The 72089-nt window shown below is 40.4% G+C and overlaps 1 protein-coding gene across 1 annotated transcript; it reads left to right on the forward strand.

Moving 5' to 3' along the window:
• Nucleotides 1-231: 231 nt before the first annotated feature.
• Nucleotides 232-37237, forward strand: LOC117701934 (protein BCAP-like; the record flags this gene model as incomplete). Its single annotated transcript, XM_076706334.1, is given in 15 exon segments — nucleotides 232-360; nucleotides 2424-2441; nucleotides 2443-2485; nucleotides 2608-2678; nucleotides 3446-3562; nucleotides 6033-6218; nucleotides 9178-9287; nucleotides 10090-10225; nucleotides 13219-13329; nucleotides 16575-16679; nucleotides 17625-17783; nucleotides 19328-19413; nucleotides 19679-19841; nucleotides 22132-22257; nucleotides 24419-37237. Coding segments are annotated over 15 exon segments (1689 nt in total), but the record flags the coding sequence as incomplete, so codon positions are not given.
• Nucleotides 37238-72089: the final 34852 nt, after the last annotated feature.

The following is a 72089-nucleotide window of genomic DNA, read 5'->3' on the forward strand; positions in this document are numbered from 1 at the left end:
CTGCATATTAGTAGAACAAGTAGTGCAAAGCTATGGGGATTTACAACTTCCTTTCATTGTAACGTAACTACTGTGTAGTACATTCTGTCTACTATTGGTAAACTTGCCAGGGCTTACTATATGCAAAATAATGATTTTGACACTAGGAATAGTTCTTCATTGATAATATTCTAGGGCGTTTTACTTAATGTTATCTTAACATGTAGATATGTGCTTCTTTTATTTTGTCAGGCTAATCTTTCTGCATCCAATTTGAAGAAGATTTTTGAACAGAAGGACATATTATCAAAAGAATTAGACACTTTTAACCGTGTGAAATTAGCCTTAGAACATCTTATTAAACAGACAGACTATGAACAAGTAAGGCTCCTGTGCTGTGTGCTCCTGCTGTAGTGATGCCTCCCATAAGGCATCTGTGCTGTGTGCTCCTGCTGTAGTGATGCCTCCCCTAAGGCATCTGTGCTGTGTGCTCCTGCTGTAGTGATGCCTCCCCTAAGGCATCTGTGCTGTGTGCTCCTGCTGTAGTGATGCCTCCCATAAGGCATCTGTGCTGTGTGTTCCTGCTGTAGTGACGCCTTCCATAAGGCATCTGTGCTGTGTGTTCCTGCTGTAGTGATGCCTCCCATAAGGCATCTGTGCTGTGTGTTCCTGCTGTAGTGACGCCTCCCACTTGGAGGAAATTTTATTTCTCTGTGAATATAAAATTTTGGAGTATTGAAACAAGTAATTCTTTGAATTTTTGTTTGAAATATAATTATTAAACTTCTTTTAATGTTAATTTAGCTGGCTATAGAAATGTTTAAAATTCTCATAATTTAAGTGCTCATATGTATCTTATTTATACACACTTTCTCCCCACACAAATAAAAGGTGCAATGCATGGTCTTTTTGTTTCACCCTTCTGTGAAAGCATGCCAGCCCTTCTGGTCCTTTTCACAACTTAGTACCCAGGGATTACCCTTTCCCACTTCTCCCTACTCTGCCTACTGTCTCTGACATATGATGACTACTTTTTTACCCTACAATTTTCTATAAAAAATTCTATGAGATCAATTGTCATATTCCACATTTAAGTGACATGATCTTGTTCTTTTGTATTTGTTCTATTTTACTAAACATGATTTTCACTTTCTTCATAGTAAAGCAAATGACAGGATTAATTTTTTAGTGGCTGAATGTATTTCATTGTGTATATATACACATACATGTTATCCACTCTTCTATCAATTGATAGACACTTCAGTTGTCTAGGCCGATTTATATCCTTGTTAGGGCAGTAGCATATGCAAGTTCCCTAGTCTCCATGTCCCTGCCAGCACTTTGTTACTCCTCATCTTTTCAAGCTTTTGACACTCAGTGTGGCTTTGATTTGATTTTGTCTGATGATCCATGATGCTAAATACTACACTGTGCCTATTAACTGTCTGTGCCTTTTTGAGAAATATCTATTTAGATCTATTGATAATTTTTTAAAAACTTAGTATCTTATTCAATTTATTCTATTTTATTTTGTTTAATTAGCATTTTAATTGTTTTAATTAATGGGTTTCATTATGACATTTCAAACGTGTATAATGCATTTGATCATTCAACTGCCTATTACCATATCCTGTTTCCTATCCCCACTGCTAGAATTTAGAGATATAATGCCTCTTTCTAAATAGCATTCTGAGACTCTTTAGAACATAGGTGAATGTGTGTGTGTGTATGTTGTATGATTTTTGTATATCATTAGCCTTTACTTTCTGAGGCATTCTTTTGAGATTAATTTAGCAAAGTAACTGATCACAAATTATGTACAAAATAATACTGAACACTTCAGGCATCAGTCTTAACTAAGAGAATCTGCACTGTTCATAGCAGCTGTCCATGCTTGACTTTTAAGGGATGCCTGTGTGCTATGTTTTATTCTTTCCATTCAAAGTACATACACACAGTGCAGGACTACACCTACCATTTCTGAGGTGTATGTATTTCATATTTCACACAGTCCATCTGAAGAGTTCAAATTAAGGTATAGTTAATAATTTAAGGGCCAAGGATGTAGTTCATTGGCAGACTGATTAACTGTCATACACCATGCCCTGGGCTCCATCTTCAGTGAGGGAGGGAAGAGAATGACTGTGTATAGTGGAATTACTTAGGACACTGGCATGGATAAAGGATTTTTTTTTTTTTTTAAAGATATACAAACTACAGAAACCAAAGCAAAATATTCAATGTAATTATATCAAGCTAAGAAGCTTCTAAAGTAAGATAGCAACAGCATAGGGGGCAGTCTCAAAATAACAGAAAATATTGCAGCTTTCTTCTTACAGAGCATTAATATCTGTAGAAATTGAGCCCCAAAACTTGACAGACAGTAATCAGGCTTAAAACATGCTTAAAAACGGTGGTTTTAACATTGATGGTCTTTCTTACAGATAGGAGACAGCTCACTCCTGCTTGTTGAAGGATCTCAGTGACAGTGAGAGTGAGAAACAGAGTAAGCTTTTTCCATTTGTTAGCCATTCTTTCTGACATTTTTTTTTGCTTTGTATGCTGCTCAGTTTTAGCTAGTATTATCTAAGTTGTGAATTTTCTAATTCTTACCTGTATTTCCTGAAGAACCTTGAGAAGAAGTACTTGAAAAGGAGACCTATATCCAAGAACTTTCATGTCTGTTTCAGAATGAAAAGGTAAACATATTTTGAGCTTTGACTTCAAGTTCTATTTTGTTAGCACTGACCCCTTTCCCTTCCTCCCTCCTGTTTTCATATCCTCAGATTTAATCACAACTAAAGGCTTTTTGACCGTTTAAATCAGTATTAATTAATATGTATCAAATAGAACAGCTTAAGTTTTTGTTGGTTTGTTTGTTTCTTGGATTGGGTGATGGGTCTGTCGGAAGACCAGGACCTGAGTTTAGTTCCTACAACCCTTATAATCCTGGTCCTGGAAAGAGCAGAGATGGGAAGATTCCTATGAATCACTGGCCAGCCAGACTAGTTTAACTGGAGAGCTCCAAGCCAATGGGAGAGCCTGTTTCAGAGGAGCTAGATGATGGTCCTGAGGATGGCACCCAGGGTTGTCCTGTGATCTCTAAACACATATACATTGTGTGTGTGTGTGTGTGTGTGTGTCCCCAAACCTGTACATAGCTGAAAATAATTATATTTTATTTTTTTTGGCAAGATTAAGTAATTTGGGATTTGGAGGAAGACTTTTGACATACTTAAAGTTTTACTTGGGAGGAGAGATGGAAGATTTGTAGGAGATGATGAGAAGGCATTGAATACATGTGCAAATTTTACATGAAGTTTTTATGAAATGCATTCGTGAGGCCATAGTATATGGACAGGGATGCTCTGTTTCCCCATCTGCTCAGGTTGAGTCTGATTGCAGGGGGCAGGGTCTAACAAAGACAGAGGGAACACAGTAACTTGCTGTTATTTTTCTTATACAGGAAAGTGCTTTGAAAGCAAACCGGTTTTCCCAGTCAGTCAAAGTAGTACACGATCGTCTACGTCTCCAAATTCAGAAGCGGGAAGCAGAGAATGAAAAGTTAAAAGAACATGTGCAGGTTATAAGTATTCATTCTTATAGTTAAGTAAGAAAAGTAACGGAAACTAACTATAACAGCACTGCTGAATTGTGGAATGGAGTGATCTGGAGACAGCACAAGGCAAAAATCCTGAGCTCTGCTGCAGTGTCCTTGTCCTGATAGTGGGTGCAGCTCCCCCAGCACTGCCCTGCAGAGCAGGAGACAGAAGCCACTTTAGGCCCTCACTCTTCTGCCTTTCTTCTTATACACACTCTGATTACACCTTGTATTTATTTGTATAAGTTAACTATACTACTACTAAATAAATAAAATACATAAATAAAGTATGTAAATAAGTATATAAATTGTGGAATTTAAAGCAGTAGATAATGTGAAGGGATTAAAATTTACTCATTAGATTTTGTGTTTGACAAGGTTGTTTTTAAAGTGTAAAACCAGAATTTAGTCTGGGCAACATAAATCTTAGGTTTTTATTGTTGTCATGCAGTAAACCTTTTATAAATTTATATTTTAAATCTTTCAGACCTATCCTAAAGATGATTTGAGTCAATTTTTTCTAAGTTTTTGTAGTCTGCCAGTTGGAGTTAGAATATTTTTAGAGGAGATGAATAATGATCTGTATAGCACATTGGTTTTCAACCTATGAGTCATCAGATACCCTGCATATCAGATACTTACATTACAGATCATAACAGTAACCAAATTACGGTAGTAATGAAAATAATTTCATGGTGGGGGAGGTCAACACAACATGAGGAACTTTCTTCAAGGGCCACAGAATTAGGAACATTGAGGACTATTGGTATAGCATGATATATATCCTGTTGTCTCTATACTCACATATACACACAAGGATTATGTGTAGTCTAGAATATAACCTAATGTATATATGTACAATATGCATACATATCCTACTGTCTCATATGCATTCATTCACTTGGCAAATGACTGAAGGTTTTTTTGAAACTGTAAAAATAATTTGCCAATTTCATTCTGTCCCTGGAGTACTGAAGAGTAGGGTTTGAAAATTTCATAGCTTTATATTCAATATATTTTGATTATATTCACCCCAGCCACTTCTGCCCTCCAACACAGACCCCTCCTAACTTCATTGTTTTTCTCTTTTTTAAAAACCTTGGTGGGTAAGAAGTTTTTAAGCAAATGTAGAAACTGTTCACAGTGTGGTGGTGACACCGTGTGGTCATCTAGAGCAATGACTGGTGTGTGTCTTGTGAGTATGTCTTTCCTCACACACAGACTTAGCTTCCATTTGTTTTTTCATGTACTGTAGTGCTCCATGAAACGTTTTTTTTTTTTTTTTTTTTTTTTTTTTTTTTTTTTTTTTTTTTTTTTTTTTGTCTGTTTGTTTAAGATAAATTTATAAAGGCTGCTGAAGAGGGAGTTGCTGCTTCATAGTTTAAGCTAAGACGTCATTTAGTTTATACTTAAACTTAGTTTAGACTAAGTCTGCAGTGATGGAATCCAGAGGCGGGCTTCTTTATTTCAGTACTAGTGGAAGTGAAGGGAAACACAGCTTTTGCACAGGACTAAGTGGAAAAGCCCATCTTCTCCTGTGTGTACTAAGTTTATTTTCTGTTGACATGGTAGTCCCAGGAATGGGAATATCAAACACAGATTCTGTAATTTTAGATTCTTGAACATGCACATCATTTTCAAAATAAAAAAAATAACAGTCTTTAGTCATTAATTTTACATACTTAGTGTTCAATAATACTCACATACAGCCCTTAATGCTCAGATACTTAGAATAAATTGAAAGAAAAATGTCAGGTTGTCACACTAAAGCAGGTTTCTCATGTGTCAGAGGTCTAAGGATTGTCCTGCCAGTTAGCACCATCCAGTCCCAGGACTGCACTGAGACGTCGTTTGGCCTGTTCATCATTTTGTGGACCTGGTAGCCAGTGATTTAATTGCATGGCTTTGGAGCCCATCATTTGCTGAGTCTACCACTGTCAGAAAAAGCAGTGCTTCAGTCTCCTGGCTGGAAACTTGTAACATCGCACATGGCTTCTGTTCCTAACATTAAGTTTGCTCACTGCCTCTCTGTCTTCATCCTCCATGCCCTGTGTATCCTGGAAACCTGAGGAGCTCTTGTGTCTCAGGAGAGCTGCCAGTTCCTTTCCAGCTTTGCATACATACAACTGAGGTCATACTTCCAACTTGTGTTTTTTAAACTCTTCTGTGTCATATTTCATCACAGGGGCTTTAAGTAAGTTGGTGTTTCTGTTACAATGACAAATGTTGGTCTCTTTAGTCATCGTTTTTTGTAGACTGAAGTAACTTGAATTTTTATTTTTTAACTTGTCACAAGAAGCTTTGGTTATATCACCCCTTATCACTATAACTTTTAAATCAATCATGATTAGCTGTTTTGATAAAATATGTGTGGAAGATGATGTGTGCTTTTTGTAACATTTACATAAACATTGAAGCTCTGAGGTAATTTAATTGCTTCTACATTTTTTAGAACTTGGAAACCCAAATAGCCAAGTGGAACTTGCAGGTGAAGATGAATAAGCAAGAGGCTGTAGCCATCAAAGAAGCAAGTAGGCAAAAAGCTGTAGCTCTGAAAAAAGCATCGAAAGTGTACAGACAAAGACTGAGACACTTTACGGGGGACATAGAGCACCTCACTTCCCAAATCAGAGATCAGGTGAGTGTGCTCTTCTAGACGGTGCTTCCTGTGCTTACGTATGGTCATCCGCTAGAGTCAGGAAGACACAGAGTTAGGGTTAGCATAGGGGGTTAGATAGCATAGCCAACTAGCAGATAGCATGGTAGTTAGGCAACATAGTTAGAGCATAGGGGGTTAGATAGCATAGCCAACTAGCAGATAGCATGGTAGTTAGGCAACATAGTTAGAGCATAGGGGGTTAGATAGCATAGCTAACTAGCAGATAGCATGGTAGTTAGGCAACATAGTTAGACAGCTTAGATGAGAGAGTTATGTGGATAGCATAGTTACCATAGTTAGTATACTTAGTTAGGTAGCATAGTTAGCATAGTTATCACACTTAGATGACCTAGTTAATGAGTGTAGTTAGCATTGTGAAGTTTTAAATACTGGTGTCATTCTTACCCATGTCACTATTAATGTTATAAAATTTGCCCATCTTTTTTGTTTTGGACTTTTATTTTGAATTGTATAGCACATTGGGGGCTTACGGAAAGGAGATGTGAGCGCATGCCACACCCAGTCCCCAACACACATTAAAAGCCTATGGCAGCTAAGGGTAAGCCTTCTTCCATCTTGCCTACTGGAAAGTTACAGTGCATATTAGCATACTAAAGGCCCTGAGAAGGCTTTCAGAATGTAGTAATGAGGGCATGGAAGTAAGAATTTCCCACACTCAACCACAGAACTCTTCTTGTACCCACAAAACTGCTCTTGGAAATGGTTCTGAGAAATATCAGTTTGGGAAATGCTGATTTATGTTATTAGACCATATGACTTTATTCAGTAATTCACTTCATTTAACCTCTGTAATGCATTTGAAACCATATGCTGACGTAAACAAAACATGTGAAAGATATCTTTGAGTATAATACAGAGCTGAAAAATCGAGTTAGTGCTTTGTTCTTAGCAAATCATTATTCTTATTCAGTGGCCATCCAATAATATATTCTTTGTTTCTGTGTCTTACTGGTATCCCACCTCTTCAGAACGTATGCTAAGGCTTATAGGTTTATTAGCAGCTTCTGGGAATGAAAACAGACTTGTATAAAAGCTTGTATAAACAAAACAAGTTAATATTTTATAAGCTCAAATGTTACCATTTTAAGGCTCTAATATTTAACTTACTTACGTTCACTTGAGTATAACTAGATATTAGAATTGAAGACTAGGCTCAACTTCTATAAGACTGTGACCTGGCTGAATACCTAGAGATGCTTGGAGTGGTGGACTCTAATCCTGGCATTGATGCTCTTGAGGTTTTCCCACCAAGGTAGCATCACCAAGTCCCATGTCAATTTAGGAAAGTTCTGTACTGGTTAAGCCTTGCGACCTTATAAAGGGCACTTAACCTCTCTGACCTTCCACTTCTTTATGAGCTGGAGGATAATAGCACTGCTTACCTCCAGTAGCTGCAGGAGCATGTGTAAGAAACAGATGGGCTGCTACATGCTGTCTCCTGTGCACCCCTTAGTACATGGAGCTGGCTGCTCTGTAAATGTGCTGCTGCCTCTGGCTATAAGTGCTTCTTGCTCTTTGTCATTGGCTCTTTTCCCTGTTAACCAGTGGCTCTTTCTCCAGAGAAGGTCTTCCCTTACTACTTTTTAAATAGCAAACCTTTAACAATTAACCATTAATGTCTTAATTTTTATGGTATGTATTTCATTCTAAAGCTTCCTCATGTTTTACTCCTTCTCCTCCTCAAGTGTATCTTAAGCTTGAAACACAAATGGATTCAACACTGAGACATTTCATTGGGTTCCTGTTTGCTTTGTTGCATGTCTACATGCATTACAAGGAGGATGTGGTTTGCAAGGACGGGACTGTGAAGTTAATTAGGAGGCTGCGGCAGGACTAGTTCCAGTGTAGTACAAGCTGAGGGGCTCTTGCTTTGTGTCTTTTTCTGAGGGAAGGTAAAAGAAGAATAAGGACTTTAAATAGCTAATATACACATTTCTTCCTCATTTTTAATTCCATGTTGTCATACATTGTATATTATAATTGAAACTAACTTTACAGTATATGTTATACATATCTCTTACTTCATAATTTATACCAAAATTTATTTTATACAAAATATGAAATCTGGTTCTGGTCTTTAGTATAATAAACATTGCTGTGAAAAACATAGACAATATCTTATATATACAAGATGACCAATAAGCTCTCTTCTATGCATCAATGATAGAAGGACAGAGGAAAATAGTATGTTAACTGCTGTCCAGACTCTTTCTGGTCCTCTGGTGTGTGGGTAACTGGCATTCTTATAACCAGAGTTTCTCTGAGGAATGTGGACAAAGCCAGAGAGGCTAGAGCTCTGAGGTTAGATCTGCCGAGAGCTACGAACGTTTATTTACTGAGTGTGTGCTGTCTTCCTGGAACCATTCAGAACCCTACAAACAGTGATGAACAAAACAGATAAAAATCCACCTTTATGAGTCTCACATTCACACTGGCTTAGGCACTACTGCTGCTCTGTGCTGACAGCAGCAGTGTTGTTAGGCTGACTGGTGACCTCTGGAAAGACAGATGAGCTGATCCGAGATGCTGTGGGGCTGGGAAATTGCAAATGGTTTCTGTATATCATAGGAAGTTTGTTCTCACATATATGCAGTTCTTCTGTATAAAGAATGGAAAATGAAGATGCCTTCATACTTTTCATAGAAATTATTTTAATTAATTGTGAAATATTACTTATAACTAGTCACATCAACTTTTTAAAATAGTAAGTTGGAATTTCACTGTTTGCGTATAATGTAATAGTCATGTAGGTATTTTATTAAACCTTACTTTAAAATTTTCCTATTGAAACCTGCACACTAAGAAAAGTTGCATGTTTACTAGAAGAGTATTTTCAAATTTATCATGTATTTGTATCTAAGACCTGAAAAAAAAATAACGTCTAAGCTACAAACTGAATGCATTATGTATTTTTTAGGAAGCCAAGTTGTCTGAAACAGTTTCAGCTTCCAAAGACTGGAAAAGTCATTACGAGAAAATTGCAATAGAAAAAACTGAACTGGAAGTTCAGATCGAAACAATGAAAAAGTAAGCAAGAATTTACACTGATTCCTCTTCAATGTTACATGTTTTGGTTTTTCTGGATACTATGTAGTGAAGTTGCTTTCAGTGTATCTTCCTCTAATGTAAACAGTGCGTCGACTGATATATTCCCATTCTTAAAGGTGAAACTTGCAGATTAGTACTTTGTGCTTGTGGATGTATTCGTGTTACTTCTTATAAATATAGATACTTCGTTCTAAATGGAAGTGATATTTCTCAAGTAAACAAGGAAACGAAAGTAGCAAACTTTATAAGTACTTTAAAATCCCCAAATAGTAATTCAAGTGACTAAAATGCATAATAGAATATTAATGAGTAAAAATACATACATTTTGTTCTTTGACACTGCTGTTAATAGAACAATAACAGACTGTAATATTTAAGTTGTGTTACCATGTTGTTATGCTTTATTATGGAAAACTAACTTGTAATTTGCTTCTAAAGATGAAGTGTCACTGCCTGGTTTGATTTGCAATTGCACGTGTGTGTGTGTGTGTGTGTGTGTGTGTGTGTGTGTGTGTGCGCATGCACACACATATGTGTGTATGCAAGGGCCAGGCAGACATGCATCCTGTGGTAAGTAAGCTAGACGGCATCAGCAGTAGGTGCACATTTATAACCCTGGTTGATCTGAGTGTAGCCCTGGGTACCACTTCTGTTCCTTGCTCTGTCCATTCTGCTACCTTTCTGTGCTTTTTAAATTTTAATCAGTGCACCCTACCAGAATAATTTAAAATACACTTATTATTTGAATGAAAATTTCTGTGTTTTTACTTACTTTATAAAGGCAAATCACTAATCTTTTGGAAGACTTGAGGAAAATGGAAACTCATGGGAAAAATTCATGTGAAGAAATTCTTAGAAAACTTCACTCACTGGAAGATGAAAATGAAGCCCTAAATACTGAGAATGTGAAATTAAAGGTAGTGTGTGTGTGTGTGCGCGCGCGTGCATGCATGCATACATGCATGCACTTAGCAGCAGCATTGTAAAAACAGGATTGGCTGATGCTCCTGTATCATTTTGTCTCTCATGTTTCTCATGATAATCTATTATTAAGGTAAATAATTTCTAGATCTGTCAGGTATATCTGTATAAAGTATGTATACGTGCTTATATTTATATAAATTTTAAGATTTTTAATTGCATGTACAAAAATGTTTAAATTTCATTTAGCAGGACAAAGCTTATGAGGCTGAACAACTCTCTTTGTCTCAACTTTAAAGCAGTTTATTTACTCTCTAATTTAGCAGTGAGTCATCCAAAATTGCATTAGCTTCACTGCACAAACGTATTTGTAGGTGTCATGGTTACCATATGATACAACATCAGGCTGGGTCTGTTTGAAACCAGAAAGTATGTTCTTGGCTCCTCCATAACCAGAAAGAATTTCCAACTGAGTCAAGTCCAAGGAGTAATTGGTTTATATGTGTCCCAGAGAAGAGATGGGGGAGGGAGATTTTAGACTTTGTGAGAAAAAAGAAACCCGAGTTCTTAGACAACAGACTTGCCTGTGGCTGAACATGAGGGCGCCTTTCTCAGCTCCACAAAACAGAATTAGAAAAGAAGCACTTGTACCATGAAATTCACAATCACAAAATCCTCCCAGATTCATGTTCCTGAAACAGATAGAAAGGTTTAGGAAAAGTAGAAAGGATTTGGATGTAACTCCCTTCCCCACCCCTCTGCCAAGGAGGGAACTTCAGCAATTATGAAATTCAAAGTCTGGAATTCCATCATTTTCCAAAATCCTTTTCTTTGGTAACAATATTTACATTTTATATCTTTCTCATTAGTAAATCCCTAAAAAGTACATTGCAATTTCCCCTAATGTGTACATAATTGTAAACATCTAGTAATCATAATTATTTCAAGAAAAGAAAACAAGTGAGTTTCTAATGCCAAGAAAAGAAAGTGCTTCATTTCTTAAAGGAGGAAGATTCCAGAAGTTCTTCATATTTATGTTTCTGAAAACCTATTTTCCACTCTTGTCATTGTGGGAGCTCCTCTGTATCCCTGGCTAGCCTCATTGGGCTAGCCTCATTGGGCTGGTCTCCAGGTGTCCTGCTGGAGTGTCATGGCTGCTGCCCCATCTCCTGGAGCCTGTGTTGCATAGCTTAGTTCCCCTCGTTTTGTTAGGATACATCTTCAGAACATTGTTCTAACCTTAAAAATGAGAAAACAGGAATAAATATGTGTGAAGGTTTTTTGCGTGTGTCTGAAAATACCTTTATTCTGCCTTCATTTGCCTGACTTCAAGTGGATACATCATTCTAGGGAGAGGCGATCTTTGTTTGAGTGTCTTTTGCAATTGAAGTTAACAGAAAACCTTTTGCCAGTCTGATTCTTAGACTGTGGACTTCAAATTTATGCTGAATTTCCAAATATTCCTTTATCTTTGCTGTGTTAACATTTTGTACACATTTGTGTAGGTGTGCTGACTTGGTGTGTTTTGGGGGAATGCTCTCTCTTCTTTCTCTTTCCATTTTTTTGAGGGGGGTCCAGGATGCACTGCTGACTGTACTAATCAGTTATTGACCTAGATTGATGCCTGTTTTTAGTCTCTGCTTTTGTTCAGCTTTTGGAGATAGGTAGTTTTTTTTTCTCTCTCTCTCTCTCCTTTCCTTCCTTCCTCCCTTCCTTCCTTCCTTCCTTCCTTCCTTCCTTCCTTCCTTCCTTCCTTCCTTTCTTTCTTTTTTCTTTCTTTCTTTTTTTTGCTTAAATACCTCCCAGGACCACTTGCCTGGGGATGTGCTGCCTGCAGTATGGGCCTGGCCTCACCCTCCTTCATCAACCAACCATGACAATCCCTCGAAGGTGGCTGCATAGGCTAGCTTGAACTAGGCAGTTCCTCAGTTGTCTGAAGACTGTGTTGAGAGTTAAGGCTAATGAGGGCAACATCTTTAGAAAATGCCTATAGTTTTCTTTCATGCAAAGAACAGATATGCTCTCTGTCTATTATGAGATACTTGATTTTTAAAACTCAGCTTTGCCTTTTTCTAATACATCCCAACCCATCTGTAGCTGTCATCACATCCTTTGTCTTACCCTATTGGACATGCACCTCAGGAAATTGACACAATGCCTATGGTTTTGCTGCTACTGCTGTGAGTAGTAATGTCCTCTGCTTCTGGCCCTGTCTGTGCCTTCTGCTAGCATCTATGACACTGTGGAAGGCTAACTGGTATATGCCCTAGGAGACTATTCTTGTAACTCTTTGTGCTGTTCTAAAAATAACATAACTGTGTTTTCCCTAGTGGTTTAAAACCTGAAGTTGACCATATTTTACATTTCTGTGTATTTTTCTTTTCTGCTGTCTTCTATGTTCATAGTATCTTGACAACTTACTTCTTTATACATTTAAGTATCTAGTAGGTATGGTTATTGTTTACTTAGTGTCATCTATATATTATTTGGTCTTTGTATTGATTCTTTCAAATGAGGTTTTGCTTTGATACTGGGTTTTATTAAGTAGCCCCAGCTGACCTAACCTTGCAACCATTTCCCTGTTTCTGCTCCGTAAGCATGGGGCTTACAGTCCTGGACCACTTTGTCCTGCTATCATCTGAGTTTTGAGTTAATTTTGTCATATCCCCTTCAACTGTTAAACTTTCAGTGGAGATTGAGAAGTGTTAAATGAATGTAGAAAACTTGACATGCCAACATTATTGATTCTTCTTTAGAATACAACTTGTTTTCAGCTCTCTTTTTATTTGTCAGTAATAAAAAAAATCCTGTCCCATGTACTGATTAAATTTATTCATGAGTATTAGTAATTAATTTTAGATGGCAATTATATGCCATCAAATGATTACTTCATTGCTGTTAATGGATGAGTTATGCTTTAATAATTCTTCAGCCAGGACTGCAATGTTTTGATGGCTAGAAACCCCATCAGTCACATATTTCTTTCTAGAGTACACTTGATGCCTTGAAGGATGAAGTTGCTTCTGTTGAAAATGAACTTGTAGAACTGCAAGAAGTAGAAAAACGACAGAAAACCCTCGTTGAAGGATACAAAACTCAGGTGACTTGGATCTGTTTTAATGTTTGTTAAAATCTGTGGATGACTGAGACTCAGGTCATCAGAACTGAAGTGGTGGGGCAAATATCTGTGATATAATACAGTGTCAAGGATGCCAACCATTTCTTAAGACCCCATATGCCTTCATGAGGTTGTCTTGCCAATTCCATATGCTAACTCTACTTATGAAAACATTATAGATATTCCTAAGAGGAAATTTAAAATTGATTGCATAGGCATAATGAGAAACTTGTTAGTATGTTTAATGGCATTGATTTTAAATAATGACTACCATCTAGGGCCACTAATCACAGCATTCCTCTTTTCCCAATAAATAATGTATAATTCAAATTTATTCACATGAAATAAGTGGAAAGAAACGTATGAGGCTTGGTGAGAAGACACAGTTGGAATTGCCTAGAACACTGTCTGTGTCCCGCCTGCTGGTTTGGGTTTAAGGCCTCAGCAAGAATGTCTTATCTGAGTATACTATGTTGTAGCTGCCAGACAGTGTATACAGTTCACCCATGTTATTAGAATGAGTTTTGGTTTGGTGCAGAAAATTATTGAAATGAGAGTTAGTCCCAACCCCTATTTACTAAAAATAGATTTTTTTTTAATATAATATATCCTGATGATATTTTTCTCCCTCTACTCCTACTGGTTCCTGCCCACTTGCCCTCCAACCCAGATTCACTCCCTTTCTGTCTCTCCCATTAGAAAAAAAACAGGCTTCTAAGGGTTAATAATAAAACATATTAAAATATAATAAAATAAAACAAAAACTAACAAATCAGAATTGGTCAAAACAATTAAAAAGAAGGAAAAGAGCTCAATAGAAGGCACAAGAACCAGAGACCCACTAGTTCATACTCTCAGGAATCCCATCAAAACATTAAACTGGAAGCCATAATAATACGCAAAGGACCTGATACAGATCTGTGCGTGTGGCTTCAGTCCGTGATCTTTGCTCATGTTGATTTAGATGGCCTTGTTTTCTTGGTGACCTCATTCCCTCTGGATCTTACACTCTTTTTGCCTCCTATTTTGTGGGCTTTCCTAGGCTCTGCAGGAACACATTTGATGAAAACATCATGTTTATGGCTGACCATTCCAAGGTCTCTCACTCTCCTCATAATGTTTGGCTGTGCGTCTCTGCGTTTGTTCCCGTCTCTGCTGCAGGAGGAAGCTTCTCTAATGATAGCTGAGCAAAGTGCTGATCGATCTATGGATATAGCAGAATGCCATTAGGAGTCTTTTTGTTTGTTTGTTTGTTTTTGTTTTTGTTTTTGTTTTTGTTTTTGTTTTTGTTTGAGACAGGGTTTCTCTGTATAGCCTTGGCTGTCCTGGAACTCACTTGGTAGACCAGGCTGGCCTCGAACTCAGAAATCCTCCTGCCTCTGCCTCCCAAGTGCTGGGATTAAAGGTGTGCGCCACCATTGCCCGGCAGGAGTCATTTTTAATGCTAATTTTTTGTTTGTGTAGAACAGTAGTATTTGGTTTTGTTATAAGTCTTTGGACATCCAGTATCTGGCTCTTGGTCACCAAGCGTTGTTAAATATGGTTCCATATCATGGAGTAGGTCTTAAGTCAGATCAGATATTCATTGCTCACTTCCACCAGCCTTTTGCCACCACAGTACAGTGGTTCTCAACCTTCCTCATGCTATGCCTCTTTAATACAGTTCCTCATGTTACAATGGCCCCAACCACAAAATTATCTACATTGCTACGTCATGACTATTATGTTGTTACTGTTATGAATTATATTGCTTAACATTATATAATGAATTAACATTTTTGGAGTTAGAGGTTTGCCAAAGGAGTCCCAGCCCATAGGTTGAGAACCGCTGCCCTAGTGTATCCTGCGGGTCGAATACCACTGTAGGTCAGAGGGTCTGTGGCTGGCTGGTGTTTATGTTTCTCTTTTGATACTATGCAGAGTACCCTCCTGTTCTAGAAACTCTGGAACATATAGGTGAAGGCTCTGTTTAGGCTCCAGCTCAACCCTCCTTGTTCAATGGGTTGTGTAGGTGTTGTCTTCAGCAACGAGCCCTTGCTGTCAGTTTGTGATGTGTTGTTTTGGCAATAGCCTGAGTTATTTGGAGATTCCCATGGGACCCCTTTGGCCAGTAACTCAATTAGATGTAACCCAATTCTTGTGCTGGAAGCTTTGGTGACAAGAGATGGCCGATTGGGGCTTTGTCTCCTCCGTTATTTGGAGTTTTCATTAAGTTTGCCTTCATATGTGTTTGTGCTTTAGGAAGCCTCTCCTGTATTACGTACGCTTCCATACTGCCCCTCAGACGGCCTGTAATTTTAGCTGCCTCCCCTGTATTCCCTCCGTGTTGCCCTCTTCTCCCCACCCTTGATCTCCCTGTGTCGGCTCTCACCCCCACCCATAAATATCTATTCTGTTTCCTTTTCCTAATGAGATTGATTTGTTCCCCTCTTACTCTCTACCTGACGTCTTTGGTTCTATGGAGTGTAGCTTCATGATCATTAACGTAACAGCTAACATCCACATGCAAGCAATAGTTATCATACTTTTTTTGTGTGTGTCTGGGTTACCTTACTCAGGATGATTTTTTTTTTAGTCCCACCCTTTGCACATTTCATGATTTCACGTTTTTAGTTGTGAGTAATACTATATCATGTAAACGCACCACCGTTCCTTTATGTTCTTCTGTTGATGTCTAGGTTGTTTCCAGTGAGGAGAGCAGTGGGGGCTGAGCAAGCATCTCTGTGGTAGGACAGAGCGTCCTTTGGGTGTATGCCCAAGAGGGATATAACTGGGTGGTGAGGTAGCTGGGTGTCTATCTTCCTCAGGAAGTACCACACTTACTCACAGAGACGTGCAAGTTTGCCCTCCCACCAGCAATCTAGGGGTGTTCCCCTTGCTCCACATCCTCACCAGCATGAGCTGCCACTTGTTTAACTGATGTTAGCTGTTATGACAGGTGTTAGGTGAAATGAGAGACTACTTTCTTAAAGTAGCAGTGACCTGGAAGTGAAGACCGATGTAGTCTTCAGCTCAGGTAAAGTATGAGAGCATCGGTTGGAGAAGACAGGCCAACAGTGGAGGGATGAGCTGTAGCTGAACACTAAGAAATAGTGTCTGGAATAATGGTGCATGAACATGCCGAGAGTGTGGGCAAAGAACTACAAATTCAAAGTGAAATAAATGCAAATACACATTACACTTCGAATCATATGTGGTACTTTATAGTCTGTGGTTTTTGTTTTTAGGTACAAAAGTTGCAAGAAGCAGCTGAAACGGTGAAAAGCAGATGTAAAAATTTACTACATGAAAATAACATAATAATAATTAAAAAAAACAAAAAGTTAGAGACGGTGAGTTTGAAATTGAAGTGATGAAGTGTTTTCTACGTGTGCTTCCATGTGACTCTGGCCGTGACCCCAGCTAGTGCACTACTTGTCAGTCATCCCCCAAGTGCACGCCTAGGGCTGGCTCTTTCCAGGCTCTGCGGGAGTTTATTCTTTTCTCCTTGAAGATACGATGTTCTCCCATGCTTGAAATGTTATTTGTGTGAACATCTTTTCACTTTTTTATTCATATTTGAGAAACAGCATAAATGCCTCATATTTTGTTATGAGTTTAAAATTTAAAAGGCCCAATTATTATCACTGAGGTCTACCAGCAATAAAATGCAAACTAGTGTGTCTCTCTCTTTCTATTTTTATATCTTTAGTATCTAAAAGAATTGCAAAGTAAAATATTCTCTGGTAAATGCATTTTGGAAAAAAAATGGTATCTTGCAAACTCCATCCTTTTATTTATTCCCATTGCGACAGAACAAGGAGAGCCAGCATTGGCAGGTGATGTTGTTTTTGTGAATAGTTTTAAGTTTTTAGATGGAGCCACATTCTCTTTTGGATTTCACATTGTTTTGGTAAGGAAAAAAATGAGAGTCATAGGATACTGATTCCTGGCCGAGAGGTCAAGAGCATTTGTGGTTAGGTGCAGAGTCCATGGCTGCTATTGCTGCATTGCTGGCCCATTTCGAGACCGGGAATTAAGAAGGAGGCACTGCTGTCAAGACAGGGTCAGCCTGAGCCGGCCATCAGGCCAGCAAATAAGGCAGGGGCTGTTCCTAGAGCTGTCTCTCACCTGTTTTAGCAGATTTAAGAAGCTGCCATTTCAAGTCTATGTTGTTTCTCATCAGACGAACATTTGTAAGGCTCTTATTAATAGCAAGCATGTCTAGTCTTAGATAGTAAGAACATTCCTGCCAAATATATGACCTTGCATTTATTTCCCCTAATGCCACACCTCAGATGAGAGGCCAGGTGGAGTCTCATCTGAAGCAGGTAGAGCGAGCCCGCAACTCCTTCACGTCAGCCGAACAGAGACTTCAGGAATGTCAGGAGAATCTGCAGCGCTACAAGGAGAAGTGTGCAGAGCAGGCGCTCACCGTTAGGGAGCTTCAGGGCCAGGTGTCCATCGCTCTGAGTCTGGAAGATGTGTTAAAGAAACATTTGACAACATCATGTCAGCAGTTGAGGGCGCGCGTGCTGGTTACACATTTTATTCCGTCTAAATCATTGATGCTGTATTTCTATGCAGATTCCCTACTCTTTATCTGTAGTATTTCCTGGTGACACTGACCGTAGAGATAGCTTATATGGATGGTTTATATGCACTTAGAGGACATAGTGTGGGGATGTAATGAGAGGAGGGGCAAAGCTGGCCTTCCTGTCTGTTTCTTGATATCAGCATAAGAAAAATAATAGTTTGCCTTGCAAAAATTAGAACACATTTTAATCAGAATTTTGCATCACACTTAATGGGGTGATTTTATCCTTTTACTTAATACCTATCAATCCATCAGAGTAGGGATTGTGTGTGTCCTCATCACCGCACATCTCCCTCCTTCCTCAGTGTGTATCACAAAGAGAACACTAGGGTTACTTCATGTTTTCTTAAAGAAGCATGTCTTAGTCTGGGAGCCAGACATTTCCAGGAAGAATTCACTCTGTGGCTTTCAAAAGAAACTTATTTAGCTTTTAAAAACACAAAGCAAATTTCCAAGAAGAAATTCTACTAGAAAAAATTTACTACTTTAATGAAAAAAAATTATTTTTTATTCTATGTATATGTGTGTTTTGTCTGCATTTCTGTGCTCCACATGCATGTAGTGCCCAAATTGGCCAGAAGAGGGCATCAGTCTCTGGGACTGGAGTTATGGGATGGTTGTGAGCTACCATGTAGGACTATAACTGGGTCCTTTGGAAGAGAAACCAATGCTGGTGACTGCTGAGCGTCTCCCCAGGCCTGAAGAGAAATATTCTTATTACTATTAAAGTCTTTAAATCAGACTGTGAAGCAGTGGGAAGAATAGTCTGTTCTGACCTCAGCAACGTTGTCTTTGACTTATTTGACTTGTACTCAGTTAGCATTGTCACGGGTAGTTATCTATCAGTATTTTAAGTGGAACATTACTGATATGAGAAACATCAATTAACATGAGAAGCATAACAAATTAACTAATGAACAATGTTTAAATTTTTCACATACATAGTTTTTAAGCTTTTGTTTTGTTCTTGTTTGACTTTTATTTTGGAGGCAGTGTTTCTCACTCGGTCTGAGGATGGACTTGAATTTCTGGTCCTCTTTCCTCTGTTTCCTGACTGGGATTGCAGGACAGGCTTTCTGCAGTGCAGGGTTTGTACATGCTGGGAATGGGCTGCTAACTGAGTCACATCCCAGCTCCTGAGAAGCTAAAGTCTCTTTTCATTATAACATTGTTCAGGATATCTTAATTACCATCACCCAGAAATGTACTTCATTTTGTAACACAAACAACCTCATCTTTTAAAACTCTGTGAGGATTTGGAGAACTTGTGTATTAGCATTGTAAACATGGCTTGATGTCTTCTTGTTTCTTACACTTCTAAATAAAATACGTAATTTCCTTGGAAGTTGATGAAGACAATAACTGAAAAAATCTGTCTTTTTCTTTTTTTAAAATTCCACTTAGGTTGATGGAAACCAAAGCCTTCTGACCAAGCTTTCTCTTGAGGAGGAAAATCATCTCATTCAGTTAAAGTGTGAGAACCTTAAAGAGTAAGTGTCAAGTTGACTTAAAACTGATGTTACAGTCACTGTAACATCATTCATTGTAATCTATCTATGTTTAACATAGGTATATTTGTGTATGTGATATGTATATGTGTATATATGTGTGTAATATGTATATGTGTGGTATGTGTATATGTATATATATGTGTGTATAATATGTATATGTGTGGTATGTATATATATATATGTATATGTATAATATGTGATGTATATGTATATATATATGTGTGTGTGTGTATGTGATATAAAGGAAATTAGAGCAGATGGATGCAGAGAATAAAGAGCTTGAGAAGAAGCTGGCCAACCAAGAGGAGTGTCTCAAGCACAGTGACCTGGAGCTGAAAGAGAAGGCTGCAGAATACACAGCACTGTCCAGGCAGCTGGAAGCTGCTTTGGAAGAAGGAAGACAAAAGGTACAGATGGCCTTTATTTAGAAACTTTTTAATTAGTTTGCCAGAGTCGTTTCCCATTGCCAAGCCTGCAGTTATTGTTTGTATGCTGATGACAGGGTAGAGGGAGCAGCTCCATTTTTGTTCTTTACTTAATTTTCCCTCAGAGCAAAACACAGATATTACCGAGACAGGACGGCTTTTCCAGACACATGCTGATGTGGCAGGGGAAGAATGGGCAGAGGTGGAAAGGACCTGGGGAGTGTGACCCTCCACACACCTGCATGTGTGTGCGTGGGGGGGGGGGGGGGAGCATGCATGTGTGTGCGCGTGCACGTCCGTGCGCATGTGCTCGTGTGTGTGTGTGTGTGTGTGTGTGTGTGTTCGCGCTCATGCGCGCATGTGTGTGCTCCTCTGTGTGTGCATGTGTGTGTGTTTATGTGTGTGTATAGTTGAATAAATAAATAACTGAAGGCTTTGGTCTTGATTGGGATCCAGTGAGCTCTAAAGCTCAACTCTGTGATAAATATTTGTTGCACAAATAAGTGCATATAAGAATTATATTCCAGTTAAATCTGTTAAGCGTGCATTCAGCTTACCTAGCCTCTTGGCATGTGGTCACTGCCATACTTCTTCACAGACAAAGTTGAAAAGGCTAGACATGACTTCTAGAGAACTCAGTGTAGTAGAGATGTCACCCTACATGCAGGTTCTGTAGTAGACATGGAGAAAAAGCTGGTATTTCAACCAGGGGAAAAGGGATGATGAGAAGATCTCAAAGAGGACATGAGTTTATTAAACAACTTGAAATCTCATCTTGAAAGATCATAGGGTGAGTCCCAGCAGCTGATTTGAATACTGGCTCTGATGCAAAGTACCCTCACCCAGGGCAAGCTGCCTTTCTAAACTTTAGTTTCCTAACCAACAAAATGGGGCTTATAATATTTCTTGTAGGATGAAGAAATATTATAAGAAAATTTATAATTATAAATTATAATATTTCTTTGGGCTAATTCAGTAACCAGCTCCACCCTGAGGACTCTCATGCTAACCTCACTGAAGTCTATTTGGCATCTCCACTTAACCCTGACCTGCCAAACCTGACATGTCTTAAGCCCAATTTTAAATCTTTCCTCTTAACTCTCTTTTATTTATTGTATTCCTCAAAGTCCTTAGGGTCAGGTCTGTCAAGACTAAGCTCCGATACCTCCCAGGGTTCTGATTTTTGCTCTGAGAAACCAACTTAAGTTGATTTTAAGGGACACATAATTGAATAAGTTAAGTAAGAAGGAGTGGTGCCAGCTGTAGACCAGCTGCAGACTTCTCAGCCTGACTAACCTCAGAAAGGTTAGCCCTCTGGAGGACTTTACCTTGAGTTTAGGATAAAACCTTGACAATGCCAGGTGCTCTCAGCCTTTATTCCAAAGTGGTCAGAGTCCCCAGACGATGTCTGTCCTTTCCTCTGTCCTGCAGCAGTGGAATGTGGCCATGTCTCTCATTTCTGATCATGTGACAAGGTCCACCACTGCTTTGTCACCCTTGTCCACATGGAGGTTGTGGATGTTTCCCAGGGACCCGCCCTTTCCTTCCTGGCTTTAGAGCTCACTGCTATCCTTTCTTGCTGCATTCGTGAAGAAGTCTGTGAATTGGTTCAGATGGCTTAGAACCAGTCCACATAGTTCTGGTGGAGCTGTCCTTTCTGCTTAGCTCTTTGTTCTTGGGCTAGCCTCTGCCTCTGCTCTCATGCTTGTGGCTTCAAACCAATGTAACATGGGCAACCAAGAGATGTAGAAAACTCACATTCAGGCTACACTGAGAGTGAATGACAAAGCAAGTGCCAATCTTGTGCATCTGTCTAGGTGCTGTGTGTTCACTGCCCTCCACTGTCTGTCTGATACGTGGTCTGTGTTCAGTGAGCTCCAGCTTTGGTCCACCACTGTTAGAGATACCACAATGAATGTAAATAAATACTATAAACAGTGCAAGCATGCACATCTGTCCATCCCAAGTGAATTTTCCAGATACATATGATACTTATATACACAAATATTTTAAGTGCTTTTCCAATTTAAACTCTTCATTTTTCCCTTTGTAGTACTGAAATTGAACCAAGGCCTTGCACATGCTAGGAAATCAATCTCCTACAGAGCTGTATCCCCAATTCAAGATAAAGTACATTGTAATTTCTATTGGAGTTGTCATACCCCACTAATATCTACTTGGGAAAAAAAGTATACTATGACTATTTCAGGGCTTTAAAATATATTTAAAGGAAAACACATTTAGTTATTGTATCTCTTAATGAAAATTACAGGTGTCTGAAGAAGTAGAGAAAATGTCATCTAGAGAGAGGGCTTTACAAATTAAAATATTAGATCTGGAAACTGAGCTTAGAAAGAAAAATGAAGAACAAAACCAACTTCTTGGCAAAATGAACACTGTAAGTATTCGTGTGGCTTGTTGTGAAAGTGAGCATTTAACGCGCATTCCATGTATCTTAGTGACATTCTTAACATACAGTGGAGGCGGGTCAGGGCTTTCATTTTACTGTGAATATTAGGAGTGACAAACAATCAAAATGCAACACAGAGTTCTCCTCACCCTGCTCTGTGCAGCTTCAGTCACATGGCCTCCAAGTCTCATCAGGCAGATCCCTGAACAGCATGTCTGTAACAGCTGCTCAGGAAAGACTCCACACAGAAGCTACTTATGTTTTATTTAAATTTTATTTACTTAAATTTTCATCTTTTAGAGATACAAGTTGAAGTTTTAGAGATGCAAGTTGAAGAGTTATAAGCTATATTTTTATATGTGCCTTGTTTAATGAATATTATATCTTAGAAAGATAGGATTTTAATATTTACCATTGTGCAGACTGCATGAGGGATGGATGCTTTGATCCACTCAGACATGAAATGAGAATATCAAGTTGGCTGTGTTTAATTAATGTCTTCTATTTTTTCCCGAATATTCATGCAATAGTCTGTTGGCATAAGATATTCTTGAAGCTGGCATTAGTTGTGTTTAATTACTTGATAACTGACTACTTGACAATTTCATAGAGAATGCTGGTATTTTATTTTTCCAGGAGTTAGAGACTCTGCTAAAACACCTTTTTCATTTCCAAGTTGTAAATCTAAAGGGCTAAAAAGTTAAATTATTTTGACTTATACTGTTTACTCTTATTGTCTAATAAGTTTTCTGGGTTTCTAAACAAAAGCAAACAAACGCCTCCCCATCAGGATCCCTGACATTGTAAAATATGTGTGATGTTCTTTGTGCAGTTGCAGCCCCTGCCTCAGAGCTGAATTCTCTGTTCTGTGTTTAGTGCTTTGCTAAAGCTACTAAAATAATTAGGTTAAGATCTGATGTTAAACCTGATAAACGTTGTGCGAGTAAACAATCTAGAATTCTGAGCCTAATTTAGAAATAGCTGGAAGTAAATGGATTTCTTGGGTGCCTTCCAGGCAGACAGTTCAGTGAGTACTTAGCGTGTGCATGCACATGCATGAGCCAGACTGAGCTGAGTGCTCAGACAGCCTGACCCTCACCCTGGCCACACCACTGTCTCCAGTGTCTCCCTCAGTACATGGTGGGCCCTGCAGGCCCCACTTGGAAGGGTGACCTCACAGCTCCACAGCCATGGCAACCCTACTGAAGCCACAGTGTCCTTCCTTACTGTCCCAAAGCTCATTTGCATTTACATTCTGCCCTGCAGTGTGTAATTGTGTAGCTACTGTTCTCTCCAAAGTGATGCACCATAAAGCTCAGCTCCATTCATTCTATGACATGTGCAGTCCAGTCTAGGCCTTTGTCACACAATTCCCTGCATCTCCTGCTGTGCACTGCTCAGTTTCAGGTGCTGGTGTCAATATCTGCTATGAGAAACTCAAAAGGCCTCTGTTCTTGGAGTGTGTGGGTTTTAGCTGGAAACCTGTCTTATCTAAAGCATTTGCTGTAAGCAGCCCACCTAGAAATCTGTACACAACCATAGTTCAAAATTTATATGAAGTTATTAAAGCTTCTCCCTCAATGGACATGAATTAAGTTCCGTTTACGTTTTAAAGAGTTTAGGAGAAAATGTTCACGTTATCAGAGCTGGAATTCTGTCCGTTTTTTAAAACACCTTCTTTTCTGAATGTGTATTCTAATGGTACAGCAGGTTATTGCACTTTGGGTCTGGCTAATTTTGGTTGTTTGGATTTTTATTTGCAAGGTTTTTTTTATAATAAAAGTTTATAAAAATAAAGATTAGGACAATTAAGGTCTTATGGGATAATACATGGTATTTTGTCAAAAAAAATGGCAAAAAGAAGTAAGAAGATCTGTCATGGTAACATAACAGGAACTAATCATGGTGCTGTAAAGCCATCCTAGTCACATTATATCTAATAACTTAGGGCAGGGTTACAGTTGCAGTGAATTGTCAAAGTAGAACGATTAATCATATATGCTTTAATCACTGAAGATACTGTTCTAAGGAAGATGATATTTAAAATTTCTTTGGGAAAACTGGTATATTCAGTTATTACATATATACTTACAAATCTTTATCTTGCACATGAATGCCATATTGATCCTCTGTCTCTCTCTTCATTTAGAAAGCCCAGCATCAGGATATATGCTTGAAAGAAATCCAGCACAGTCTTGAGAAGTCGGAGACTCAAAATGAGAGCATTAAGAATTACTTGCAGTTTCTTCAAGTTTCCTATGTAATGATGTTTAGATAAATTGTTGAATTCCTCTGATGGTTATACTTTATGATTTATAGTTAGCAGTATTAGAATTTGTATGTGAAGATACTTGAAACATAATTTATTATCTAACTGAACTTTAAGAAACAATAGCTCTTACTATTCCTTTGTGGTAGATAATTTGCATTGAACTCTGGTTTCATGCTTTTTAAAAAATATATATTAATTTTTAAAGTATTTTTCCTATTTATACAAAAATCAGAATTATTCTTATGAATCATTAAAGTAAATTTGTAACAAATCTAGGCCAATCATAAGCCAAATACATGGCTTTAAATAATGTATTTACTTGTTTTATATTGTAATGCTAGATAAATAAAATATTCAGAAATTTAATTTTAATAACAGTATAAGCTTTAAAGATAGCCAGTGTCTCACTGTACATAATATTACTTCCAGTATATGTTGAGTTTCCATCATCATTTATATGAGATTTTAAATATAAGATATTAGATCACAGCTCTTCAGTGCCAGGTGATGGTAACAGAGGGAAACATGTTGGCAGCCCTTGTCTCTATTTGTAGGCATCCAGGCTGTCCTGTGAGGCTGGAGCTGCTGCTTCCATTTCGTGGTAGGGGTTGTCTGATATGATTACTACAGACGCCCTAGAACCTTGGTGTTAACTGCAGGGTCACAAGGAGAACAAGCTATTCCTCCCTTCCCAGGAAGATCACATGGAATGGTTGAAACTAGGCATTCTCAACACAAAGCAGCTTTGGGATAAGGCCCTTTATTCATTTTATTTTAGAGATTAGAATTTAATTACAACATTTCTCTCTTCTTTTTTCCATCCCTCCAAGCTCTCTCTACTCTCCTTCAAATTTGTGGTCTCTCCTTTTTACCAATTGTTACTGTGTGTATAACACACACTGTTACTGTGTGTTACTGTGTGTATAACACACAGTTACTGTGTATGTGAGTATATGAGTAAACAGAAGTGTGTATGTTCCTAAATATGTTGTGTGTGTGTGTTCAGTCTACATAATGTTCCTTGTATGTATGCTGTCAGGGTTGTCATGTTGTGTGTGTGTGTGTTCAGTCTACATAATGTTCCTTGTATGTATGCTGTCAGGGTTGTCATGTTGTGTGTGTGTGTGTGTGTGTGTGTGTTCAGTCTACATAATGTTCCTTGTATGTATGCTGTCAGGGTTGTCATGTTGTGTGTGTGTGTGTTCAGTCTACATAATGTTCCTTGTATGTATGCTGTCAGGGTTGTCATTTGGCACTGAACATCTAGTTGGTGTGCCTTTCCCTGGGAAAGACCATGTTTCCTGCTCCCAGCTTCCCTCAGTTGCCTTTGGGTAGAGTTGTGCCCCATGGACTTTCCCCTGTCCACTTTGGCATGACCAGTGGCGTCATCCTAGTTCAGCATATGCTTGGGCAGTCATGTTGGTGAGGACCTGATGGGTACAGCCTCCGATATTTCTAGGAGACACAATCTCATAGCAAACTTCTGCATCATCCTGGCTCTTACAGTACTTCTGCCCCTCTTCCACAGTGTTCCCAAGCCTGAGGTGCATGAGTGTTTTATAAATATAAACTCACCTAACTGCTTGGTACTAGTGAAGTCACGGAGAATCTACAACTGCTAATTTACTAAACTAGCGTAATTCCTGACAACCACCTATAGACATTGTTCTTCTACCACAGAGAAGTGCAGTCTTCACTTGTCAGCAAGGAAACCTCTCCTTGCAGCAGATGGAGATCACAACAGAAAACCACAGCCAATCAGGATGGAAGATTGTGGCTCCTGGTCCCCGTGGGATACAGTCTTTATGATTGTTAGTATGAAGTTAAAGAAAGACCAAGGATCTGTTGTTTCCTGTCGTTTCACCCACCAAGTGCTACTGTCAGGTACTTAGAAAGGGGGTGGATATAGCTTCCAGGGATCACGTGGTTGGCACTCCTCCTCTCTGACAGTGACTTGAGAGTATTGCTTAAAGGAGGACTCACTCGTAAAAAATTATTCAAGCTGGCTTTATTAGTATTCTAACTGCTCTGGAGGCTGAGTCGGGAGGATTGAAAATTCAAAGAATAGAAGGAAAGAGAAGAGAGGAGAGAAAAGAAAGGCAGGCAGGCTGGACAGACAGCTCAGCAGTAGATCTCTTGCCTACCATGTAAGTTCTGGGTTCAATCCTCAGTACCACAAATAATAAATACAATAATAAGGATGACGATGTTAGCAGCAGTAGTAGAGTCATTCATAGAGGTGAGCAGGTCTCCCTGTGTAGCCCAGGCTGGTCTTGAGCTTGTAGCTCTCCACATTTAGCCTGCTAATTCTTGGAGTCAATCATTTTCTACCTCATACAGCTTCTGTTTTAGTTAAAGTAACACAATATAGACTGTCAGAAACTGGTTCCCCCCCCCCCCCCACAGTTGTCCTTTTTCTTCAATTTACCCCATCTGACTCCTTTGTTGGTTCTCCCAAGGCCTTAAGAACTGCTCCTGAGCACTCCCTACTCTCTGCTGGCCAAAAGCAGACATGCATGCTGTTCCTGTTGGTGTTGTGGGTCCTATGGAATGCTTTGCTCCCTACTAGGTACTCAGGTGATGGATGTGGAAAGAGACGGCTGCCCATGTGTGTTTTAGAGATGAAAAAAACACAAACATGGCGGAATTAACAGCCATGGCTGCAGTGTGAAACCAAACTCTAAAATTGGCATTTGAGCTTGTCTGAGGCTCCGGAATTCAGGTTGTGCATGCAGAACGGGCTTCCTGTCGTAGGCACAGGAGAGCATGGGGTGGCTCTTAGCTATTAAGCACTTGCTTCACTTTTGAGAAAATGGAGGACTTAGAAGTCAAGCCACTCATCCTCCTCCTCACACAGCCGGCGTTTGGGAGACATCGCTCTCCATGAGGCCTCTGCTAGCCTCATGGACATTTAAAAATAAAGGTAGTGACTTCTGTAGCAAGGATATACTTATTTATGATTAATTTCTGGTTATGCCCTTAACTGCAGTTTCACCAGAGTAACTTAAGCCCATAGCCTCTACATACCTGTCTGTGCAGTGTTTAAGCTCCAGTGTGGGAGGAAGAGACACAGCGTCCCTGTAGTTGGGTCTTTGCCACCAATGATCTAGATATAAGCCAGCCATGGAAGTTTGCCAGATCCCAGGAATTTCAGTCTCTCTGCTTCATGTTTCCCTGTGAAGCCCTGGGTCCCAGCACCCGTGGGCCCCAGAGTCAGCACCCAGTGTCCCTGAGCAGTTACTGTTTTCTAGCTTTCCACTCCACCAGCTGTCTCCCCACCCCCAGTATAGTAGATCTGAGGGATTTTCTCTTCTTTATCAATATCCAGGGCCTCACGACTTACTAAGTTACATAAGTTTTCTTCTACTGTTCAGTTATTATCACTTCTTCCTGTGTTCCTCTCTTCCTAGTTTGGTTCTCTGGATCTGATCTCTATGGGACTTGGCTTTTTGTCAATACAGGATCTTGTTAGGCATCTTATATGGTCTTCCATCTGATTTTCTTGACCACGAATAAAGTTTTGGAAGACATTAATTCCCCTTTTTGATTGGAATGTTGAATTTTTAATCTAAACCTTGTGTTTCTCAGTTCTTGAAAGTACTTACTCTTTTGAGTTATGTAATTCTGTCCTATTTTCAGTTCGTGGGCCCTCCTCTGTCTTCCCATGCTTCTACTTAAGTAGGCCTCTCTTCTGTTGCTCTCCAGCCTGCCTGCCATCCAAGCCTCACAAGCGAGCTTCAGGTTTCCTGCTTATGGCTGTGTGTGTTCAACACCAGCCAGCAGCCTGTGGAGCACATCTGCTGAGTAGAGGCAGACTGAGTGCTGACAGGTGTGGGGACCTCAGTCCTCATGGGCCTGTGAGCCACATTGCCATCTGCCAAGTTAGTGACAAACTCTTCTGTCTGCACTCCTTTTTGGTTATAAGCAGCCATTCTTTCTCAACTACAAAGATTGGAAACACGTCACTAGAGAAGCTTCAAATTTTTCTCAGATCAACGGGTCTAGTAAGGCACACAACAAATGAAGTCTTCTTTCTTTAGAAGTGAGCATGGTCAGTTATGACTTAAATCTACCTGCTGACTTAGGATTTATTCTTTTTTAAAATTTTAAAAAATATCCCAAAATTTGTGATCATAATGAACACAAAATATTTTTGCTTGCATATGTAATTTGACAGATGTTTGGAGATTCAGGGATGTGGACAAGCCTGCATGTCTTGGTAGGCTGGGGAAACTACTCAACTTCCTGTTTGTTTTGTTTATTTCAAATTTAGCAATTTTATAATTTTTATGTTAATTTTCTGCTCAGATAAATAAAAATCTCAAAGACTGCTTAGGTGGAAGGGAGTTGGGGAGTTGTTAGTGAGAGGCCGTGGTCTAAGAAGGAAGATCCGGGATGTGATTTTCAGAGCTGAAGTAAATTTAGACAAGAGGGAAAGAGCAGGCTTCCTGAGATCAAGATGGCGGCTACCAGAGTGAGGGTGAGGGTGATGTGAGGCCTGGGGCTGGTAAAGCTGGTTTGCTGCGCCAGGAGTCAGAGTAGAGTGCAAGTGCCTGTGGTGATGGACTGTGAGGAGAAGCACGTAGCGGGCAAGGAATGGAGTTGTGAAAATTCCTCTGAATCTCTGTCCTCAGCATGATCCCTGAGGGCTGCATGGTCTGCTGCTGCCAAACACCCTCTTCTTCACAGCAGAAGCAGCTTCCGTCTTCCTTGAGAGCCAAGCTTTCTCCTTCCTTCCTGCTCTCATCTCCAAAAGCTTCTTCCCCTACGCTTGCCTTGCTGAAATTTCGTTCCTCTCAGGTACCTTCCTATTCTTTTATGATTGACAGTTGCTGATCTGTGTGGCCATTTGTTCCCACACTTCTCTCTTCACTGCTCTGGCAGTGTGTAACGGAGCCTGGCCTACAGCATGGAGCACATACAGGGCTAGTGGATGGAAGAGTAGGTAGATGGATGGAGATGCCAAGAAAGTGGGGAAACTCCAGTGTGAGAAAATGATTAACTGTATGCCCCCTCTATCCAGGAGGTAGTCAGTTCTTCCAGGGCTTTTCCTCTGACTATCCTCCAAGAATGGAGTGGGCACAGTCAAGAGTGGACCCAGGAGTTTTATTTGCAGGGATTAAAAATCAAATCGGAAGTAGAAATTTGAATGGGAAAGTAGCAACAGGGTTTCAATTGACAGAAGCCAAGAGTTACTGCCTTGTGCTCCTGGGAGACATGCTGCCAGGTGTGACTACTCTAAGCTCTCACAGGGCTTCAGGAGCAACTCCAGAGGTCTGGTCATCATGGAACATAGCAAGAGAGCAGCTGTTCTAACTCTGACAAATCTTGAAGACTGAGTCTCCCTGCTTGCTGCTAAAACAGCAGATCTCGGGCCTCTCTGCTCTCAGAAGTAGTCTTACTACTAGAACATCCCAGAGCCAGGATGAGAGCTGGTTTGTAGAAAAGTGATGCTGGCCCTGTCTTGCCTAGTTTTATGTCAGCTTGACCCAAGCTGAAGTTATCTGAGAGGAAGGAAACTTGCTTTTAAAAATGCCTCCTTAAGAGCCAGCTACAGGGCATTTTCTTAATTAGTGATTGATGTGGAAGGGCCCAGCCTACTGTGAGTAGGGCCATCTCTGGGCTGGTGGTCCTAAGTTCTATATGGAAGCAGGCTGAGAGCCGAGTGGTAGAGGCATATACCTCTAATCCCAGCACTCAGGAGGCAGAGTCAGGCAGATCTCTTGAGGTCAAAGTCACCCTGGTTTACAGAGCAAGTTCCGGAACAGCCAGGCTACACAGAGTAACCCCCAATCTCAAAAAACAAACAAACAAACAACAACAAAATAAACGAAAGCAGGTGGAGGCTTGAGGCTGAGCAAGTCATGGTGAGCAAGCCAGTATGCAGCATCCGTCCATGGCTTCTATCAGCTTCTGCCTCCCTGTTTTTTCCCTGTTTGAGTTCCTGTCCTGTCTTCTCTTGGTGATGAACTGTACCTCTAAGGGTAAGCTGAAATACACCCTTTCTCCTTTGAGTTGCTTTGGTCATGGTGTTTCATTGTAGCAATAGAAACCCTAACAAGGACAGGCCCTATTGTGTAAGTCTATTGAGTTGTGATTGGCTGGTGTGTGTATAAAAATGAAGTATAAAAATGTAACCAATCAGGAAAGAGCTGTCTAACCTGAGAGGAATAAGAGAAAGCCCACCAAACCCTAAGAGTGTCCTCAGGGATACCCCTCCTGAACCCACACTCACTCATGTCGGAACATGCATAGGGAAAGTGGCAGGCAAACCCCTTGGTTTCCATCCTTCCCACCAGAGCTCCAGTTGCCACCAGGTGAAAGTAGCCTGTTGTGCCAGAGATTCAGTTTGTTTTCAGGTTCCTGGTTCCTGGCTGTCCTGGGGAAGGCTATGTTTGATCACAGACCAAGGCTCAGATGTTAAATCTGCTGTGACTGTTAAAGTGATAGCCTGTTGGTCGCAAGACCACTTCTGTGAGGGTCCTACTACCTTCACCTAGGGTTATCAAATGCCGACTGGGCTGCTATCACCAGTGTCCAGATCACCAAGGGCTAATTAACCCTCTTCAAAAGGGTTAGTTAGCATTTGCTTTCAGAAGAGAGATTCAGGATTCATGAGACCTTTTCTAATCTGATAGCTATGGGTGAAGATGTTTGAATCAGCTGTGGGAGGGAGCCCTGAAAGTAAGTAGAATCCATGGCTTGAGAAGTGCTACTTCCTCACCTCTGCTGCCACTCCCCCTTTCTTTCTCCTCCTCTTTGGGCCAGATAAGGCACCAATAACAGACCAAAAAAAATAATTCTACTGAAGTCCAGTTTGACCAAATAATGAGTTTAATGAGATTTCTGTTCAGTAGTACAGTGACTTAAAGGCAGCCACATCACTGAAAAGCCTACTCCATTGTGAGTGACAGCCCCAAGTAGGAACCCTGTAGTCTGCACAACATGCTTCCATGGGACAGGTCAGCTTTTTCTCTTACCAGCCCTCTACTGTTTACATAAACATGATGGGAGGCAGGGAGCTTGTGATTCTTGCAAGTTTGGGGGAGTTCCTGAGACTTGGGAGTTGTTTACTTCCTAAAGCTTAATAGTCTTCCACTACTATGGAATGTTTCAAATTGGACTTAAGGATATTTCCTCCAGGTTGGAAATGTTTCAGTTCAGAAATTATTGCTATAAAACTTCCTTCATTCCTCCCCTCTCTCCTTCCCTCCTCCCCTTTCTCCCCCCTTTCCTTTCTTCCATCTCCTTTTACTTTTTTCAAGGATGAAAATCCTAGTGGGGGCAGGGGCTGGAGAGATGGCTCAGTGGTTAAGAGCACTGGATGCTCTTGCAGAGGACTGGGATTCTGTGACCATCACCCATAGGTGGTTCACAAGCTCTGTTAACTCCAGTTCCTGCTGATTTGATGACCTCCCCTAGTCTCTGGGGCACAAGTATGACATGATGTGCATATGCACATTAAACAAAACACCCACGTACATAAAATAAGTAAAAAAATAATAAAAATCATGTGTGTTACACATATTTCCCTTTTTGATATTACTGAAGAAGCTGCTTGGATCTCAAAAGATTACTTAATAATTTGGGCTTATTTACCATAACTAGTTATGACTCATTTTTCTTAAGTTTTGCTTAAAACTTCAAAATTTAAGATATATTTAAAATATATTTTTCTCACTTTATTTATACTTTGACTTTATTTTGGTAGGTGTTAACAATAGGAGAAATATTATTACTTGATGAGGTTGCTACTGGTAATTACTATTAAAAACATTAAATCTGAGGTTTCCTATCATATAGCTTAGTGACAAGAATATACCATTGCAACTTTATTTATTTATTTATTTGCCCAAAATATGTGGACTTACACAAACTAAGGCAACTGACATAAGTAGGTGAAATAACCTTAGTGGGCTACACTCACGTATGTGGTCTCTTATAGAACAAATGTATTGTGTAACTATTTAACTAGAAATGCTGTAACTGTATACTTGGTGCCCCCCTTTTTTAACAATTTAAAAATTTTCTATAACTAAATGTAAAAATCACTTTTTAAAAAGGAACATAAGAGAAAGGGCATCTAAAGCCAAAGCAAGGAGGTGGAAACAGGTGTCTCCAGTATGACAGTGACAGGCTAATGGCTTTCTGTCTGTGTCCAGCACACTCACTGCTGCATTATAGCCCCCCCCCCCCAACAACTACGTTTTAGACGTCAACTTTAGTATAAACTGTTCCATTTGCATTCTTTGGATTCCACTTGTATATTGTCAAGTGTTTTAAATTTCACTTTTGTTTTTAAAAGGTCATAAGAGCTACAGATGTTATCCTGACCCTTTAAAACAGGACATAGTTTCAGCGAGGCAGGTCTCCCTTTGGGGGTCTGGGGAGGCAGTATTATGCAGATTGTGTAAAGAAGGACTGATAATTTTAACACAATGATTGGATTAGACGATGTGTGGCACCTTATATGTCGAGGCCTAACCCCCAATGTCTTGGGATGTAACTGTATTGAGATTGGGCCATCAAACAGTAACTAAGTTAAATGAGGATGTTAGAAAGATTGGAGTACAACCTAATTCAATCTGTCCGTAGAAGGAGGAGATGTCAGGCCACTCAGGAGAAGTAAAGGAAGGACCAGACATGTTCAGCCCAAAGGATCCCTATGTGAGATGACAGGAAAGACCAGGAGAGACCAAACCGGACATTAGCTCTTATTGTTTGGGTTTTTTTTTTTTAATTTTTCAAACACTATATTTTGATCATATTTTTTCCCCTACCCAACTTTTCCTAGACCCTTCCCACCTCCCTAGCCACCCAATTGCATGTTCTGGTTCACTTTCTCCGTTCTGTTTCTCAAAACAACAACAACAAAAACCAGTAAGAAGAAAAAGTTGTCACAACAAACCAAACTTAAACAAAACACCCGTTCAAAAAGTCTATTAAGTTTATTTTGTGTTGATTAACTACTTCTGGGTATGGGGCCTGCCCTGGAGTGTGGTTGATATATCCAGGACAAGGAACCCGATTTCCCCTTTCTTAGCAGGGATCACTTGCTGACAACTTGATTGGGAGTGTGACCTGTTTACAGGGTGTGACCTCATGTTCACTCTCCCACCACAGTCCTGGGGCCTTGTCTGATTTGAAATGTGCAGACTTTGTGTGTGTGTGTGTGTGTGTGTGTGTGTGTGTGTGTGTGTGTGTGTCAGTTCAGATGTGCTTCAGTCCTGTTATGTCTGGAACAATCTGTATTCCTGGAGTCACCTGTTACCTCTGACTCTTAAAATGTTTTCACCTCCTCTCTTGCAGAGATCCCCAAAACCTGAGAGGTTTGATAAGATCCCATTTAATAGTAAGTGCCCCAAAGTCTGTTGCTCTCTGCATGTTTTCCGTTTGTGGGTCTCTGTTGGTTACCATCTGTGTAGGCAGAGGCTTCTCTGATGAGGCCTGAGTGATGCTAGATTCCTGTGCTTGAGGACTTTGATAAAATAAATCTCAGCCAGCACTGAGTAGTTTCCTTGTTATAGCATCCCTAACAAACTATACATCCAGTTCCATATTTGGAGCTGCATTGTTGTCTTCATTAAACACATATGATCCTTGGCTAACTGTATACAAATGGTGTGTTCTTTAGGGATTTGGTCTGAATGTCTAACAAGTTGTCTTTCCTTCAGCTTTGACAGGGCACATGCAATTCTGCCCTGTTCTTTTTTGTTTTTTTGGTTTTTTTTTGTTTTTTTTACAACTTTCCAGGCTAAGACTTTAGCCAGTTTCCCCAGACAGTCTTGATTTCTGCACACATCTTGTATGTTCAAGACCAGTATTTCAAGACCGTGAGCTGTGTTTGTCTTCAGTCTTTCCAGTATTCCAGTCCAACCACCAAAGCCTCTGCTGGTTTCTGATATCTTTTGCCCTCCAGAGGTGGCCTGTGCCAAGGGCCAAGCCTGGTATCTCAGCTTGTAGTCAAGTCGAGAACTGATAGCTGTACCCTCGGAAAGTGGCAACTCCCTCCAAAACTCCCAGCCCTTGCCTCCCATTTGCTGGAGGGCTCTACTCTCTGTAGGTCTTTGTCTTTCATCGCCGTGGTCCTGTGAGTCTGTATGAAATTATGCTTTGCTTTTCTGTGGTTTTCTGCTTAGCTCTTTAGTCTCCTACCCTGCATAGCTTCTGAACCTGACAAATATGTTGAAGTATAAACCAGCCATGCATTTGCTTTGTCTCTGCCTCCAACTCTAGCCATGTGAGATCGCCAAAGTTTTTGCCAGGGTGCTGAGCCCCATCTGTGGCTCCATGCCTGGCCAAGCCAACAGTTTTAGCCTGTGACCGTTCTGGGAAAACGCAGCTGAGAATCCTTAGATCACCTCTGAAAATGAGTTCCTTTAGTTATTCTTGCTTCCGTGGCTCTATTGCTTTTTGAAAGGATTTGTATAGTTGATTTGGGCTTTCTCGTTCTGATAGAGTGGCCACCTATCCAGGCTTGCTTAGGAGTGAGATGTATCTTGGGATTGAGGGTTTTCAATGTCAATACTGGGAGGCTTTGGAGAAACCAGGATGGTTGAGTGACCCTAAAGATCCTTAAGAAGTCTGGATGGCTGCAAAACTCTTTATCCCTGCTTGGAACAGGATGTCTAATTACCATGAAATAACTCTTCTCCCAGCATTAGGAAAACCAGTCCTACTGCCCCATACTTTTGAGCAATGAGAAGGAAGGGCAGTTTTCAAAGACAGAAGCTTTGATGAGAAGGCTTTTAACTAAACAAGCTCTTCTGTGCTGTCTCCATACCCATGAAGTTGCCATGGCTGTTCATGCTGAAAATAGGGGGAGTGAAGGTAAAGCGGGAGGGTTGTTGACGCAAATCTTATTTCCAATTACAGATATGGAATATAAGCCACAGGAGGGAGTGGTGACTCCTTTATTTTCTGTACCATCAGACTGAATAGGAATAAGGAAATGGGAAAACCCTCGGAACATGTTGTGTGCACATTGCTGGACTTGATGATGAACATGGGGAGATAGTTAGGGCTTCTTCCTGTGACTTATGATAAAGCTCCTAAAACATTTTGAAAACCATGGCACAAAATTTTAAAATACATATATTTTAATGTAAAACCAGGCTTTAAAAAGTTCATGTGGTTGTACATAGGTAGGCAATCTGGCCCAGTTCTCTAGTCACCGTGGGTGGGATTATCCAGGCGATTGCGTACTCCACCTGACAGTAGTGTCTTTCACAGTCATTACCTAATTGTGTGAATCCATTCGCTGGCCTTTCCTCTTATGTTCCAGGTTTCTGTAGAAGGTATGTGGACATCTTCTCACATGCCTAGGGAAGGTATGGTACCAATCCATAGCTTTGACCCAAAAGAGGGTTTTAAAGCTGAGATTGAGGTGTATGTGTGTATTGTGTATGTGTGTGTGTGTACATAAATATGTGTATGTATATATACATATATATGTTTTTTCTTTTCTCTCATTCCACCATAACCTCCCATCCCCTCAAACACACATACACACACACCACACACACACCACACCACACACACACACCATACACACACCATACACACACCACACACACACACACACAATACACACACACACATACCCACACACCACCACACACACACACAATATACACACACACACCACACATCACACCACACACACACACACACACACACACACACACACACACACACACAGAGTAAGCATGATCCTTTTACATTCTTTACCAGTCTGGCTGGACTCCAATGGCACTTCTGTACCACTCACCTAGTCACACAGAAGAAGGAACCATTCATTGTCTTATCAGCCTCTTTCTGCCTCGGCCCTGTCTTTTCTCTCTCCACACAATCTATATTAATCTGAAAAGACTGTATATTCAGTATTCTTGATTACTATGCAAGTTTGAAGACCTGAGTTTGAATCACCAGCACTCACAGAAAAGCCAGCACTATAACCTTGGTCCTAGAAGGCAAAAATAGGCAGATTCCTGGGCCTTGCTGGCCAGCTAGTAGACCCTGTCTCAAAAATATGATAGAGAGTGATAAAGGATGACATCCAACATTGACCTCTGACCTCTGCCTGAATAATTGAGGACACTGTATAAACACATCACCATCCACAAATAATAAATGATGGGTATTAATGTGGTACTTAGCTGAGGAAGATGTGCAAGATTGACAGCATATATCCACATATAGAAAGTCTGTTGGTTTGATATGATATCTTTTGTAAGATACATATGTAGGGAGAGTTAATTCTCTCTCACAGGCTTGATTCTGGGTAGAATTAGATTGTGACTGACAAGAAGATCATACAGACACTTAAACTGAACAGTTGGAATGGCCCCGGCAGTAAGGGCCCATAGCAAATCTATAGAGCTGGTGTTAATGGGAGCCTTGTGTGTGATGGGCTGCATAGCTATGCTAGGAGCAAGCCTTGGGCAAATGCTGCCTAATGAGGCAGGGCCATAGGGAATGGTAAAGGCTACATTCCCATATAGAACTCGACATGGCTGCAGTGACTTCCTAGTCCCAGTGGCCACAGATGAACAGCTTCATGCTCATCAAATGTGGAAGGACCCAGTTGTGATTCTCCAACTCCTGTCATTCACTGATTCTGTAACCATGCTCAGGACATGACTTTGAGACTCCTAGGTAAAGTTATGTTTACAAATAAATAAATAAATAAATAAATATGTTGCTTATAGTATTATATTCATAAATTGGCACAGATAAATTATAATGTGCACAAAACAGATTTCAATATTTAATAATGTTTTAAAGATTTATTTTTATTATTTTTAACCATATGAATGTGTGTATGTGTGCATGTGTGCATGTGTGTTTGTGTGTGTGTATGTGTGCATGTGTGCACGTGTTTGTGTGTGTGTGTGTGTGCATGTGTGTGTGTGTGTATATGTGCATGCGTGCATGTGTGTTTGTGTGTGTGTGCATGTGTGTTTGTGTGTGTGTGTGCATGTGTGTGTGTGTGTAGCATGTGCACATGAGTGCAGGTCCCTGTCGATACCCTTGGATCTCCTAGAGCTGGAGTTACAGAAAGTCGCAGACGCAAGAAACGGAATTTGGCTCTTCTGCAAAAACAGGAAGTGTCCTTAACTGCTGTACCATCTCTCCAGCCTGATGTTTAAAGGTTTTGAGGCAATTAAGGGAGAACGTATAGACTCGGGTTCCTTAAATGTTACCAGTATACTTGTTCAGTTCCACTCCAACTGCGTATGCCCACCTACTGGTAAAAGTGTCGCCTGCATCTGTGGTTTTGTGCAGATAGTGTTCCTTCCTGACTCACAGCTGCTCCCAGTTGCTCACGTTTGTGGATGATCTTACCTTGTAGGCACATTACTGCTTCACGTTGTCAGTCTTCTGATGGAGTTTCCATGTCTTCCATACGTGGGTTATCCAGATTGTAATGATGTCATTACCATCACACTGTCATTTAGCCTAAGTTCCGAATATCCTTACAAATGGGTTTGCTCAGATCAGGGCCTAACATGCTGCCCTGGTAGAAAAAAAAATTGTCATCTGTAATCATGCTTGCCTCTATTTTCAAGACCTTTACTGGATCATTCACTATATACAATTTCCCACAGTCTGAACTTGGTTATTTTATTCTTATGACATTGTTTTAGTATGTGTCTTCATCTCTATTTCCTGTAAACTAGTAGTTAGGGCCAAAATCCTGATTGAATTCAGGTTTACTTTTTTATTTTTTATTTTTTTCAGAAATACTTCCTAAGTATTTCTGTGCTTCTAGTCCCTGGTGTATCCCATGAGGGGCACTATGGTATCTGGTTGTCGCTTCCATTAGTGTTAAAATGGATGTGTTTTAGGTGATGTCAGACTGACTGGCTCATTAAGATAATTAGGTCAGACTTTTGTACCTAATGCTTTTAAGCAGCCACTGCTAATTTTTACCCAAATCCATTATTTCAGTAAGAAGTAGTAGAATGGTGATTTTTTTTTCTATTATTGCTTTACATTTATTTATTGTGCTTTATCTTTTGGAAATGTTCTTCATCAATTGGCTCTTCTGACATCAGGACTACAGGAGGAAATTCAGACTGATGGGCTATATGACTTAGCTGTAGAGCATTGAGCACCCCTCCCCCCATGACATGCTGTGTTTATACTTCGTTTTATTTTGGTGAATTGCTACAAATCAGGGAGTAAAGACAGATTCACTTCAGTATATTTTTATTCCAACTCAAAGTAATACTCGAAACTTTTCTTGTTTGAATTTTGTCCCATCTTGGGTTGGGTTTGTTTTGAAATGTGTTTATTTGTGTTCCGTGTGTAGCAATTTTTCAAGGTCTGAGATGTTAGCTCCGACTTTCTCTCTGGATTTCCACTTCCTCAGTGAAGTTTAGCTCTCCCAAAGCTTGGGACTTCATTTGCTGTTAACAGTTATGAAACTTTTGTTTTTTAACTTGAAAATAAATGGAAATAGCACTAAGGAGCGATTAGAGAAGTACATGGCCCATCAGCTGCTTCTCACCTCGATTCCAAGGCCCTAACCAGCTGCCACCGTGCTTCCCTAGTGGAGAAGGTTCGTACTCTGAGTGGTCTACTGAGGGGGAGAAGCAGAGTCTGCCTCACTTATAAGGGACCAGGAGCTTCAGGGACACCCATGTTTGAAACTATGAACCCTGGAAGTGAAGAGATTGACAAGTGACATCATGGCAAGTGATCGCTTTCTCTTTTACTTTCCCATTGTCTCCTCTGAATCAGAGGAGAGACTTCACTTTGAAGGACAATTTTCTGTTTCTGATAGCCATAACAGGACCTTCTGTCCACACAACGTAGAATTTTAGTCATCTGCATCTATTCAAGAGTGTTTATCAGAGACATTGTAAGTTGTTTTCATCTGAATACAATCCTTGTAAGGCCATGCGTTACAATGCTGAAGCCTTAAAGTAGGCTGTGTACCCAGCATGCAGGGCCTTGACTTTAATTGTTTCCTCACCAGAATGTCAATTACGCCAAGTGCTTTTCAATTAACCATCGCCCACACATCTATTCTTAGTAAGAAACATGCCTTTTACAGAGGCAGGACACTCCTCGGCAGCAACAGTCAGCTCACCACTTAGCAGCCCCACCCATGAAGAAAGGCTCTGTTGATTAAAAGCTACTAAATTAAGCATGTATTTTTAACAGCTTCAATTTTAAAGTCAATTTTTGGCATAAAAGTTGAAGGTTTTTTTTTTTTTTTTCTTTTTCTTCTTCTTTGTACAAAAATGCTATGTTGGCATTTCAGAGTGTTTCCGGAATGCAGCTTTTTGTTTGGGGCTATCCCTTTTACAGAACTTAGGAAGTTTCTTAGAGCAAGATTTTCTTTGTTCTAAAGGGTCAATAGCTAATCAGTTTGCCCTATCTCCCTTTTATTTTTGTACTATTTTTTACAAAACAAATTCTGAGCCAAGAAAAATAATAATAGGAAAAGACTGTGTGTGTGTGTGTGTGTGTGTGTGTGTGTGTGTGTGTACAAAAATGCTATGTTGGCATTTCAGAGTGTTTCCGGAATGCAGCCTTTTGTTTGGGGCTATCCCTTTTACAGAACTTAGGAAGTTTCTTAGAGCAAGATTTTCTTTGTTCTAAAGGGTCAATAGCTAATCAGTTTGCCCTATCTCCCTTTTATTTTTGTACTATTTTTTACAAAACAAATTCTGAGCCAAGAAAAATAATAATAGGAAAAGACTGTGTGTGTGTGTGTGTTTGTGTGTGTGTGTGTGTGTGTGTGTGTGTGTGTGTGTGTAAGAAACAGGGAGACATGAAATACTAGCTTGTGGAAGGCAGGAGCAGAAGGATAGGGAAGTCCAAGGCCATCCTCAGCAACACAGGAAGTTGGAGGCCATCCTGGGCTACAGGAGACCCTATCTCAAAGATCAAACAACACTCCCCCTCAAAGCCCACCAAGCAAAAACAATGAAAAAAGTCGAGGGAGTGATATTCATTCATAAGGCAGGACTGTAGGAGGGAGATTGATATTCATTCATAAGGCAGGGCTGTAGGAGAGGGAGTGATGTTCATTCATACGGCAGGGCTGTAGGAAAGGGAGTGGTATTCATTCATAAGGCAGGACTGTAGGAGAGGGAGTGATGTTCATTCATATGGCAGGGCTGTAGGAAAGGGAGTGGTATTCATTCATAAGGCAGGGCTGTAGAAGAGGGAGTGATGTTCTTGATATTCATGCATAAGGCAGGGCTGTAGGAGAGGGAGTGGTATTCATTCATAAGGCAGGGCTGTAGGAGAGGGAGTGATGTTCTTGATATTCATGCATAAGGCAGGGCTGTAGGAGAGGGAGTGGTATTCATTCATAAGGCAGGGCTGTAGGAGAGGGAGTGGTATTCATTCATAAGGCAGGGCTGTAGGAGAGGGAGTGATATTCATGCATAAGACAGGGCTGTAGGAGAGGGAGAAAGGCGGTATATGCAGATGTGGTTGGTGAAATGTCTGACTGAAGTGGAAATCAATGAAAACATTAAGTACAAACTGAAAAGATAAAGAGAAAAAAATCACACAACAATACTAGTTTTGTTTACTATATTTAATTTTCAGTAATGGGAAGAAAAACATTTTTTTCCAGATGTAAATCCAGATGTGTAGCATGCAAAGCTGGGGAGATGCTTGTACAAGGGACATGCATGTAAATGGTGTGTTCTTTTGCACCTATGACATTTAAGGCTCTCTTTACCATCCACAGTCTGAACTGGAACAGGAGTAGAGACCATTAGCCCCATCAACACCTGCTTTCTGAGCTTAATAAACAGGCCGGGCTGTTTCTCCTTGTCTTTTTCTATTATAGGTGTTGCGTTAGCCGAATATTCAGTCTCCCCAGAATTTCTTACAAATGAATACTGCATGAATAAGCAGAGGGAAGGCCATTTATGCCGCACTGCAGTCTCTTTCCAGCATGTCTGGAAGCTCTGAGGCTGTCTGGGGCAAGGAGCAAAAGAAGGACCTTGGTCCTCAAGTGTCTCAGTGATGTCACCAACAGCATCTGTATATCGCCCACGATGGGATTTCTTGGAGCATGAAATAAGCAAACCACTGGTAGCTGCATGTGTTAATGAGGAAAAAATAATTAAATGGCAATAGGCATATTGCAAGGTCAGATTTCAAGTTGTGGTGGTCACTCTCCAAGATAGGTCACAATGAGCACTGTCTTCTTCATACCCAATGTGGTTCCTCTTCCATTCTGTACCTGGGCCAGCTTGTGGGCCCATAGCACAAAGCAGCAATGAGGGCGTGTGACTTCTGACTTCTAATCCAGCTGGCTATGGAAGTCTACAGTCCTCTCTCTCCTGGACACCCCTCTCCCTCTTCTCGTTATTCACTCTAGGGAAACCGACCGCCATGTTTTGTGAGCACCCCATAATGCCTGCCACCATGGAGAGATCCTGTAATGAGAAGCTGGGGCCTCTTGCCAAGGCTGCCTGGAAGAACTGATTCTGTGGTCCTTTCAGATGCCTGTTGCCTTGGGAGAGACCCACAGACCGGGGTCTAGAACCACACAGCCAACCTCTCTCAGATTCTTGACTCTCCCTCCCTGTGACATAATAAATATTGTGAGAAGGGCAGTTTACTACTCACCAGTAGAGAACTAATAAACTGATGGATTTATTATCTTTCTTTTAATAGTATTCTTTTAAGGTATCCAATTTATAAACATTTGGGTTAGAGTTCTCCCATAGGACATGCAGGAATGGTTCAGGAAATGGCCATATCCTGTGTGCTACAGATGCTTTTGTTCATATGAAGATGCATTCCTTGACAGGCTGCTGCCAACAACATCCACCTGCTCAGTGCTGAGCGATCCGCCATCTTCCAGCACCTGTGTTCACCAGTCAGCTCAGAAATTCTGTTTCAATGTGGAAGGCTAATCCCTGAACATGCTGACAAGCAAGGCAGCTTCTCATGGCACCAATCACTGTGGCAGAATAAGCCACAGAACTGACAAACTAGGATACGGATGACTTATTTAAAGAGGGAACAATTTTATATAAACCTGAGTGGGCAGAAGACAACACACATGTGACAGTCATTCCAACCACAGGAAGGAAGGAGTTCCAGGACCTCAAGGTAGGTCCTAGCTTGTTCAGGCAGTGGGAGGCAAGGAATTGTGGGTAAAACATGGTGACGGAGGAAGAGAGTGAGGGCAGGTGATGCTGTTGCAATAATTAGAGATGAGGCTTTGTGGGAAATGGAGCGTAGCCTTCCCCAGCTGCCCCCAGCTCATTTGTGCTGATTGAAACCCCATTTTAGCCTGTTAGCTTTGGCCAGGAAAGGAGAGTTAATTGTATCTATTCTTGCGGGCTTACCTTGTTAGCTTTATGCAATTGTTAGTTCCGGTCCAGGACTGAAAGGAAATGTATCTTTTAGCTTTGCGGTTGGCGTTAAGTCCTCCACACTGCTCTCTTGGTTCATCTCTGGGTAGTGTTGGGTGTAACTTGTGGAAAGGGAAGCATTTGAAAGTTTGAATTCAACTCCTGGAGCATCCACCTCCTTTCTGAGTTCTCTAACCACATGCCTATGGTAACAAGGAGTAAAAAGCAAGAACACCTAGGAGCTAGCTGTGCTGAGCACATGGTAGGAACCGGATGAATGAGTAAGTAAAATTGTTGAAGTCAGACCAAGAGTGACGTGCCTGGGTCAGTGTGATGGTTGTGGGGATATCATTTGACCTTTATGATTTTATGGGCAGATTTTCCCATTTATTTTGGGAGTTGCTATGATTTGAATATGAAATGCCCCTTCAGTTACACGCAGATTTGAACACTTATCCTCCAGCTGATAGTTGTGTTTGAGAGGTTGTGGAAACTTTAGGAGGTTGGACTTAGCCACGCCTATCTGAGAAACCCAGTGCAGATGCCTTTGTATTAAGCTGGGCCAGGATCAGCAGAAGAGAATATAATTGGGAGAGAAAAGTTCCCAATAGTCTTAAAAGATCTATGTTGTTTTCAGTGCAAATTGTACTCAGAAAACAGAGCTGGGTAGTTGTCCACCTTACTATAAGAGGTCAGGGCAGAAGTAGTAATCCCAGAGTCGTTACAGATGTCAGAGTGATTCATGGTATTGACTAGTTTATCACAGATGTCCAAAAATCAGAGTTAATGTTGTGTTATGTCAAGCTGAGGAGAGCCATTGTAACGGATACGAACTATGCAGATCATGGTAGATCACAGTATTTATGATGTCTAGCTCAGTGGTACTGCAAAAAAAAAAAAAAAAAAAAAAAAAAAAAAAAGCACCCCAGGGTCTTCAGGGATGCTCTAACTTGACAAAATATGTGCAAGTATTTTCATATTTCAAATATATACATAATTCAATGGAAACACTGAATAGTTCATGCATCTTGCAGATCTCTTCTGTTGTTGCTGCTGCTGCTGCCGTTGAAACTTTTCCTGTGTCTCAGATTTGCTTTGGCTCAACCCCAGCATCAGACAGACATGTGTCCTTCCATGCCTCCTGAGATTCAGTAGTCCTCGTTTCCAAGATTGTGTGTGGTTTTTATTATTTTAAATTAAAATTTTTATTGTTGAGATTATGAGTATATGTGAGTATGGGTGCAGGCATGCCACAGCTCGTGTGTGGAGATCAGAGGACAATGTTAAGAGTTTAATGGAAAGAGTTTCCTCTTTCCATAGTATGTCCCAGGGGTCAGAAGCAGGCCACCAGGATTGCAGAGCCAGTGTGCTTTCAGCTGAGGCATCAGAACAGCCCAATTATAGTTGGTTTTGGATTGTTTGTGTGTTCAAGGAAGGTGTGGAGAAATTCTAGATCCAGCCGGGGTACGAGGGAAAGAAGCACATGGGAGTGTAAGCACTAGACTTACAGTACTGCCTGGTTCAGATCTGTTAGCATCAGGGAGCTGTAGCTGCTCACTGCAGGTGGGATTCTAATCCTCGGGTGTTCTTTGCATATCTGAGATATGTGTGTGTGTGTGTGTGTGTGTGTGTGTGTGTGTGTGTGTGTGTATGTATATATGTGCATATGTGTGTGTGTGTGTGTTTGTGTGTTGTACATATATAAATGTATTTGGCATAGCTGTACACACCTTCTGCAGTTTTCCAACTTTCATGCTCATCTGGAGTTAAGAATCCTTACTTAAAATATTTAGCTTGTAGGATGGAAATAAGTTGTTTACTGGAAGGCAATGGAGGTGTCTAGACCACCTACTGAGAGCAATAGAGTTCACTGACTGGAGATAAAGCACTTCTGGGATGTGGAGTTAGAGAATCACAGCCAAGATACCTTGTACAGGTACATAGGCTAGAAAAGCCCCCACTGTGTGCAACTTAATTATAAGAATGATTTCAAGGTATCGATGAGTATACATTACATTCAGAGATATTTGCAACAACCAGTGAAAGGATGTGTATGTCTGTTTACTATTGGTGACACAATCAGCTTACTCTGTTCATTGTAATGTGATCTGAATTGACATGAAGGATTCAAAGAAAGGCTGAATGTCAGAAGTTCCTGAAGATAGAGCTGAGGAGGCGGCTCAGTGGGAAGAACACTGAGCTAACCTGCACAAGGCCCTGCATAAACCAGCATTTCATAAACCAGCAATGGTGACCCATGCCTGTAATCCAAGCACTGTGCACATAAAAGGACAAAAGCTCAAGGTTATCCTTGGCTGCATGGAGCATTCAAGGCCAGCCTGGGATAAATGAGACCCTGTCTCAACAAAGTTAGTGAAAATAAATATCTCATTTCCCTCTCCGCTTACATTTACATGCTTATTCACAGACCCTTGTCAGCCCCTTGGCTTCAGAGTAAACTAAAATATTATTCTTGGCCACCGTAACATTTAAAATTCTGCCCTTTAAGGGGCCTGTACTTTTATTGCTCCCCCCAATTTAGAGCAAACTAAGAAGACTAGGTCCTGAGATAAAATACAAGTCAGTTTGCAAGGATTTACTGCAGATGGAGCTATATGAACGAGCCTGCTCGTAGACCCTTAATGGATTCAGATTCTAACATCTGTGAGGTGGTACCACCTAACCTTCCCCTGCAGTCTTGACCAGAGAGAACCACTGATAACATTCCTCCAGCACACGGATTCTTAGTCTCCTCTCTGCAGACACAGTGTATTTGTAATGTGTAATCTTATTTTTTAGCATAGCAGATCGGTTCCCGTTGACACCATAGTTCCTTAGGCACCACTGTGTCTGTGGCTTTTCAGTAGTGTTAACAGTGTTGAATCCCATCCAGAACCAATAGAGGTGGCATCTTGCTGAAAACTGGTGTCAAGCTGTTGAGAGGATTAGAGGAGCAAAAACAGGTCAGATGGGTTCATCTAGAATAGTCATGCCCAGAAGTCATGATTCTGTGAGCATTGAAGAGGCAGAAATCAAGATGCTTGCTACTTAGAGCCCACCCTTGTTGTGTCCCTGAGGCAGCTGGAACTCACTGAGATCATAACAGGAAGTTGGCGGTAAGTGCTCTCACAGGTGTCACAGGGTCCCAGAGACCTGCTTGTCAGCTGCTGTCACTATTGTCCAGGACCATGATGTGTGTGGCCCTTGCTCTCATGTCTTCTGTCTAAACCATGGTGACTGAACAATGGATGTTCTGTGTTTCCCACTCACTCTCTGCTGCTGTGTGTGTCAATCCACTTACAGAAGGGAAACTCTCCTCCTCTCTAGTCTCTGACACCTTCCTACCAGCAGGTTGTCCCTGAGAAACAGCTGAGAAAGATACTTGGAAAAGACAGGAATAGGACAAGGTCCCTTTCTCCTGCACAGGAGGGTGGGAGCAGAGACGAGAGGCAAAGGCCAATGAAATACCAAGTTCCCAAACACTTGGAGCAAAGCATGTCCCTTCCCTTCACATTGCTCCTCACCATGGTTCTTCACGGATAACTAGGTTTTCAGCCCAACAGCACAGGGAGGGAGTTGGGATGGACATTGGGTATCTTTTCTTGCTGTTGCCATGATATAAGCAAACAAAAGCAACTTACACAGAAAAGGGTTGTTTCTAGATTACCTTTCCAGAGGGGTCCAGAGCATCACATAGAAGCAGACATTATAGGAATCAGGGAAGTCATGGCGGCAGAAGCAAGGAGGCTGGCTGGCTGGTCACACTGCATCCAAGCAGAGGTAGGTAGGGTCTTGCTGTAAGCCTCAAGGCCCACCTGCAGTGAGCTACTTCTTGTAGTACGGTCCCACCTCCTGAAGGTTCCATACTTTTCTGAAATGGTCCCACTAGCTGTGAACATGTGTTCAAGCGCACAAGCCTATGGGGCATTCCATATTTAAGCTACAACACTGAAGAAGGCAACCAACTTCATCTCCATAACACCTCCCATCATGACTCTGGCAGAACAGTGGTATCCTAAGTTGACCATGTTAAGGCTGGACTTGGCTCATTCACTCCTCTGCCCCAAGCTCAGGATACAAGGCCTATCACTGACTGTAATCACAATTGGCTATTTTTAATACAGTCTAATTTCTAACATATTTTATAGTGTACAATGTATTTCCATAGTTCATATTAGCTGGTGAGCATTACTAGTAGAAATTTCACTTGTAAAAATATAGTGGATAGAGGAACAAAATTAGATTTATGAATTGTGCTTGATGTTTTTTCTTGTATTGGGCATAGCTAAGATAAACATGGTACCATATGTCTACCATGCGTAGTGACTTAACTCATATATTTAGCCAGTATAAAAACATTAATAATGCTATTCCAAGCCACAGAGACACAAGCATGAAATTAAGCTCCTTCCAGTCATCACCTTTTAATGTTAAGAAATTGGAATTAATTTCAAAGAGAACATGTCTGGCTGAGGTATTTTAATGGTGGAGAAATTACTGAATAGTCTATGGAAGGATCAGTTTTATATCAAACTAATGCCCCAAAGCAGAACCAAGTTGGACTTTCCACCACCTCTCAAATGGAAAATATTTCTTCCAAAACGTTTTAATTTAAAATTTTCTTGGGATATGTGTAGATAGAAAACATTTTCTTTTAATTGTAGAGAGAGAAGGTTGACGTTTTGACCTGAGATTTTCTTTCTTTTTTTCTTAAAAAGACTTATTTTATTTATAGGAGTACACTGTAGCTATCTTCTGACACACCAGAAGAGGGCATCAGATCCCATTACAGATGGCTGTAAGCCACCTTGTGGTTGCTGGGAATTGAACTCAGGACCTTTGGAAGAGCAGTCCATGCTCTTAACCACTGAGCCATCTCTCCAGCACCCTGAGATTTTCTTAGTGTTTGAAATCCTGTAGCTATGGTTTAAGTGGTTGAGAACATGGTTAGAAATTTTGAGGGCCTGACCTAAAGTGAATCAGGGAGGAAAACCATACCTCTCAGATCTTCCCTACCCAAATGTACTATAGAGCTCTCTAAAAGGATCAAGAAGATTGGATAAAGCCTAAAATCTTAGAAAGGAGACCAGGACAGGGTAATATTAGGTAACGAGGAAGGCTAGGGGGTGGGCAAGAGGGCACACAGTACTTGAAAGAGGAGAGAAGAGGAGTGGTGGGTATGGGGGAGAAGAAGAACCCCAAACACACTTGGTTCAAAGTATCACAGTGATATAAAACACATATGCTTAATCTAAAGACGTCAAGGGAGGTGGAGCCAGGAGGATAGGTCAGTTGGTACAGTGGATATCACAAGGGGCAAACATAGGGGCAGGGTAAGAGACGAGCACATGCTGTTGATCCAGCTATGCACTTTTAGTTGCTGTCTCTACTGTTAACTGTGGACTGTAGCTGTCTTAGGACGTGTCTTTTTAGTTAGTGATATTGATGACTGGAAAGCACCTAACACTTCTGAGTCTATGACAGCTACACAGTCAGGGGGCAGGATAGATATGTGTCACACCTGAGACCTGAACCCTATCAGTTCTGAACTGTGCACTCTGAGTAGAGGCTGGGTTTTATTTAACCTTCATGAGCAGCAACCTGGTCCGTGAACAGTGCCAACTCAGAATGAGGTCACATTTCTTCCTTAGAAATATATTTATATAATAAAGAAAATTTCATGTTCGCAGTTGTCTAATGAAACACATAGAAATGGAGACCTTTATGAAATATGGAGTGCCACCACCCAGTCCCTCCTCAGTCATTCAGAGGTGGTGTGAAAAGTCTCATCTGGGACTCCAGATGACAAAGCCAGGACCTCAGCTGAGACTTGGGAAGAGCTTTTCAAAAGCCTAGTCATATATGTGAAGTCTTGGAGACCAAGAGTCTAACTCACTGAAGAGCCACTTCCCTGAGTTTTCTGGATACATGTCATTGTTCAGTTTCTGTGTGCCGGTTTCACTTGCCCTTTGTCATAATAGTGCTTGAAGGACCAGTGGCTTTGTTTCTGATCCAGCTCCTTGTGCCTGTTCTGAGTGCAGCAGAGGGGAGCTCAGAGGAAGGAGCAGTCAGCACCTAGCACACCTCCTGCAGGAGACAAGAGACTAGAGAGAGGGGAAGACATGGGATTGAGCATCTGGGGAGCAGAGGAAGGGAGACATGGGGGGGTGCTTTAGCTTCAGGAAAGAATCTGTATGTGAGACATCATTAGATTTGAGAGTATGTTCTTTGTGGATATAGATCTCATGAATGTATCTGCTTCCACCAGCCATGGCTTCTTTCTCTCTGGAATCAGCACCCTATGCTGGCCCTCCTCTTCACGCTCCCCTCAGAGATCTTCCCTCTGTCAGCTCTGTCCTTTTAGCTATGGCATCCCAAGGCTGGGCAGAAACAAGATGCCTTAAAAAGGTGTTATGAAAACTGGTCAACTAAACATTTACGAAAATCTTTAAAAGCTATTAAAACTATTGATCCAATGTAAATTGTTGTAAACTTTATAAATAGTCCCCCCCCAAAAATGACAATTTTGTTTTGTGGAAAATTTGCTTTCTTTAGTTGATTTTTGGCTAATTGACCTTGAAGCAGACTCAAAGGATTAATACACATTTACTTAGCAGGGATGGGAAGGACTTGTTCTGGGTGTGGAAGACTCAAATTGGAGAAGTAAACAAGGAATAAAAATTTTATTTCTTTATCAAAGGTACCACAGCACAAATGCAGAACATGTAAACAAAGTAGCAGAATATTGTAAGCAGTGATTTCATGAACTTTTCTGTCTGTGATAGAGGAAAACCCATTAATAAAAAGCAATTAATTAATCAGTGAAGAGTGCTTATTTCTATAGATACTAATGGGTGAGATTCATTATTCCCTCTACTAAAAATTTATGGTAATGAGAAGAAAACGTACATGATATAATAATAAAGATTTTTTGCAAAAAAAAAAAAAAACTACAAACACAAGACTGTGCCTATTACTACAGACATTTTCACTAAAATGATGGCCAAGGCACACACATAAGTATTTAGAGCACCTCATTGTTAGCTTCCAGGCCTCTGATGGATTGGCATTCTGTACCCCTATGGCATTAACATTTGATTCAGTTGTTTCTGCCAGAAGTGACATATGGCTCTGTTAAGACCTTGTCTGGTGGTGGAGACTCCTACTGCTCCCTCCTGTGATAGTAACAGAAGCATATGTTGACATGGTATTCACAAACTTCTAACTCTTGAGGGACCACGATGAACACTCGTGCGTCTGAGCTGAAGATGGCTATAAGGGAGAAAGATGCCAACCTATCTAATAGATGGGTAGGAGATCTCCAAGGAGTTCTGTGCTGCCTCAATCTATTGATTGTACTGGAGTCCATGCTCACCTAGGATGAAGTGTAATTTATATTCATTAGGCATGGTAGGAGGCTCACAATAGTCATAAAAATACTACAATCATAAACAATATATAATGATAATAGTTATTTCATATCTATAAATGACCCATGAAGTTTTCCATGGAACATTTCCAGGCCAAGTGCAAGGGATTAAAGCTGCAGAGCATGCAACCACACTTAGCACTCAGTACTAGGCACACCGACTGGTTTGTGACAGCACAACTGTCTTTCCTCCAGATTAGGGGTTACCAGGATGGGGTAATCAGCAATGCAAATTAAACATGAAGAATGGAAAACCAGAAACTTCCTTGTTATTGGTCAAGAGTCTTAAGATGATCTCCTAGGTCAGGCTAGTAGAGCAGAGATGGCATAGGACAAAAGGCTTGTAGCAGAAATGGAGTTTACTGCCTTTTCAAATTATTAAGTTCAGGATCTGGGTAACTCATGGTGAGGTGCTGCTTGGGGTCCCCTGCAGGGATTCAGATCTCATTGTATTTGGTACAGAGTAGAGGGAGGACAGCAAGTGCTTTTGTGATTCATAAGGACACTGTGGACATTCATGAAGTCTCTACCTTGATGACCTCTGAGCCCTAATTACTTTCCCAAGACTCCACCACCCAATGCTGTCTTGGAGGTGAGAATATAGTTTCAGTATAAATTTGGGGCAGGCACAATGTTCAGTCTGAAGCAGATTAAGAAGCCAGAAAACAGGACTGGAGGATTGGCTCAGTGGTTGTGAGCACATGCATGCCCAGCTGGGCATCTCACCAGAATAGCTGGGACCTGTATCTCCAGAAGCTCTGATACCTGCTTCTGGCATCTGTATACATATAGTCATATATAAATATGCATCTGCATAAATTAAAATACACATTCACACAAATTAAAACACATACATGCATGCATACATACATACATACATACATACATATTAATAAAAACAACTCAAAAGTTTGGCCAGGTGGTAATAGCACACACCTTTAAACTCAGGAGGAATAAGCATGCAGATCACTGAGTTGGAGGCCAGCTTGGTCTATAGAGTGACTTTCAGGATGCCAGGGCTACACAGAGAAATCCTGTCTCAAAAAACAACCAACCAACCAAACAAACAAACAAAACAACAACAAAATATTTAAAAAGTCTTAAAACTAAGAAGAGCTAGAAATTAATTGGGACCAATAACACAGTTAAGCAGACAGATGTAAAACAAATAAGAGTGAATGGTTTTCATACAAGTAGCAAGAAGTTAAGATCTGACCTATGCCACTGCGGTGGCACACACCTTTAATTCCAGCACTCAGGAGGCAGAGGCAGTGAGATCTCTGAGTTCAAGGCCAGTCAGGGCTACATAATGAGTCCCAGGCTGACTAAGCCTGCATAGCAAACCCAAAGCAGAGAAGAGCAGGAATATTAAAACTTGGCTAAGGGATAAAATAAATGGAAGCACATGCCACGTGTCTAGATAAAGTCTAGGTAATAACAGACCCCTAAAGTATTCTGTACCACACAGTAGAAAACCACAACTACAGAGCTGACAGGGGCTCGTTTGTGCTAAATATGGAAAGTAAACAGTAAATGGTATGAAGTAGGGGGCAGGCTAAAGGATGTAATTATTTAACTGCAACGCTACAGCAAAGTAGCAATAAAGCATCCTCTCAAAGACAGGTTGTCTGGTCAAACTTTTTTTTTCTTAAAAAAAAAACAAACAAACACACACACACACACAAAAACTATTGCTGAAACTATAGAGTCTCCAGTGACTGGCTGAATACTTACTGATCCTATAAAGAACATGGCAGCCCTTCTGATGTTCCTTCTCACTGCGGTGATTTGAATGGTACTAAAAATACACCAACAGAATATGGGAAGTATTTGAAGACGTTGAACGTAAGGCAACAAAGGACAGTGACCACTTGGCCAGCTTGCAATTCGAGTTCCTGTAGGAAGGGCTGTGAGGGGAAGTTGAGGTGAGCATGGACAGATCAACTAGGGCTGAGTCCAGGGAGACAAGGATGGGCTGAGGTAAATGAAACACCCTGTCTCTATATTCAGAGATGGATTTCGCTTTAATAGCAAAATAGGGGATGCACATTTTTACCACTTCAAAAATGCTGTGTTAGATATTCTAGTTCCCAAATAAGGCAAAACAGTAAAGGGTGTACAGACCAAAGCCACATTCTTAGATAGCGTGATCACCAACCTAGCAATTCAAAATCTACATCATCGCAATCTTAAAAATCCTTGGTAGAATTAGTAAATTCAGCAGGGCCACAGAGTACAGGGTGTATGAACAAAGACGATTTTTGGATATAATAGAAAAAAAAAAAACGTAGCCAGGACGTGTTTACTGCTCCACAACCGGGGTGGGACCCGGAGACTGGAGCCTCAAAACGAGGTGGACTAAAGTCTCATGCATAGCCAACTTTATTCAGAGCATCAGACAATTTGTACTCCAAGGGTTAAAAAGAGTCATGTGAGTAAAGTATACAACAGCAAGGACAGGCTGCACATGGTGATCCAGCCTTTTATAGCAAAGCCACATTTTCCCATAGAGGCATGTAAACAAGCAACAGTAGCCAGATGTAATGTAATCTGAAGTGAAATAACTCCTATCCGCTATACCTGGGAGGGGCACGAAAGCATAATCGAAGAACACGTTCGTGTTTGTGAAGAAGTTTGGGTCACAGGATTCTCGGTTTCCTGGAGTCTTTCTCTCAAGCGCTGGGAATTCTCCTCACATGACTCTACTCTTGGACCGAATTCTGACAGGAGCATATTTTAAATTATCATTTACAACAGTGGCGTGAGCTTTCCCGGAATGGATCTAGCAAGGTTATGGAAGTCCTGCTGAAAGCTGTGCAAGATGGCTGAGAAAAACTAAAGAACAGCTAATAGTGTAAATAGATGAGGGACCCAGTGACCTGACCTCTGCCCCTCTGCATCGACCTATAGCTTTAATGTAATCTCAAATAGAACACAAGAGTCCATTTTCATACAAGTTTCTTTCTGTAGACATACATATTAGAAATAGTGTGATGTCAGGTGGTTATCAATGTTATGGAGGAAAGAGAGATTTCAAAGTATCTCAAATAGTTAAAAAATAAAAGCTATTAAAGACATAGCTCATATTCTATTCTGTAAAGGGTTACTTGGTGCAAAGGAGTCATTGGCAGTATCTTAGGTTGGAAACATGGCAGGTAAGATAATAACAGACTAGGGAAAGGCTTCTCATAAGTTTTAAAATCAAAGAGATAACTTTTGGTTAAGTGGAAATCTGTGTATGTGGTGTAATTTGACCTATTATTAAGTACCCCTGAGGCAAATTTTGAAAACTACTGGCAGAATCAGATTCAAACTGAGTACAGTGTTGGAAAGAAGATGAAATAATATTCTAGCATTATAAACAAGTAGACAGATTCAGCCTGGTCTCTCTCCCTTCATAAGAGCATGTGCTTTGGATGTACTTTTTTGAGTTTAAACAGACAGGAGGGAAGTAACTAACCATAATGTCTTATGGCTTGAAGATTTTGTTTCCATTCGGTTCACATATAGCCTAGAATATTCATAATGGGAAACTGATCCATTTTGATTGCTTGCCAATGTATTACTTAAATTCATGCTTTATGTTACTCTTTTCAGAGACACTTCTGGAATTAGGCATGACTCTTCTGTTCCTGGAAATGAGGCTGTTTTATTTCATTTTATTTAATGATATTATTTTTTATTTTATTCTGCTAAACCTGTAATGAAAATATGGAAATGGAAAGCTCACATTTCTAAGAGTTCATCAAGAAGGGGTGAATTCAGTAATGCTACCAAGGGTAAGAAAAAGCAGTGAACCTTCCAAAAGACTGGAACAAGTGTCTTAAAGACAGCATACATCACTACCCAGAAGGAAGAGAGCTAAGAACATCAGTGCACTGCAGTCAGAGCCATCTGGTGTTATCCAGACCTGACCTCATACAGCTGGAGCCCATACCAGTGTGTCCATGACCCTGGATTTGTACCAGGGAGACCAGAGTGACTCCAGCTCTGTGGATAGCTCTACATTCTTCTTACAGTTTAGCAAATAGCATCTGACTTTGGGTGGGTGTTGGGTGATTGGGGGCAGGGGGAAACATCTCTGTGGAGTCCTGTCATGGTAGTATCTCCCCATAAGACATCTGAGGCAAGCTGGGTGCTCTTCTGTCTACACTGCTCCTGACAATGTTGAATCTAGTGTTCTCTCCTCTTCCAAGTGTTCATCTCCTAACAGGTTGCAATAAACTGATTTCTTAAATGAAGAACCAAAATTGCTATCATTTAGGGTTAGGCCAAGCCAATGTATTGTTTTGTTGTTTTTAAAGGCAACTCCAAGCACAGGGGTTTACAAGCTTTAGAAACCTATTTATACCTCATTTAACTGTTCAAAGGTAAGCACTAGGGTAATTCTTCACAAAGTCATCCAAAGACCAAGGTTGGTGGGGAACCTTGGCCATCTCCTACACGTGCCTTTTCTTTCTGTGTCTAAGGAGTTGCTACACTTGTCTGTTGGGAGCCGACCTTTAGCAGAAAGTGGCTAGAAAGCAGCTATCCACATGCTAGCCACGCCTCCAAGGCTTGTGTCATATCCACACGCCTACAAGGGGTGTGGCAAAAGTGTATAAATACCCTAGATTTCCCTTCAAATAAAGAGACTTGATGAGAGACTTGCCCAGAACCTCTGTCTTGTCTCCATTCCTTGTGTCTTTTCTCCTTATCCTCACACTCTCTCTCTCTAGACCCGGACCCGAAGACCAGAGTGGCAGTTTGAAGCCAGGCAGAGTGGAGCAGGCTGCAACATAGTAACTATTCAGGCTTGTTAAGCCTTTTGTCTCAAGCCAGGTAGAGCAGGCCGGTTGCAACATTTTTTGGCGCCCAACGTGGGGCAGAGGGAACCAGAGACCCAATGAAGGACGTTAGGAGAATGTTAGGATGTTAGGAACTAGAGACCCAGTTAGGACATTAGAAGGATCTGCTGATTGCTGCAGGAATCTGCTGCGCCGAGAAAGGTATAATGAAAATGGGGCAAGAAATAAGTCAGCCTGAACTTAACTCTCTGTTTTTGTTTTGTTGCTTGCTGCTCATGTGTGTTAATTGCCTGCTTTTGTTATGTTGTTTAAATGCTGTCTTTCAGGTTCAAAATAAAAATAAACGTATATATCTGAAATTAGAATCCAAAAAACAACCAAAGGTTGATGACAATTTGTCAGAGCCAGATTGTGCCGACCTAGAGGAAGAGGCAGTTAAATATTATGACTCTGAAAGGCCCTCTCCCAGTGCACCTTCACTTCCAGAGACTCCCATTGTGGAGACAGTGGTTGTAGATCCCAGAAAGGAGTTACAGGATAAAATTTCTATTCTTAAACAACAAATAGAGTTAGAAAAAGAGTATCAGGACTTAATTAATCAGCTACAAAAATTAAGGACAGGGAAGAGGTCTTGAGAGGCCAACTATGAAAATTCCCTGGATTTTCACGTTCCTCAACCCGGTGTCCAAAGGCAGCCCCTATCCTCTAGCTTTAGTTCAGCTACAGATCAGCCAGAGGAGGGAAAGGCTGAGGCTTTTCCTGTATCAGAGACCAAAGACGCTCAAGGGGTTGCTTGGAGACATCGCACAGGGTTTAATATTCAAATTATTAAAGAATTAAAAAATGCTGTATCTCAACATGGTGCCACCACTCCCTTTACTCTTGCAATTTTAGAGTCTATAGCAGAGGAGTGGCTGACTCCTAGTGATTGGAATATGTTAGTAAGAGCAGTTCTTCATGGTGGAGACTATCTTATTTGGAAATCAGAGTATCATGAGAATTGTAAAGAGACAGCTAGTAGAAACATTCAGGCAGGCGATGCTTGGTCCTTTGATGCCTTAGTAGGAGAAGGGCAATTTGCTTCTAGTGATAACCAGATGCAATATGATCCAGGTTTATATGCTCAAATTCAAAATGCAGCCATGAAGGCTTGGCATAAACTCCCAGTAAAGGGAGACCCTGGTACATCTTTAACAACAGTCAGGCAAGGGCCTGGTAAACGATTTTCTGGCTTTGTTCATCGATTACTGACATCAGCAGGGAGGATTTTCGGTAATGCAGAGGCAGGTGTAGATTATGTGAAACAACTTGCATATAAAAATGCCAATTCTGCCTGCCTAGCGGCCATTAGACCCTACAGGAAAAAGACAGATCTTACAGGGTATATCAGACTCTGTTCTGACATAGTTCCCTCCTACCAACAGGGCTTAGCTATGGTGGTTGCTATGCAAGGACAATCAGTAAGAAAATTTTTGGCAAGTAGAGACAGAAAGGCATGTTTTAAGTGTGGCAAGCCTAGACACTTTGCAAGAGATTGCAAGGCAGAAAATGAGTTAACCCAGAGACAGCCCAGAAAACAGCCTGGGCTCTGCCCACGTTGCAAACGTGGAAGGCATTGGGCTAATGAATGTAGGTCCAAAAGAGACACACAAGAAAATACCCTTTCCCATAATCAAGGAAACGGGAACAGGGGCCAGCTCCAGGCCCCGAACCAACACAAGCCAAAACAGGCTTATAGAGCCATCAGTGTCATACCAGCAAACACCAATCCCTTTCTGAACTTAGTCGAGCAACACCAGGAAGAGCAGGACTGGACCTCAGTTTTGCCACCCACACAGTATTAACCTCAGAAATGGGACCTCAGGCCTTACCCACTGGAGTGTTTGGACTGCTCTATCCAAATGTGTTTGGCCTGATAGTGGGAAGAAGCAGTGCTACTATGCAGGGACTACAAATTTTTCCTGGAGTTATAAACAATGATTATCAAGGTGAGATTAAGGTAATGGCCCAGGCAATTCAGAATATAGTCACTATTCCTACAGGAAGGAGGATAGCTCAACTATTGTTACTTCCATTGTTCCCTACTAATCACAAATATAAGAATCCTAAAAGAGGGGATCAAGGCTTTGGTTCCTCTGATGCATACTGGGTACAGCCTATAGTTAAACAAAAACCTATAATGACAATTTGGCTTGATGGAAAAGCATTTAAAGGCTTGGTTGACACAGGAGCTGATGTGACTATCCTAAAACAAAGTGATTGGCCTGCTACCTGGCCTTTGACCCCAACCTTAACCAACTTAAGGGGTATTGGCCAAAGTCAAAACCCACAACAAAGCTCTAAGGTGCTGATGTGGAAAGATAAAGAAGGGAATACAGGAAATATACAACCCTATGTCATCTCAGGCCTTCCTATTAATCTCTGGGGCCGAGATCTGTTATCCCAGTTGGGACTGATTATGTGCAGCCCTAATGAAGTAATTACAGCTCAAATGATAAACTCTGGATTTTCCCCAGAGAAAGGATTAGGAAAAAGTGAAGATGGGATCACTCATCCTATTGAAGTTTATGGTAACACTGGAAGAAGAGGCTTGGGATATTTTTGATGGGGGCTACTGATTCACCTGCATCCCTAGGGCGTTGTGCGGATCCCATCACCTGGGAGGGGGACTCGCCTGTCTGGGTGGATCAGTGGTCCCTAACCACTGAAAAATTACAAGCTGCTCAGTTGCTAGTGAAAAATCAATTTGAAAAAAATTAAAAAAGGAAAATGTACCCTACCAAGAGATCCCCCCAGAAATTTTAAATTTTCTAACTTTGGATTCTGAAGGAAAATCTGCTGCAGATAGATTCTGGCATCCTGATACCAAAAAGAATTTTGCAACAGTCCTCTGGAAAGACCCATTAACTGGAACCTGGAATGGGCCAAATCCAGTGCTTATCTGGGGAAGAGGTTCTGTTTGCATATATTCCCAAACTGCAGATGCTGCATGTTGGCTGCCAAAGAGACTGATTAAACAAATAGACAACAATAACAAATCCAGGGAGGAGAAACCCCCTGAGAAGCGTATTTTTTCTTTGCAGGAAATATGAAGGAAACATGAAGATGCTTCACAATTGCCTTCAAACTGGAACTGATCAATGAGCAAACCTGACTTGGGAAGTTCTCAATGCTGAAGAGACATCACCACCTGAATCTCCAGGGTGGCTCTATTGGACTCTTGATTCTCTGACTTATGATTTAGTGGGATACATTGTTTAAACCCACTACCACAGTTGTTATAGTTGTTTTGGGGGTTTGAGATTGATGGAGCAGGGACAGGGAATTTCCTTACTTGTTTTGTTAAGATCAAAGCTATGATCAGTTCTGTATTTCTGTGTGTTGCCCTTTAAAAAGAGTGTTGCTGTTATACCGACTATTTAGGTATTAAGTCTCTTGTCTCTCGGGTTTATGCTGTTCAACAGACTGATGGCTTTTGTACGGCAACAGATAGATGCTATTCAAATGAAACCCATACAGGTCCATTATTATAGGCTGGAAGTAGGGGACTCTGAAACCTTTGTCATCAAGACTGACGAGGATTAACCCCTAACTTATGCGCTAAGCCGGATAGTCAATGACAGGTAAGAGAACATATCTAGACCCTTGCCCCTAAAAGAAGGGAGGCTTCACCATCCTAAGACAGGAGCTCAACCAATGGCTGTTGAGTATCCAAGGACAGGAAAGGCAGGCTGGGGTCCTTTGTTCCAACCTAAAACAGGCACGGTTTCTGTAAGTTTTCCCAGCCTTCCCTTTTGAAAAAATAATTTAAAAGGGGGACCTGTTGGGAGCCGACCTTTAGCAGAAAGCAGCTAGAAAGTAGCTATCCACATGCTAGCCACGCCTCCAAGGCTTATGTCATATCCACACGCCTACAAGGGGCGTGGCAAAAGTGTATAAATACCCTAGATTTCCCTTCAAGTAAAAAGACTTGAGACTTGATCAGAACCTCTGTCTTGTCTCCATTCCTTGCGTTTCTTCCCCACTCTCTCTCTAGACCTGACCCGAAGACCAGAGTGGCAGTTTGAAGCCAGGCAGTGGTGGCCTAAGCCTTTAATTCCAGCCTTTGAAAGGCCAAGCCAGGCAGAGCGGAGCAGGCTGCAACATAGTAACTATTCAGGCTTGTTAAGTCTTTTGTCTCAAGCCAGGTAGAGTGGAGCCAGTTGCAACACTTGTCTTCAATTGCATTGTATCTACATTCCAGGCCACTGAAAACATGTGGCATAGTAGCAACTTCTTGAGGGACATGAAATAGAAGTTGTGCCATCTGTTTTTGAGCCACCATCTCTTTCCTGTAGCCTAGTGGTTCTCAACCTTTCTAATCCCATGACCCCTAAATATACTCTCTCATGTTGTGTTGGCCCCAACCATAAAATAACTTGTGTTGCTACTTCATAGATGTAATCTTGCTACCATTATAAATTGTGAATATCTATGTTTTCAGATGTTAGGTGATGCCTGTTGGGATTGTGCCCTACAGGTTGAGAACCACAGCTGTAGCCTGTCATCAGACAGCCAATTTCTCAAAATAAGTATAGTGAGGGGTAGGTGGCATTTGTGTGAAGATCAGAGAGTATGGTTTTCAGTCTCTCCTTCTAAGTAGCAATGTGGCAGGGAGAGGGCCAGAGCAATTTTGACCCTCTTGGTAGAAAAAAAATACCTAGATTTAAAAATATACCAAGGTCTCAGAACAACTTCTGGTTATCACAGCACTTCAAAACAACTTCACTTCAAACTTGTTTTCTTTCCTCTTAGAAGATGGAGTCGGTCCTGTTAAGGGCCTGCTCCTTACACTGTAGTTTTTGTTTGTAGTACTTTAGCCTGATCTCATAGATGATTCAACATGTTCTGGATATATTGGTAGCTTTATCACTCTGTTAATTTTTGTATTTATAGTCTCTTTGTCTTGTATTTTGCACTGTCTACTGGTTTCTGGTACAATGTTAAACATAATGATAAGAACTTTCATGACTTGTCTCTGAAGAGGGATGCTCTCATGTTTATTCCTGAATTATCATACTGCTCTGGGAACTAAAATAAAGGTAGCGTGAGAAGAACTGGTCTTCTAAGATCTTGTAAAAGCCAACATCCTATTTAAATGTTTATGAAATATTTGGAGAATTTTTTCGATCCTTCTTTGATACATTGCTTTCCCCTGATGTCTGGGCTAAGGAAATGGGCAAAGGTGACAGGAGCCCTTTGATGAATTTCGTCTATGTACATTGTGTGTGTGTGTGGTGTGTGCATATGTAAAACAAGAACTATATTTTGTCTTTTCTGGAAATTGAACCTAGGCCTAGAACATGCTGGGGCCAGTTTTAGTGGTCCTAGAAAGAAAACATTCCATTTTTTGTAAGAATCTTTCCCCAACCTGTTTTTTTTTTTTTTAATTATTATTATTTTACTTTATTTTTTATCATTTCTAGTTTTGTTAGCATCTCTTCATTTTTTCCTTCATGAGGCTGGCTAGCATTTCACCCACTTAGCTGATACTCTTTAGAGGATCACTTCCTTCCGTTTGTGCCTTCACTCACTCAGTTCTTTTATTGTTACTGTTTCCTCTCCTTGGGTCTTGTTTATTTTGTTTTGTTTATTCTCTAACTTCTTAAGTAGAATGTTGAATTCATTTATCCTGGCTGTTTGAGGATTACAGTCAACTATTGAAGGCAATGGTTTGCTCTTGGAATATTTTAGCTGTCAGTAGTTTTCTGAATGTCAGTTTTTAGGTGTTTAGTGGTTTTAGCTTTTACACTTAGATGTGAAGCGTATGTAAGGGAGACAGTTTTCATCAAGAGTTGCTGGCTTTTGTTTTCTGTTTTTTGTTCTGGTATTTCATAACAATTCTAGTATTTCATAATAAGCAGAGAATGTTATCCAAATAACTTCTGTTTTTGCAATGTATCAAAGAAGGATCGAAAAATTCTCCAAATATTTTATAAACATTTAATAGGATGTTGGTTTCTGCTTGAAGGCATGTTCTAAGAGAGGCGAATAAAGTTTTCTACTAGTAAATGTCAATTCCTTTCAGTGTCTCGTTTACTAAGAGGCCTTAAATAATTCTAGTTGTAGTTACTGTGCCTAATCCTTGGTGTTGTAAAGTTCTATTCTGTGTTTAATTTCAGTTCTACTTTCTATGCTAGATTTTAATCTTCGTTCTATATCTCCTCTCTCCCCTCTCTTGTCCTCCCTTCCTTCTTTTCCTCTCTTCCTCTTATCCCCCATCTTATAAATATGCTAATATTCCATTTTCAACTGGCCATTCAGAAACGCGTTGTTTTAGGATATAAATCTTGAAGATAATGTATAGTAGGTTTAATAATATGATGTGAAATCCTTTCATATTTTACCTAAGCCTGCCTACACTTATCCTTTTGACTGACAGTTGTGTTTGATTTTTATTTCATTCTCTAATGCTGTATTTTATGAATTTGTAGATTATTTTTAAGCCTGATTTATGTGTAAACCCTGACATCTCTTTTTTTCTTCCTTTCAGTATATGATTCTGCAGATAGTAAGAAAGATTACTGAATTTATTCTTAGTTTTTAAAAGTATAGTTTTAACATTCTCAGTTCTTCATGAATCTGTATTAGTAAAGATTCTCCAGATGAATAAAACTAATACAATAGGTAGGAGATTAACAGAGGTAGAGGTAGAGTAGAGTAGAGGTAGAGGTTCACAAGATTATGGTTTTACAAAATTCCAAGGACTTTGGTGGGAAAGGATACATCTGATCGTGTTCTAGTCTAACTCAAAAACCCCACAGCCAGGAGACATTGGTGTAAGTTCCAACTTGAGAATTAAGACTCATAACCAGGACAGATGGTTTGCAGTCCCATTCAGACTGAATTCAGTCTGAAAGCAGACAACCAATATCTTAGCTCTACATTAGATAGGCAGAAGAAAGAAGGGGAAGAAAGGAAGAAAGTGGGGAGAGGGAGAAAGAGAGAGAGAGAAAGAGAGGGGGGAGTGAGCTTATTTGGTCTTCTCTTATTTGTTCCATTCAAACTTCAGAGTTGATGAGGAGGTTAAATCCCTCAATGGTGTTCTTTTCTCCTTAGTAGCTCTTAACTCAAATACTGTTAATTTTAAATTAATATTTAAATACTGTAGTATAAGATCAAACATTTTTGGTCAAGACAATTAAACAGAATAAAACAAAAATACTTGACGTTTGTATCTCCTTACTTTGTTACAAATGTATTTATATTTGACACAAACATCTCTGTTGGAGTGATTTGCATTTTATCCACAGCAAAATCAGGAAGAATTTACAGCAAGGACAGCACTTGCATCTGCTGCTGGTCATGTGACTGCAGCAGGCCCAGGGGGGCTTTATTTCCATTTCTTAGTCTGTGTTCCTTTCATCTTTGGCAAGGACCTCTGCTGGTTATGGGTCTTTACCAGAAGTGAACCAACTCTTTTAAAGAGAATGACACATTACTAATACTGAATCAGATTGATGTGGACTTAAGTTCATTTTAGTCATAGTAACACTGAGGGATATCCTGGGCTTCCTGTACAGCACTTCCTGTATATTCACTCTTCTTTATCTCCACTATAAAATAACAGTTAAGACTTCTCTTAGTGGTCATGATCAATAGACCCATGAGCAAGGATAGTATCTCATTTCTTTGCCTGTTGATTAGAGACATGAGGAATCTCTGATTGCCTGGTAGTAGACTTAGCTTTCAGTTCATCTTAGTCATTGATTTTCATCAGGCAGAAGCTTTCTTCTTCCCCAAATCATCACTATAAGGCTCTCAGAATATAAGGTTGTGGAAATATGAAGAAAAATTTTTGTTCATGGATTCCTGGAGGCAAGAAAGTATATTGCTTCTCCTATTTCTTCTTGAAGTCTGGCACATTAATCATGGCTATTAGAGAAACACCACCATGTACTGGACACCAGTTTAGAACACACATATAGCCCTTTGGATAACATTGCCCCATCATGCAGAGTATTGCTATGTAGCTGGTGTTGTGATTCATTTTCAAAAAGTCAGTCTGCTAAGCCATCCTTTGAAGTGAGTACTTTAAGATGGCAGAGGACATGCCAAGATCAGTGAATCTCCCAAGTGGGGGCCATTGCCACACTTCTTTGGTTATGGAGTGAGTTCTTTAACGAGAAGCAGTGTTTTGTAGAATATCATAACACATTCTTTGAGCCATGGATGGTAGCTTTGGCAGAAACACTCCATGTAAGAGAAGAAAATTCACATCCAGGATAGAAGACATAATCAAGTTGCCACTTAAAAGATGGTTGGGCTCAGTCTGGTTTATGCAATAAAAAGGGGGAGATGTGGAGAGCTTTTGGGGTTGCCTGGCAGGAATCCGACATTGGCCAAGGACAAGGAAATGAACAGCAGGCAGGAATCTGACATTAGGCTGGAACAAAGAAGTAATTTCAGGCAGAAATCTAAATCCTAGGCTAGAACAAAGAAGAAATTTCAGGCAGGAATCTAAATCTTAAACTAGAACAAAGAAGTAGGATTCAGGCATGAAAATGACTTTGGGCTAGGACAGGGAAGTACGCTCAGATATTTTGGTCATCCTGATGATCCCCTAGAAACAGTGATCACAGGAGTGATCACAGGACTCTGTTTATTGTTGTGCATGTTCTTTGACTATTTGTGTTTATTGTATTGCTTGTTCCCTTCCAAGACCTGGTCATCTGATTAAGCCATGGCCGCAGCCCATAGTTTAGACTACAATCAGCCATCTGGCCATTGTCTTTGTAAGTAAAGGATCTAAGTGGATGTGTTGTCCAAACAGCTGCCTGGGGGAGTTCTCTTCAGGGTTGTTTTTTCTGGGATATCCCTGAAGGGGCTTGTAGTGCTGCAGCTGTCGGCTCTTGTGTGGTTCAAACATATCAGAGAGAACACCTGTGAGGGAGGACAGGCTCTCTCTTCCCCTGTGGATAATAGAGAGCTTCTTGTGAGAGGTGAGAAGATGCAGCCCTGAGGAAGGCAGCCGCTGGCGGCTTCATTTTACTTCTCTGTGTGATTCTTCCCTTAGTAAGAGTTTCCCATTGTGTTCTCATGATTATTTTCACAATCATAGCCATACCTAATATTCTTGGTCACATACATATTTTAACACACTGGGTCCTATGTATGGAAAAGCATAAAACCAGGAATTTTCTTCTTCTACTTTGTCATCCAGCTTTAGAGTTTACTTTGGTTTTGTGATGTATTAATATGATGTTATTGAAGATGTCATTCTGAATAACATTGTTTTATCCCAGCTCCATGGCAGTTACTATGTTTTCCCTCTAGGTTCTTTCTCATTCTCCTAATTTTTAAATGGCATAGCCTTTGCCTTCTTTGGGTGTAAAAACATGCACAACATCAACAGTTTTGTGTCTCTCTAACGTCCAAATTGTTTTCACACAAATGGCATCTGCGGCATGTGCGAAGTCTCTTATTGATGAACTTATGAGATCATGTTTTAGCTCTTCAGTCACATACCTGCTTTCAGAAAAACTGAACAAAAACATGAGGAAAGTATAAACTCAAAAAAAAAATTAAAAAGAAAGACATACTAAAGCATTTTTCTGGCAGTAATCCTTTTCATTTGGCCTTTCCTTTTCTCTTTCCAACTTAAAAAAAAAGTAAATCAAGAAATCAAAAAGCAACTATCTTTAAATCCACATTGAATCCACATATGGTCTGAAAATATTTGAGAGTTAGCCATGTGTAAGAAAATGCAGATGCTTGGCTCTTTCTTGTTGACAGTATCACCGTTATTAATTCTGTTTGATGATAACACATCACACAGCTCTATGGAGTTGATATCCTCTCCTTTTTCAGAGCTCAAGGGTCCGGAGATAGCCCATGACCCACTGGTCCCCAGTAACCGTCAGGAGGACATCCTTGCTCCCTGTTAAATCTGGTCCTATGTCTCACCTCCAGGTCTGTGAACTAACAGTATGTGAACATTGAGTGAATTCATGAAACTGATCTTAATTAGTGCTGATGTCCAGGTGATTGGGACACTTCAGAAGGAAGTCATGAGTTCATCTTTCCCCTCCCAGATAGGTAGCTTCCACTTCCTTGGTTCTCAAAAATGCGAATAATGCCTTTGTTTTTTTTAGTTTCACAGATTCTATTTTATTTGGACATAAGGGCTAAAGAACCATTCAAGAAAACATAATTTGTAAGTGGTAATTAAGAAAAGTGGCATTGCTTAATGTTCTATGGTGGCAGATAGAAGGAGAGACCAAATAAACTACTTTTTGTCATTGTATTGGCATTACACACAGTGGAAGAGAACACAAGGAAATAGTCTAAAACATTGATTAGTGTTTATTCAGCTCCATCCTGTGAGGTTCAACTGTCCAAGTCTCCATCAATTATGTACTCCTGGCAAGCACGGTCTGACATTTGACCTATACACCTGGCTTGGAAAGAATATCAATGCCAGGCGTGTTCTTGGACTTGCTTTCTTGAGTGACATTTTATCAACACATTGACACCAGCTGTGGCTGCAGAAAAACATTCAAAGCAGCATATTTAAGTGCTTTACGACATACTGAATAGAGATTTTATTGAGTCTAATAAAATTATTACCAAATGGGACATTTGAGAGCATGAACACATTTTTAAAGTGCAATGATGTTGGAAAAGTTATGTATACAGTTTAAATCTTGTGACTTTCTATGCTTGGTTTTAACCAATACATCTTTGAAACTTTGGCTCTGATTTTCAAAACTGGCTAGAAATATTACTCGGATGAGCCTGATAATTGGATGAAATTTTGTTTTGGAGACAGGGTCTTGCAGTGTATCCCAAGCTGTCCTCAGACTGAAAAGGAAGCTCAAGTTGCCTCTAATTTGTGACCCTCCTGCCTCAGCCTCCCAAGTGCTGGGTTTACAAGGTTGTGCCTTCTCGCCCAGCTGAAAGCTTTCTGACCATTTTGCTCTACAGCGATTGGGCCTTGAGGTTCAGAGAAAATGCCCTCTAGTGGACAGTCCTCTGTTCTGTTAAAGGTGGTTTGAACTCATGTCTTAGACAGTCCAGCCTTTCCTTTCACTTTAGAGAGTATGTGAGGGGAGTGAGTGTCAACCACGAAGTCTCCTCATTCTTACGGCTTCGGAGGCTTTTCTTAGTCCCCAGAAATTCCCTCAGTCAACACATGGCTCTGACAAAGACAACTCAGACTAAGTAATTAGTCGGTGGTTTTCTAGACTGAGGAATCTAGATAAGAATGTTTTGATAGCACTGCATTTGCTTTGATGAGTCAGTATAAACAAAGAACTGGGCCTGCTCCACCGATGTAACCTTACAATTCTATGACACAGCATGGTTCCTCTCACTGAGCAGGTAAAGGTGACACAGAGAGCGCGTTCAGCTTGTTGAAGTCTATCCACAAAGCTTATATGTTCTTAATCATAGCTCCCTCAAATTCCTTCATCTAAGCATGCTATCTATTTTATTAACGTTGCCTTTGTAATATTGTCATATGGCTGAAGTTCATCATTTTTCTTTCAAAAATTTAAGCACAATAAATATTTAAACAAACACATATGTAGAGTATTGACATTTGGAGAACAAATGTGAATGTCTAGGCTTTGGTTGATACTTCACTTGACCCCTTGTTCTGATGCAGCCAGTATACTAATGCAACTGCCTTTGGAGATATAAGGATTTTGAGCATTAAAAAAAGTGTAGAGGGGCTCTGGGGAGGCAGCTCAGTGGATGTAGGGGCCGTGCAGGGTGGGGTGAGGCTGTCATTGGGATAAAATAAAGTAAATAAGTAAAATTAATGGAGGAAAAAAATGTAGGTGGAGAAAGATGGCTCAGTGGTCAAGAACACTTCTTGCAGAAGACCTGGGTTCAGTTCTCCGCACCTACATGGTGGCTCCTATTCCAGGGATCCATGGCCACTTTCTGGCCTCCACAGGTACCAGGTATGCATATGTCAGATATATACACATGCCAACTCTTGTATACATAAAATAAAATTAAATATATCTTCAAATAAATAAATTAATAAACAAATAAGTAGAAAGGAATACCTAACATTGCACAGTTTTAAGATTGTGCTATAATTATGTCTTAAGCTCCACCTGGGCATCCTGAAGATGAGCTTCAGGTACTAAGAACACACTACCCAGGGGTCTGCTGCACTGTACATGTGTTAGGTAGTAGACATTTGAAAAGCATGTTTGGGGAAAAAAATCAATGTTGTTTAATGTCTTAGTCAAAGTTCTATTGGTATAAAGAGATACCTGACCATGGAAACTCTTATGAAGGAAAGCCTTTAACTGGGGCTTGCTTACAGGTTCAAAGGTTTAGTGTATTGTCATCATGGGTGGGGAGCATGGTGCCACATGGGAGACATGGTGCTGGAGAAGGAGATGGGAGTTCTATAGCAAGATTAGCAGGCACAGGAAGAGAGAGACACATACGTGGCCTGGCTTTCGCATTAGAAACCCCAAAGCCCACCCCCAGTGACATACTTCCTCCAGCAAGACCACACCTACCCCAACAAGGCCACACATTGTAATCTCTGTCAAATAGTGCCACTCCCAAATGACCAAGTGTTTAAACCTATGAGCCTATGGAAGCCATTCCTGTTCAAAGCACCACACTCAGCATGCAGTGTGCTAAAACACTCAGTATGCTTGCCACCTGCAAAAATCACTAATGTTACGTGTCTCTATGTTTATACTAATTATACATATACTAATTATGCATTCTATATGTGGTATATAATTATACCACGTGTCTCAACTCAATCAAATACACATCCATCACCCTGAACAGTTTCTAGTGGTTTGGTTCCTGCCATCCCAGAGTTGTCTGTTTTAGAATTTCACATGCATGGGATCAATTGTACATATTCATTATGCCAGGTTTCTTAGATACAATGTACTCTTTTGAGATTATCCATATTGTGACATAGCTCAGTGCCTCATTCCCCTGTATTACCAAGTAGTTTTGCATTGTTGGGTTATTTCTAGATACCTGTAGAAGATCTGGGATATTCCCACTTTTGATGTGTTATGAACATAGCTGTAATGAGTACTGATCCTTAGCAAACACCTTTTTTCATTCCTGACTTCTACTTTCTTCTGAGTTATTTGAGTATTCCTTTTAAGATATTTAAAATTAAATCATTTTGGTCATTTTTTAATAAAAGTATTATTTTGTTTTGAATTTGGCCTGTTAAACACATTCATTTAAAGAGAGTGATTTTTTTAAAAATCATTTAATAAATAGCTCATGTTTTTAATGTTATCTCAGGCTAATTTGAATATAATTTAATTTTCAGAAGTTAAATTTTAACTTTTATTTTAATATATTAGTGTACAATAAAAAAGTAATGCCTGGAAATTTTCTGCTTTCTATGATAATGTTTTTTCTTTGGGGACTTTTTTGGTAGCCAACTATATAATCAAATATATTCAAAGAAATAAAATGTTCTGTTTTTGTAAGACACATATTTATATTCATTTCTATATAAATATAATTATATAATCTACATAAATTATATAATTTCTCTATAAATATAATTATTTTTTAAATATCCTTATTTTCTAATAGTTAATTTGGTATTAATATTATTACATGGCACAAGAAATAGTGTTCTATCTTCTTTGTGAATTACATATTGTATCATTTCATAGCCCCTTTTCCCTTAAATTCTTATATAGTCTAATATTATTAATATTATTTATTCATATATTTTGGTTTATGCTAAATGAAAACTTATTTTTGTCTTTATTGTTCCCTTCAAGCATGTTCCTTATTGGAAACACTGAGCAGCTAGGGAAAACTGTATCTCTTCAGGAGAACCCACTGGCATTCACTGTCTAATATTTGTGGTCAGCCATGCTAGCTGCGGTCTGTCCCAGACTTGCAGCAAGAGCAGGCTTTGGCAGAAGTTGGTCCGCTTGCTTTCTTCTGAGCCATGCAGAATGGCTGGCTAGTTTACCCTCTAGGGCTACCTGGAGAATGCACAACTTAGACACACTCTATGGAATTACCTGTATGCTCTGCAGACCCTCTTGTGAAACAAGTCAGGGCCTGGGAATTTCTGGCAAGGTCAACATCTTCACGTGTGTTAAAAGGCCACATTTCAGTTCTGTCTTTTTTTTTGTAGAGTAGCTTATTTATATGATACAATACTTTGATCCTTTTGTTAATTCAACTAGCTACATTCTTTAGTCAAGTTAGTGTCTCTGAAACTTTGGTCTCCATCTTGAAAGTGGAACTTTTCACGTGGGAGCTTCATTATATGGAACATGTAACGGTACCCAGTGAATACGAATTCCCTGTTTTCTCCTCACCCCTCAGGAAAATTTGATTGATCAGCAGCAGGAAGTCTGTCTGTAGATAAAGAGAGTCTTCAGATGGCTTGGTTGCCAGTGAGCTTATCATAGAATTGTTTTGGTGATGCCGTCACTGTAACTGTAGGATACCTACTGTTTCAATAGGGACACTACTGCAAAGACTGTATTTCATAAAACAGTGCTCCATGCAGTTTCCCTTTCTCCGTTGAGCAGGATTCACTTTCACTGGTCCCTGACCTAAGAACGTCCCATAATTCCTTCAAACTTTGGAGCAGTCAAAGAAGCAGAGTGCCAACTGTTCTTTCTTAGCTCTCTTTACCGATTAGTTCATAGTTTACACAATGTTCTTTTCAATTATTCATGTTCTAATATAAAATAAGACTCATTTGCTCCACACTACAAGTCATAAAAGCCATTTTCTAAGTTATTTTGCCAAGCAGCATTGAGATATTTAATAACAAAATAAAATAATATTTGAGTAGGAATCTGAATCTGTACACACTAAATAAAATAGCTCTTCAGTAAAATGGGACTCCTGTATACATTAAGTTTTAAGCATTAAATTCACTGTTGTTGAGTTAAACTGTTGCTTGCTTCTTTTGTTTTGCTTTTGCTTTGTTTTAGGGCCATCAATAGGATTTTACATAAAAGTTATCATTTTAAATTAAAAAAAAATCATTTTTAAGGACTCACCCTGAAGGAGCAAATGCAAATTAAGGTAGATGGCATTAAGCTAAATTAAAAGCATGCAGGATTATTCAGTTACTTGGAATTTCCTTAACTGCACAATTTAAACAAAAATCATTAGCTTCTATTTTTCCAAAGTAAACAACCTCTGCATATAAATTACACTATATAATGTGTGATTTCAAAGTATAAATAGAATTTTTATTGGCTTATACTCATAACTACCCTCAATGTTGGGTGCTACTCAATGCGCTTTCCTTTGGCTGTTGAAAACTGAGACCTGGTGAAAGGGATAAGTATTGGAATCAGGGTTCTGACAGCTAGTTATGCCTGATCTTCCACTGAGAAAATCAACGCAAAACTGCACATGATACTAAGTTAAAGGTCACCCTTGCTGCATGCTGCACCAGTAAAGGGAAGTGGCAGCAGCAGCCACAGGGCCTACCTTGGGCAGAAAGCCAACACAGTGCCAGCAAAGGACAGGGTGGGCTATTGACTGACCCAGGATCCAGCAGGCTGCGAGAGATTTCTCAAACACACAGGCAGTGTCAAAAAGGAGTTGAGTTTCTGTGAGAATATAACTTATATCCATACACCATTGTTATAATAGGTGTCTGGCTTTTCTTTCTTTCACTTCAAAAAATTTTTTTATGTGAAATATATCTGAAGTTCATATTCACCACAGTACCCAGAGGCAAGCAAGCCACAAAGCTCATTCTATAGATGGCATGAGCCCAGTGCCAGGCACATGAAGGTGCTCTGATCAATTCAACTATGGAAGAACACGGTCATTGTAAAAGTGTGGTGGGCCTCTAGATCCAGGGCCAGAGGGAGGCTTTCTGTTTGATACTAGAATTGGTTTTGGTAACTCAGAGTAGAGATATAATCTGTCTGTCTGTCTAGGCTTTACAGCCAGGCTTACAGGGATGCCAGCCATTGCCCTCTCCACACTTTAGCCTCTTCAGCATTTATGAAGACCCTCTCTGGCTCCCGCTCTGTCAACTCCCCACAGCCCACAGTTTCCTTTCTGTGATCACTCAGTCCAGCCTTTCTCCCACATTCAGTAACATTGTCTGAGTCCAAGGGGCTGTCAGATCTTTCTCTTCCTTGATTCCCTTGCAGAACACGCAGGAGTACTCCCCCAAACCGAGGCTCTATCTTGTTTTCCATGACTGTGTCAGACACTCCCTTCCCACTCCTCTGGACTGTCCATCTCCTCCTCCTGATCCTTCAGGGCTCTCTGGGCCTCTCTTACATTCTCTACCATTTCCTTAAAACTCTCACCCATTCCCACTGCTTCAACTCCCACACAGAAGATTAGTCTGTCCCCTGCCTCCCCCCCCCCCAGAGGACTCAAAATGTAAGCCCAAGTTCTCCATCTGCATCCCCACTTGGCAATCAGTTGCACCTCAGGCTCTCCTATGGAAGTGAAAGCCATCACCACTCTGAACCCCAGCAGGACCTGCTCCTTTGCCAGTAGTTGCTTAACCCAGGATCTTTTACAGAGTGCCCCATAGTGTTGTAAATAACTGAAAACAGTTACTGTGTACCATAATCTTGTTTCCCTTTCTGTCTTCCTCGTGAAGACTTATCACATTGCCCATAGGCTGACCACATGGATGTCACAGGAGACATCACAGAATCCAGAAGTGTTGTACTGTGTAATGTCTCAAATAAGCTGGGTTATATTTAGTCTGACATTCAAACACTAAGTCACTCATTTAAAATAGGAGGTCCCTAGTTCCATCCAGTTGCCTGCAAATTTCATGATGTCTTTGTTTTTAATAGCTGAGTAGTATTCCATTGTGTAAATATTCCGTATTTGCTTTATCCATTCTTCTGTTGAGGGGCATTCCAGTTTCTGGCTATTATGAATAAAGCTGTATGGGCATAGTTGAATAATTGTCCCTGTGATATTAGGAACATCTTTTGGGTATATGCCTAGGAGTTGTATAGCTGGGTTTT

This window comes from Arvicanthis niloticus, unplaced genomic scaffold (genome assembly GCF_011762505.2).
Source record: "Arvicanthis niloticus isolate mArvNil1 unplaced genomic scaffold, mArvNil1.pat.X pat_scaffold_340_arrow_ctg1, whole genome shotgun sequence".
Lineage (NCBI taxonomy): Eukaryota > Metazoa > Chordata > Mammalia > Rodentia > Muridae > Arvicanthis > Arvicanthis niloticus.